General features: G+C 43.0%; 1 protein-coding gene across 2 annotated transcripts; it reads right to left on the bottom strand.

Annotated features, from left to right (window-relative positions):
* Positions 1-28,753: 28,753 nt before the first annotated feature.
* On the bottom strand, positions 28,754-67,801 carry YWHAQ (tyrosine 3-monooxygenase/tryptophan 5-monooxygenase activation protein theta). Of its 2 annotated transcripts, XM_032777457.2 has the most exons (7): positions 67,644-67,778; positions 66,500-66,630; positions 65,814-66,189; positions 37,534-37,657; positions 31,365-31,528; positions 30,836-30,931; positions 28,754-29,841 (listed from the first exon to the last, which is right to left on the bottom strand). In XM_032777457.2, exons 3-7 carry the CDS (start codon positions 66,105-66,107, stop codon positions 29,782-29,784), a joined length of 738 nt encoding a protein of 245 aa, XP_032633348.1. In that variant the 5' UTR covers positions 66,108-66,189; positions 66,500-66,630; positions 67,644-67,778; the 3' UTR covers positions 28,754-29,781. The 2 variants fall into 2 exon arrangements, with proteins under 2 accessions (XP_032633348.1, XP_032633347.1); XM_032777456.2 differs by lacking the exon at positions 66,500-66,630 and having other exon boundaries at positions 67,644-67,801.
* Between the last annotated feature and the right edge of the window lie 4,288 nt (positions 67,802-72,089).

The raw sequence follows: 72,089 nt of genomic DNA, 5'->3' as shown, positions 1-72,089 counted from the left end.
TAAAAGCCAACTCCAGAAAATAGGTACATTTGGATTGTATGCAGTATACGAGTGCAGTATGAGGAGCGGGGTGGAAATACCACCTGAGTACAGTAATTTTGGGCTTCATGATCAGGGCCAGCTCTAACATTTTTGCCGCCCCAAGCAAAAAAGAAGAGCGCCACTCCGCCCCTCCTGAGCGTCGTGGCGCCCAAGCTCCCCGCCCCTCCCGAGCGTCGCACCGTGCCGCCCAAGCCCCTTGGCCCCCTGAGCATTGCATTGCGCCGCCCAAGCCCCCCACCCTTCCCAAGCACCGCGCTGCCCAAGTCCTCGACCCCCCCGAGCGCTGCACCACACTGGCCAAGCGTCCCGCACCCCCGAGCATTGTGTTGCATCACCCAAGTCCCCGCCCCCCTGAATGCCATGCTGCTGAAGCCTGCCCTTGCCGAGTGCCGCGCTGCCCAAGTCCCCGCCCCTCCCAGCACTGTGCCGTGCCAAAAGAAAATAAAAACAAACCCCAAGCGCCACCCCATCCCAAGGTGCCGCCCCAAGCACGTGCTTGGTAGGTTGGTGTCTGGAGCTGGTCCTGTTCACGATCACATTAAGAGTCAGTGATGGTTCTGCTAAGGCTACAAGTGCTGTTTTCTTATCCAATAAAGATGATCACTTTGATCTTTTGGATCTAATCTCTTTTTATACATTTTATTTTGTATGTTTTAGAAAAAAAATGGTTACTTAGCCTGTGCCGTAACAGTAGTTTCTTGAGATGTATCCCCCTATGGGTGCTCCACTCTAGGTGCATTTGTAGCCCCTGTGCCTTTGATCAGAGATTTCTCATAGGGTGTCCATTCAACCCGTCCATGCATGTTACTCAATCTTGTGCTCTGTGCTGTTGTATATAGCACTGTGCAGGCAAACTGCTCTCACTTCCTTCTCTACCGCAAAGCTGCACAGCAAAGAACTCCAAAGCCGAGGGGAAGGACAGAGAGTAGTAGATCACGTATAGGGGGACACAACTCGAAAAACCACAGTTACTGCACAGGGTGAGTAACCATTTTGAGTAGTATCCCTATGTGTGCTCTACTCTAGCTGACTACCAACCAGTTCCCTCAAAGAAAGAAGGAGGGGCTTCAAAGTTGAGTCCAGTTTTTAAAAAAATGTAGCCACGCCGAATGCAGCACTGGAAGCAGAGTCGTGAGTTACTGCATAATGCTTAGCAAATGTGTGTATAGAGGCCCAAGTTGCAGCTCTACGTGATGGGAACTGTGGCAAAGCAGAGGAACCACCCACCAGAAGAGAAGGGGCTCAGGAGAGCCTTTAGGCCTAGCTAGTCCCACCCCATTATATCTGAGGCCAATGCAAGGCCTATAGAAGAGAGAAAAGGAGGGAGCCTGCCTCAGTTCAGGGTTGACTGGCAAAGAGGCAGGAGCTAGCTGCCTCCCTACCTGAAGGAAGGACCACTAGCCTGCCAGGTGAGGCAGTCACCAGGGACCAAGCAGTCTCCCTGGTCAAAAGAGACAAAGAAAGAGGCCTAGGAGCACCCGGCCCGAGAGAAAACCAAGTGACTGAAGCACAGAGACCTTGCTGGGGTTCTGACCCTGTCAAACTTATGGCTGCCCCCACTGGAGGAACCTAGCACCACAGCAGGATGCCACCCAGAGTCCACAAGAGGACACTACTAAGAGTTAAGCCACCGCAGGAACTTGGACCTTAGGGACCATGCCCCAAACTAAAGGGGCAACAGTAGGAAGTAATCCAGAGGAATGAATGTAGGATCTCTGCTAGGAGGTCCCCTATTCAGGAGTGACTTACACAGGGACCTGGGCTGGGACCTGGTGGAACAGAAGGGCATGGGTCTCCCTACTTCCCTAAATATTGAGGCATCTTCATCCCAGAAGCAGGAAGCCAGGTACTCGAACCACTAGACTGACTGGCCCTCCAAGCCCCTCTTGTTACAGGAACATTTTTGAGAAAGGCCGCAGAAATGGAAATAGATCACGCAGAATGAATTCATATGTCCAAGTGTGCTTGGAGATTACAAGATTGGTAGCAATAACTAATGCAGTTGGATATCCACTTGGAAAGTCTTTGTTTAGAGAGTGCAGACCTTTTCAATCTGTTTGCAATTGAGAGAAATAATTTGAGTCTTCCTGAGAAGTTCAGTCCTGACATCAAGGGTGTGTAACAGCACCTCCTCTTTCTCCAGATGAGATTTAGAGTGGAAGATTGGGAGGTGAATGGGATTGGTTAATATGGAACTCAGAAGATATTTTTGGTAAAAACTTGGGTGGGATTGTAGTGTGACCTTGTCTTTGAGAAATATTGTGAAAGGGGGATATGCCATAGGGGCCCATTGGTTCAAACGGAGATCTTAAGGTGTTTAAGAACCAGATTGAGAGCCTAAAGTGAAATAGGATGCTCTCTGGAACCTGTTTTGAACCTCTGACGTCCACTCCCATACCTGTTATTCCTTAGTTGTCCCCCATACTCAGTTGGATCCTGGGTCCAGTGGTTCCTCCCTCAAGGCTGGAGGAGGGACCTCTTGACGTAGGCAGGTTTCCACTCACCCCCCTGCCAAATTTCTATAAGGCTTGACTAGTAGAAAGAGACATTCCCGAGCCCCCTGGAGAACCACATTGTTGTTGGATGGGCATATATGGAATAGCATTCTATTGAAGAACAGAAAGCCATGATGGCTGCCAAGTGGATTCTAATGGAACTCAGTGACAGTCCCAAGCCTTTTAGTTTTAGGATGTAGTCCAGTATATCTGACACTGATGAAGTTGTTGGTGGAATGTGTAAGATATCACATCAGCAGTCAAATCTTGTCCATTTTTGTAAGTGTAATGAGTAGATGATTTTCTGCTGTGTAACAGCACTGCTTTTACTTCCTCTGAAAGGCTGTTTCTAATCCTGTGAGCCATCAGTCAGACATACTTTAAGGCAAAGAATTCCAAGATTGGGCTGAATGATCTTCCCTCCTTCCTGGGAGAGGAGATTTGGAGGGGCCTGGAGTGTGATTGGTGAGTAAACATCCAGCTGAATCAGGTAAAGAAACTATGTTTGTCTGGGCCAGATGGAGTCTATTAGAATAGCTCTGGCATTTTCCTGTTTTATTTTGAGTACAACTTTGGATATGAGAGGAATCATGGGAACACATACAGTAGACCCGACGATCACTGAAGGTGAAAGGCATCTCCCAAAGATCGATGACCCAGATCGCCTCTGGAGCAGAGTTGGGTGTATTTCTTATTTGTCACTAAGGTGAACAGGTCTATTTGAGGGGTGCCCTATTGTCAAAATGTGGTGTAGTATGATGGAATCTATTTCCCACTTGTGGTCTTGAGAGATGGCTCTGCTGAGCGTGTCCACAGTCACATTCTGTACTGCTGGAAGGTCAGCTGCTGTGATGATGATCTGATTGCATATGCACTAATTCCAAAGCACGATAGCCTTGGCACAGTGGGAGCAGGATTTGCTCCTCCTTGTTGGTTGATATAGAACATGCATGACCTGTTGTCAGTGTTTGCCCTAATAAGTGGTAGAAACGGGAGACAGCAGTATCTGATGCCCTGAGTTCCAGAATGTTGATGTGCAAAGTACCAGCTGCCATATGCCCCAAGAGCTGAAGCTAGTTCTTGAGGGTTTGAGGGCTGATTTGGACCATGTTGACTGTTTTGGACAGGGCCACGAATCTGGGCACTGGGAGGTAGGCTCTTACCGCTGTTAAACTGAGATGAGCTTCTATGAATTCAAACTTTTGCACATGGGTCAAGGTGGATTTTTGAATGCTCAGTTGTAGGCCTGCAGGTCTATAGATTTGCAAGTTGGCTGTGAAGTTATGTCCAGAGAGTGACCTTTCAGAAGCCAGTCATCTAGGTAAAGGAACAGCAGAATTCCTTTTCTGCAGAGGTGTGCCACTACTACTGAAATCCTTTGAAGAGACCATTGGGCCCTGAAGTTCTTTAACGTGTGCAGAGATTCATCCATGTTGTCAGCAAACAATTTAGTACCTTTATGGTATGTTGGACCTCCTTTGGAAATCCTAACAGCGGGAGCCAGGAGGCCCTCCTCATAACTACTGCTGTAGAAATCAAATGGGTAGCAGTATCAGCAATGTTGAGGGGGCTTACAGAGATGTTCTGGTGAGCAACTGGCCTTCCACAATAATTGCCTGGACTTGCTCTTTATGTTCTCCTGGTAGATGCTCAATAAATTAGTTCAACTTGATATAATTTGTATGATTGCATTTTGCCATTTAAGTCTGGTAGTTGGTGATTCTGAATTGCTAAGTAGATGCCAATACAATTTTTTTTATCAAACAGGTAAAGGTACTTATGATCCTTGTCACAGGGCGTGGATTTAGCATGGTGTTGCCTCTCACATTCGTTAACTATGTTGACAACCAAAGAGCTAGGAGAGGGATGAGAGAATAAAAATTATGAGTCCTTAGATGGAACATAATATTTCTTATCTGCTCTCTTGCATGTAGGTGGAAATGTGGATGGGGTGTGCCAGATAATGAGGCCCTACTGGACCTTTCAAAGGTTAATAGGCAAGGCAAGGCAGGCAGATGAAGTCATATGAAGGATGTCAAGCAGCTTATGATGTGATTCTTTGATGACCTCAGAAGGGATCTGCAAAGGATCTGCAGTTCTCTTCACAAAGTCCTGAAACTGCTTGAAATCATCTACCAGGGATGGAGGAGGTGGCATAAACACTTTATCCAGAGATGAACAGATATTGTGTGGTGGAGAGATGTCTTCATCAGCCCCAACTCCTGTTCCTCAAAGTTTTTTTCCTGAAGTTCCTGTGTCCTAGAGAGGGAGGGGGAAGAAGTTTGTCTCTCTCTGTGGTGGGCGGCGTGAGAGAACCTAGAGAGAATTGGTGGGGATAGGCCTTCCAAGGGTCTCAGTATCGCCAAGGAGGTGCTGCATATAACATGGGTGAAGGCATACCAGCAAGATGGTGGTTGTGGCAGTCTCTCATGAGTGATACCAATCTTCTCAGGAGACCTCTGGAAAAGAGCCTGTATAGGAATGAAGAGGAAAGCCTTGCACCCCTATTTGGGAGACCAAGGCAAGATCTTCATCAAAACCCTCTTCCAAATCACTCTGTAGCAGTGGAGCACGGGAAGGAACGTGGGGTGAACCATCTGGGAAATATGAGATTCCCTGAGAAAAAAGGATGCACCTGGAGTGTCTGTCACTGAACTTGCCTCCTGGAACAACAGGCAACATTTGAAACCAGGAGAACTGGGCATGCCCTTTCAGTAAAGAAAACACTCCCAGGAGGGGAGAAACTATCTAAAAGCTGCTACTGCTACTACTACGTACTAAATAGTAACTACTACTAAGAACAACTATAATAAACTAAGTACTAAAAGAGCTAAGGGGACACATTTGACGTAAAACTCAACATGGATAAGTGCTAAGGCTTCTTCTCAGGCCCAGGAGGTTGAGAAGGAACAGATGGTGCACCACCCATGCAGTGCTGTATGCCCCATAAAAGAGTTATCCCCCTGTACAGAGGGACATTCCCGTAGTTCAGCGCTCTTGTAGTAGTGCCCATGTCATAATTCTACCAGGCTACCAGTGTGGGGTGGGTTGGGGTGAGGGGAGGAGACAAGGAGTCAGGGGAAAAGGGTTATGACCGCAGATACCCTATGTCCTAGCAATCCCAATTTACTGTAACATCCCTCAGAGGTTGTTGGCAGCCAGCACACCTATGAGCGACACCACTGAAATGTAGCCACCTCTGGCAGACACAGTGCTTCAGTGATGGGAGGGGAAATAAATATCAGGGCAGACTCTCATAGTTGTTAAAAATCCCTTGAATCTTTACAGCAAGACTGTGAAGCCCAATACAGCTGTTTTGTGCTGCTGTGCACAAAACCCAGCTCAACCAGCTACCTAGAGAGTCTCCTGGGGTAGAACTGAGCTGGGACACGCACCCCTATGCTCCCACCAACCTACCCCTGGCCTGCAGTGCATGGTGGTGTGAGAAAGAGTATGGCCACGGTGCTGCTGCACTGCAAGAATCTCTGACTTCAGAACAGTTGTTTTGGGGCCATCGCAGCTGGGCATAATTTAGAGCATCCCTGAGTCTGCTACTGAAAGTTATGCAAAGCTCTGGTGCAGTTGAGGACCTATTCCTTAGTGTCTCTGTGGTGCTGATGGGAACACGGTTTTTAAGGTGTCAGCTAAAAGACCAACCCACACACAGAAAATTGTATGGTGTTCCATTAATTGATGTCTGAAAAGGTGGCTGAGTCGCTGTTGCTTGTTTCTTATGCAATGAGCTTTCCATAACATTTTGAACTTTTAGTCATGTGCCTTGATGACTAGACTCAGAATCATCAACTTTAATGGAAAAAGATAAATTAGGTCAACTAGACTGTCATCCGTGCCAGGCCGGGATTGCTCCCTAAAGTGGATCACTTCCCCCACTCAGTTCTCTTTCCAGCAGTCTTTTACAAGATAGAAAGCAAGTTCAGATTTCCATTTGAATTTCATAACTGGAAATTTTGAGAACATCTACTTTTTTCAAATAAGTTACTCTGATAAAATTGTTAACATGGTTTAAAGAGAGCTGAACCCTCAAAACTAATTGAAATTTTACATACACGAATGGAAAAAAATCCTAACCCTCCTTGGGTCAGAGACTTGTTGCAACAAGACTCTGTTAGTAAGAGATGCGTGGGTTTTTTTTTTGGTGCAGTGTTTAGGAAAACCAGGGGGACACAGTCTCTGTCTTAGCCAGGAAATTGTTTCTGTGACTCAATGTTACCAGTCAAACAATAGGTTTCCTGCTACAGCATCCAGAAAGTGTGCTGTTCAGCAAGACACCAGCATTTGTGAGACTATTAGCAGGTCCCCATCAGACGACTCAGTGCTTGTGTAACCCTTCTGCCAGGATGGGTAACAGCAGCAAAAAAGGGCTGAGGTCAATATAGCTTATGTTCCTCTTAACAAATAACTAAACTGTTTTGAACCCCACCCAGAAACTTGGAAAAACAACCATCTCTCTCCTTGCGTGCCTCTAACAGGCAGAGCTTCCACTCTCACAACCACCCAGAGTATGTACAAACAAGGAAAACTTTATTAGTGGAAAGAACAGTCACAAACTTAGGAAAACACAGCAATACCCCCTCCTATTAATGCTGACGGTAGCCCATTTAACACCCTTCTCACCCACTGGTCAGAATGTCCTTAACCACACCATTGCCTGGGGGACAATGTCACCAGTGCACCAAACCTCACTCATGGGTTGCATCAGTGAGTAGCAGCAGCCTCAGGGGCCCTTTGGAGCTCAGTCATCTGTCCTTGTTTGGTCTCACCTGGAAATACCACAACCTGACCCAATTAAGTGATTCAGTCTTGTTAAGTTCCTGGGTAGGCAAGGCTTCACTGGAGTCCACTCAGCTCTCCCGTTGCCCTCTGCATCATCTTTCAGCATGAAGTCCTCACTCTCAATCATTTCTCACTACAAAATACTTAAGTTTGTGTTATCCTTTGCCACAGAGTCCTCTGTACTTTCTCTTGCAGCAAAATCCTCATAGAAAAGAAATTAAGAACACTAAGAACATTTAGAACCCTTGAGCAGAGTCCTACACTGTCTAGAAATGAGAGCTTTCTGCCACACGATCAGAAATCTTTTCCCAGTTTCAGCTTCTAAAGAACCCACTGTCCCCCCCCACCCCTTACAAAGTACAAGTTCGTGTCTGCTTATGGTGACTTCCCAAGGGGTCACGAGAGGAACTGTGGGTAGGTAGCGTCTGCAAATGAAGCTAAGGGAGCACTTTTTCCTTTTCACCAATAAATGGAGTAGAGAGCTCTTTCCCCTATAGAAATTTTGACCACAAGGTTTATACTTACAGTGCTTAATGGAAAAATTAATTTACTTCTCCTGACATCTCTTAGATGTGGCTATATGTAAAACAAGAATTCTGCATATGACTGGACAGGATACCCTCCCTAGTCACCTTAACGACTAAGCAAATTCATCCACAGATCCTTTTCTGAAGGGAGCAAATAGAACAAAGAGGGAACTGAAATAGATACAATGAATTAGTTCTCTTAAGAAAGCTCTAGAAACAACTCAGAACCAACCCATCTCATGTTCCATTTTCTACTATGCATCAGATTTTGCTCTTAGTTAGTTACACAACTCCAGGGTAACGCCACTGAAGTCAGGGTAGAACAGTCATCTTTCTGTTAAGGAGCACTTGATTCCAAAGTCTCTCTTGCGGAATAGATTCAGATTCCTGAGATGGGAGTCTATTTAAATTTGGCTCTTCTTTACAAACAAACAAATAAATCATTGCATAGCTCTTATTATAATACTTAAAAATTTAAGTGCATGCAGCTGCCAAGGAGGTTAACTCCTTTTTGTAAATTATACTACATCCTGTTTTAAATGAAATTACCTAGATCTTATATTTTCTGCCATGACTGAGTGGTCCAGTCCAAACTCCCAAAGAAGTCAATGGAAGGTTTTCCATCGAGTAATGGGAGTAGGCACAGGTCCTCAGAGGATAAGCTCTTTTGGGCTAGGACTGTCTTTTAATGTTTGTAAGTATACAACTAGGCCCTGATTAGGGTTTCTGACTACTACTGTAATATAAGTACAGTAGAACCTTAGCGTTATGAACACCTCAGGAATGGAGGTTGTTCGTACCTCTGAAATGTTTGTAACTCTGAACAAAATGTTATAGTTTTCAAAAGTTTAGAAACTGAACATTGACTTAATACAGCTTTGAAACTCTACTATGCAGAAGAAAAATGCTGCTTTTAAACATTTAAAAAAATAAGTACAGAAAGTTTCCTTATCTTGTATTTTTAAAATTTTTTTTAGTAGTTTACGTTTAACACTGTGTTGTACTGCCTTCCCCTCGTCTCTGCTGCTGCCTGATTTTGTACTTTCACTTCCAAATGAAGTGTGGGGTTGACCGGTCAGTTTGTAACTTTGGTGTTTGTAACTCTGATGTTCTTTTGTAATAAGCAGATCCAGTCTTCCAACACAGAATGTCAACTGATTTTCTTGAAGTAATTCTAAGGGTATGGCTACACTTGCAGCTGTACAGCGCTGTGAGTTAAACCTGTCTTCGAACAGCTGAGTAGGGAAAGCGCTGCAGTCTGTCCACACTGACAGCCGCCAGTGCACTGTCGTTGCCACATTTGCAGCACTTGCAGTGGTATTGGGAGCGGTGCATTATGGGCAGCTATCCCACAGAGCACCTCTTCCCATTCTGGTGCCGTGGGTTGTGGGAAGGGGGCGGGGAATTTTGGGTCCTATCCCAATACCCCGTGATGTATTGCTTCACATCCCAGCAATCCCTGTGTTTCCATCCACATTTGGCACCATCTTTCAACGGTTTCTGTGCAGCACAATCTGTGTTCCATTTCGGTCTGCGGGAAATGGAGCCCGAACTGCTGAGGAGTATGCTGACAAGTCTTGCCAGCACATCACGTTTGGCAGTCAAGCTATTCCTTAAGATCCAGAGTGATAGCGAGGAGTCTGACGATGACACCAAGACGCATAACGCATATGACACAAAATTGCTTGTGGCATTCATGGACATACTCAGCACCGTGGAACGCCGCTTTTGGGCTCGGGAAACAAGCACTGAGTGGTGGGATCATATCGTCATGCAAGTCTGGGATGATGAGCAGTGACTGCAGAACTTTTGGATGAGAAAAGCCACTTTCATGGGACTGTGTGAGGAGCTCGCCCCCACCCTGTGGTGCAAAGACACGAGATTGAGAGCTCCTCTGCTGATGGAGAAGCGGGTGGCTATTGCAGTCTGGAAGCTGGCAACTCCAGACAGTTACCGATTGGCCGCAAACCAGTTTGGAGTGGGAAAGTCAACTGTTGAAATCGTGTTGATGCAAGTTTGCAGGGCCATTAATCGCATCCTGCTCAGAAGAACCGTGACTCCAGGTAACGTGCAGGACATTGTGGCTGGCTTTGCACAAATGGGTTTCCCTAATTGTGGAGGGGCGACAGATGGGACACACTTTCCTATTCTTGCACCACCCCACCTAGCATCAGAGTATGTTAATCAGAAGGGGTATTTCTCTATGGTTCTCCAGGTGCTTGTGGATCACCGTGGGTGTTTCATTGACATTAACGCATGCTGGCCTGAAGGTGCATGACGCGCGCATCTTTCGGAAGGAACACTGGCCTGTTCAGGAAGCTGCAGGCCGGGACTTTTTTCCCAGACCGGAAGATCACAGTAGGGGATGTCGAAATGCCCATTGTGATCCTTGGAGACCCGGCTTACCCATTAATGCCTTGGCTCATGAAACCCTACACAGGGAGCCTTGATAGCAGCAAGGAACGGTTCAACTACAGGCTGAGCCAGTGCCAAATGACTGTGGAATGTGCTTTTGGCCATTTAAAGGGCTGCTGGCAATTTCTGTATGGGAAGCTGGACTTGGCCAAACACAGCATCCCCGTGGTTATATCTGTGTGCTGTACCCTCCATAATATTTGTGAAGGGAAGGATGAAAGATTCAGTCAGGCATGGACCTCCGAGGTTCAACACCTGGAGGCTGAATTTGCACAGACAGAGAGCAGGGCTATTAGAGGGGCCCAGCAAGGGGCTGCAAGGATTAAGGATGCCTTGAGGGAGGAATTTGAGGCTGAAAATCAGCAGTAATGTCTGGTGCCCTGCACGGGAGCGAACTGCAGTGCTCACAATGTTAGTAGGAATCTATGTTTGCTAAGCTGATTTGCAGTGCCTGTTTCTTTCCTTGGCTAAGGTATCTTTTACTTTATGCAATAATAAAGAATGTTTTCAAAGCAAAGAATCCATTTATTGAAATGAAAATTCTTGTATTGAAAAGAAACACAACTTCTTGGGAATCAGAAAGGGCAAGGGGGTGGGGTGGGGAACGGTACAATCACAGATTTGCATATGTCCTGTCTGAAGTGCTGTGCAATGAGTGCTACACTTCAGGATGGCTATACTGCCTGGTGATGGGGGTTGAGTGCAGAGGGTAAGGGTCGTAGTTTTAAGGGCTGGGTGGTGAAGATACAGGTGTTGGAGGCAGCTGGTGGCTCTAAGAACCCAGATGTTGGGGAAATTGGGTTGGAGGTGACATGGGGGCATAAGGGCAAGAGTTTTTGGACAAGGGCTTCAGGGTGGGAGTGGGCGCGGTAGTGCTCTGCCTGCATGGCTACGAGCGCCTGGATAGAATCTGCTTGGTGCTCCAGGATGCTTACCAGCCGATCCGTGCTTTGCTGCTGGTGCTCTGTGCTTCGCCGCCGGTGCGCTGCGTTTTCCTAGTGGATCCTGCTTTTGCTCTCCCTCCACTCCTGTGTTTTTTGATTCTCTTTAAGAGATTGATGCATCACTTGTTGCAGCATCTCTTCTTTGCTTTTTTTGCAGCCTCTTCCTGAGTCTTTGAAGTCTCTCAGCCGGTGATAACACAGACTGCTTAGATCTCAAGGTTGCATATGATGAAGGCAAAATGCAGCACTTAACAGAGGCAGCATTGTTTATACCAGAGTAATGATTCCCCTGCACTTAAGGAGGGCACACACAGTCTACACAATAGCATAATTTTCCCATCCCAAAGAGAGCGCACATCACCCACGGGAGCCCCAGAATGGTGAGTAAGGGGGACTGATTGTTCCACAGCTGTACTGTCCTCTGGGGTTCGTTTCATGGCTGTACTGTCCTTTGGTATTCTGTGTCTTGGGGAGACCCAACAGCTGCAGGGGGCACCTACACTGAACACTGTCTCCACATTTTCCACAGGAGTTCGTCCTGGAAGATCTCTCGCTGCTGAGGGTGACCTGGGAAGCAAGGGAGGGTCTTCTACTGCTATGTGGCTTCCACCCTGGCCCATATGCAGCTTGACTGGGTGCAGCAATGGTCCCCCCGCCCCTCATGGCACAGTGGCGTGGACATGTTAGCCTGACTGGGACAAGGACCACGGTGGATCTCCCAAGAAACCTGTGCAAGCACATTGCCCACGTTCTGGACAAGACTTTTGAAGAGATTACCGAGGCCGATTACCACAATGTGATAGACCACATCAATGCACTATTCCACATCTAGGCATGAATGCAGCCCTAACCCTCCTCTCCCGAAGAGCCTGCACTGAAAAATTTCCTTCGGGGGGGGGGGGGGGGGGGGGAAGGCTGCTTACCGGGAACCTGCTCTTCTGTTTGTCCTCCACCAAGTACCGGCTGCTGCGACTGGCTACCTTCCTCCTGGCTTGAGAAGAGCTCCTGGCTGCATGCCTCCTGGGTGTCTCCCTCCACCCCAGTACCCTCACTCTTGCTTTCCTCCTCCTCTCCCCACTCTGAAGTGTCCATGGTGGTGCTCAGAGTGGAGGTGGGATCACCACCAAGTATCGAGTCCAGCTCTTTGTAGAATTGGCAGGTTGCAGGGGCAGCACTGGAGTGGTTGTTTGCCTCGCGGGCATTGTGGTAGGCATTCCGCAGCTCCTTCACATTAATCCTGCACTGCAGTGCATCCCGGTCATGGCCCCTTTCCATCATGGCCCTTGATATCTGCCCAAAGGTATCGTAATTCCTATGGCTGGAGCGCAGCTGGGACTGGACAGCTTCCTGCCCCCAAACACTGCTGTGGTCCAGCAACTTGCCATTGCTTCATAGTGGGGCTCGCTTGGCGTGTGGAGACACGGTCACCTGGAAAGATTCACTGATAGCACCCCACACCCGGCTGAGCAAACAGGAAGGGGATTTTTAAAATTCCCAGGGAATATAAAGGATGGGTCTGACGGTTGGTCACCTGAGGCCAGGGCAGTAGAGTTCGAACTGATGACCAGAGTGGCTAGAACAGGCATTGTGGGATACTGCCAAATACTTCTGGAGGCCAATCAGAGTGCACTGGGTGACCACACTGGCACCGCAGTGGCGGCACAATAATGTTTATTCCTCTTGGGGAGGTGGAGTATCAGCAGAGCTGTAGCTGTGGAGAGACAGCGCTGTACGTGCCTTGCCAGTGTGGATGGGGAGCGAGGTACAGTGCTGTGGGTGGCTTTATTGCGCTGTAACTTGCAAGTGTAGCCAAGCCTAATAGTAAAGTCAGAGCCATCCACTTAACAAGAAAGAAAGAAAGAAAGAAAGAAAGGGTAGGTGCCATTATTGACAAAGGCAAATACTAGTACAGGGGAAAAAAATAGTTTGACGAAATTATGGTGCTTTTTTTTTCTTGTGGTTACTTCTTCACACTTATGGAAGAAGATTGTTAATGAAACCACTTGATATGAAATCACTGTGTGGTCATTTTTATTTATTTATTTCTAATTTGTCATAAAATTTCTTTTATCAGTTGTAATGTCTACTAATTAATAGTGCCCAGCTGTCCCTTCAGGTGAATGTTTGGAATGTAGAATACCTGCTAATGATGGAGTATCAAGGTCCAGGATATTGACAGACTTATCTTTACATTCAAAAATTGTGAATTGCATTACATTTATAGGATTCAAGTGGTTTTTTTTTTTTCAATGCATGGCTGACTTTAATCTATTTGGAACCCAAATGAAGAGAGGCCATCTTTGCAGGGGGCCCTTTCCCAGATAGAAGCAAATAAGCAAGAAATTCCTACAGCAAACACTTTCTCCCTTCCCAGGGTAGTCCAACAAACAGGAGACCACCTTTATACAGAGCAGTCTTCTGCAAAGAGATATGGAACGTGGGTGTATATAGGAAAAAGGCACTAGTTTTTCTAGAGAATGGTGGTGGATGCTAAATTTCCTTGCAAGATAAACTACAGCATTGTTACAGAGCATCACATGCAACCATCCAACACTGATGCATGGTACAACAAACAGGCAACGACGGTAAGAACACAAAGGATTTCCCCTACCCAGCTTTCATTCATCCTCCTTGAATGTAAAGATTTTGCAAAACCAAAGTTGGCCACAATCACTAATCAACGCAATACAGACCTATGCAGCAAGCCATCAGCATACAGAACAGCCACTGAAATTAGCAAGAATTGAGAAGCAGAGGGTTTGCTACATTAGGCCCCATCTACAAAAACCTAGGACTGGTTTAGAAAAAGAAAATATACTCAAGTCTATACACAAGTTCTGTCATTCTTGAGAACTGCAGAACCTACTGAAGGTGCCTGGAATACTCTAGTCTAATGATTCATAGAAACAGATGCCTTTCTGCTCAAGCCAACCTGAGGATGGAATGCTTACTAGGGACAGACCTATAAATTGCTCAGGCCAGTGCAAAAGCTTAATTCCTTCCCAGTGGAACACTTCTGTCTCTTGTGTGGGGCAACACTCTTCATTTGGGTGTGTATGACACTTCTCTAATACTTCCTTACTGGTCCCCAGGAAACCACTTCCATGACCTTTGTTTAAATAATTTTAAAAAGGTGTTACTTACCAGAGCTGCTTCCTGTATTGTATTTTTGGACCACAATCACCTACACTGTCAGAGGTAGTGATACACTCTTGATAAACCACAGAGTGCAAAGTATGTTATTTTTAAGGTTTGAAGAATGGATATGCTATACATTAAGATGTTACAGTTGTTTGACTTTTTACATTCTGATTGTGGAGGAAGATGTGTACTGTGACACCTCTACATGCCAGATTTAGGGCAATATATTTTTACTAGTATTGTCCCACTTTTGAGAGAAGAATCTCCAATAGCCTGGATGTTAACACTGAAATCAGGAATTTAAGCAATTGCAGGAAATTTCCCACTATCTCACAAAGCCACCATTCAGCGGCTTCTCCAACTTCCTATATACCACCCATCTGGGAAAACAAAAGATGACAGTTGCAGTAGCCCATGAGCAATCTCTCCCCACCCACAGCCCAGCAGGACAATCTTTAACCCTAAGTCCAGGCCTTTGAGGGTTGGTCTATACTGCAATTAGGAGTGAGTCTCTCAGCCTGAATAGACAGACTTGTGGTAGCGGGACTCAAGCTAGCTTGTTAACAAATCAATGTGTGTGTTGTGGCTGAGGCTGGAGCTCAGGCTTTCAAGCCTACATGAGACACCCTACGTTTGACACTGAGCTCCAGCCCAAGCCACAATATCCACACTGTAGGGCTGTCCTTTAGCATGAAACTGACTAGCCACAGTATGATTTGTGGCAATCAGCTGCCAGACTCCCACCAAGAACAGTATTTACTAGGAACTTCTTAACTCTCTCAGCTTTTTTAGAAGAACTTGCAATATAATAGCATTTGGTGTGCCTGTACATCAGAGTGTTTGCTATATAAGCCTAATAAGCATGACGATGTGTAATTGCTAATCTAAAAAAAATAAATCACTTCAACAGGTAGCATAAAATCCTGGAAAACAAATCCAGATTGAATTACACGAATTACTCATACGGATGAAGTCCACTGTTTAAGCTGATAAATCATATCCTGTACTTAATGCAGCTTTAATATTAAATATTTGATTACTAGAATTGTTAGCAAGATTTGAAAATGCCTAGTCTATCAAATCATCTCCAATGTGAATTTAATGCATTTATTTAGACCATACATTTGGAGACTGTTGGTACTGATCCTAATTGTAGCAGAATAGTTCTGTTCCAGTCAAAACTTCCTCAAAAGGGATGGTAGAACAGGTCAAACTGACTGAGTTGGATTATAAAACAGCTTGGATGAAAGCAGCCTTCTGAGTTCCAAAACTCTGTAACTGTCTCCCAATTACATACACTTAGAATATGCAGTCAGCAGAATAGGTCATCGATATTTTATAAAATAAAAATATATGATTTACAAATATTTTAATTCATGATTGAGCAATTGTACTTGAGATGCACACTTATGCATGTGTGGCCTCGCTGGCAGGCAGTTCAGTGGAGATGGCTTTCAGTTTACCCTTTCCACACTCTGTTTCTGCTTCCCTCCACCTGCACTTCTGGGACAAACAGCCCAAACATTTGTAAATTTTGACAAAACTTCCCAGCTAGCACATCTCCAATGCTGCTGCAAGGGTCAGACATAGACCTTTAGTACTACAGTAGTGACATCACTGAAGATAAATTGCCATTTGTGCATAACAAGAGGAAAAAATAGCTATGTAGGGCAGTGCTTCCCTGCTAAAACATTTTCCCCAAATACAACCCAATGACAGGCTGTTTTCATTGCTTCCCCCAGATTGATAATAATGCCAAAGGGTCCAGCAACTACTCGAGCAGTGGTGAACGCAGAAGAAATGAGCTGACTATATTTTTCAGACTGGGGCTTCAAATGTTTCGGGAACTCAGCTGTGGCTCGAAAGTTCAAGTGTTTTGAGGGTTGGAAAGGAGACTACAGCCTGGGAGCAACAATAAGGAGTTGACTGAGCAAAAGGAGATGTGATGACCAAAAGCTGTAACTTGTACTTTTCAGTAAAATACCATTTTTTTGTAAGGAGCATATTTTGTGGAATTGCTGGTCCAGATTGATCCCTCCCCATTGATCTGTGTGGAATTACGGAAGTTATAGTAGAACTGATTTTGGTTGTGTTTCTTTTACAGAATTGAAAGTTTTCATGTACAGAACCCTCAACTTTAAATACTTAATCATGACTATTGCCTGTAACTAGCAAAGATTAGACATTAGGGACACTGGTAGTTACCCATTTAAAGATTCTGCCACTGAAAGCCTGGGAGGATGATCTTTGCCAAGCTAGAGTCTCCACAATAGAATACAGTTTGGCAAAAGACCAAAACTGGCACTTGTACCTCACCTTTCCCCTCACTGACATCTTATTAATCTGAACATCAGCCCAAACTGTTATTGTGCCAGCCTTCATTGATCATGCCATCTTATATTTGCAAAGGTAGGGGGAGAAGGGGAAAGTAATTTCTGAATTTGCAAGTCTAGAACTTCATTTGCAGACTAGTGATCTTGAAGTTCCAATTCCACCAACATCAAATACTAGCAAACTTGCCAGTAGAAAAGCATTGGCTGCCAATCAATATATAGTTGGTCATGTTCCACCTTACAAGAAATAGGCTGTTAAAATTGGTTTGGTTTAATAATGGCGTCTATTAGATGGAGAGGAATTTCATGGGGCCTGGGACTCTGCAAGTAACATTTTAGATCCTTCTATGGCTATTATCCGAAATGGGGAAATGGTATTACTAGTGTTATGTTGCACTCAGCAGATTCATTCACTGTGCTCCTGGAACCCTTGGCTGTTTCAATCAGCCATTTCTTAATTTCTGTTTAGTTTCTTTCTACAAGTCAATATAAACACTTAATTCAAAGCTTGCTCTAGACACCATTTGCTACTTTCAACTACACACTGATGAAGGAAAGGATGGTTCTGAGATGGCAAACTTCCTGCTTGTTCTATCTACACCTGGTTGTATAATGAATTGGCAGCCACTGTCCAGCAAAATGAATGCAATGGAATATTAAACTGAGCTAAAAAGAATAGCAAACATTTTGCTTGAAGTTAAAGATTTTGAAAGAAAGCAGTATATGGCTGTTGAAAAGTTACTGAATTTTAACAAAGTTACCTTACCAAGATCCTAAGAAATAAATGGAAAGTTTCCTTTTTTCTCTGATGAAGTGAGTTACACTATAGAGACCCAAATAGATCCAGGAGGAAAACAAGGGCTTAGCATAGAATAACTCTAACCTTTTGTTTATAGTACTCATGTCACTACTTTAGCAGAAAAATCAAGAAAATAAGAGCTCAAGTTTCTTAGAACCCCAGGGAAAAGCTAATTATTTAAATTTCCTAAATTATTCATTAGTGCACTAGTGTCATATAATAAACAGCATTCAGATGAATGCCAAAGGATGGTCTACAAATGAGCATGAGGTGAAATGGAGCATGTCTGTTGGCTCTGCAACTTTTAATGAAGTATATTTCCAACTTCTAATCTGTTTACACTTATGGGAAGGTATTAAGAGCTATAGAATATGAACTTAATAGTAGCTATACTCCTTTCTGGAATCTTGAATTATTTGTTGTTAGTTAATATCTAACAGCGGTAACTTGCAGAACTGTCACCTCTTCATATGCAACCCATTGGAAGAAAATCTGCAAAGCTTTGGAATTCTACGGTCCACTTCTGATCTCACTGAAGAGACCGACAACTGGAGCATCATAGCTCAGTTGCCATTGCTTGAAGTTTTATACCTCCAAGACTACACCATTGGTCCAAGTTAACATTTTCTAGTAATAACTAGCATTCTGCTACATCAAAATGAAAGACCTCAGTAAACTTTTCCCCCATCATATCATCAACATTATACTTAACTGCGGCAGAAATTAAGCAACAAGTGAAAACGGAACCACTGCATTTCATGTTGAAGCTATGACAAAACCTGTTCAGGATGACATACATGATCCATCTAAGTATGCAGAAATTTCCATATAAGAACACACTTTTTTATGGTTGATAGATCAAAAGCTTCCTTCTATAATTATTTCAAATGATATACATGACTTAGGCAGAACAAGATTCAAAAGTTAGTCTACTCCATTTTTTCCCCTGGGCTGGGCTACCTATATAATGACATTTCAAAGAATACTCCCTCACTTAACCAGGAACTCAACGAGAAATGATGTTTTTGAACAGTATTACTGACCACATGAAAAACTGTTATTAATCTTTCTATAACTGTTCGAGATGTGTTGCTTATGTCTAGTCCACGTTAGGCGTGCATGTGCTGTGTGCACCATTGCCAGAGATTTTTTTCCCTCAGTGATATCCATTGAGCTGGCTCTAGCGCCCTCTGGTGCTGCACACTTATGCGCTGGTATAAGGAGCACTGCTGGCCCTGTATCCTCAGAGTTCCTTCTTGACGACTAACTCTAATAGAGGGACAGGAGAGTGGGTCATGGAATGGACATGAGCAAATATGGAACAGAAAATGGCAATATATTTGCCCATCTATAGAAATGGAAATAAGGACAACCCGGGGAATTACAGACCAGTCAGCTTAACTTCTGTACCCGGAAAGAACAAATAATTAAGCAATCAATTTGCAAACATCTAGAAGATAAGGTTATAAGTAACAGTAGCATGGATTTGTCAAAAACAAATTTAAAGCCAACCTGATACCCTGTCAAAGAAAGCTAACAAGCCTTGTGGATGGGGGGTAGTGGTAGATGTGGTATATCTTGACTTTAGTAAAGCTTTTCATACTGTCTCACATGACTTTCTCATAAACGAACTAGGGAAATGCAACCTAGATGAAGCTACTATACGGTGGGTGCAAAACTTGTTGGAAAACTGTGGTTCACAGTTATGCTGGAAGGGTATAATGAGTGGGGTCCTGCAGGGATCAGTTCTGGGTTGGTTCTGTTCAATATCTTCATCAATGATTTAGATAATGGCATAGAGTACAAAGTTTGCGGACGATACCAAGCTGGGAGGGGTTGCAAGTATTTTGGAGGATACAATTAAAATTCAAAATGATCTGGACAAACTGGAGAAGTGGTCTGAAGTAAACAGGATGAAAGTTAATAAGGACAAATGTAAAGTACTTCATTTAGTAAGGAACAATCAGTTGCACACACACAAAATGGGAAATGACTGCCTCAGAAGGAGTACTGAGGAAAGCGACCTGGGGGGTCACAGTGGACCACAAGCTAAATGAGAGTCAACAGTGTAACACTGTTGCAAAAAAGCAATCATCATTCTGCGATGTATTACCTGTTGTAAGCAAGACATGAGAAGTAATTCGTCTGCTCTTTGTGCTCATTAGACTTCAGCTGGAGTACGGTGTCCAGTTCTGGGCACATTTCAGAAAGATGTGGACAAACTGGAGAAAGTCCAGAGGAGAACAACAAAAATGATTTAAGAACTAGAAAAAATGACTTATGAGGGAAGATTAAAAAAATTGGGATTATTTAGTCTGGAAAAGAGAAGACAGAGAGGGGACATGATAACAGTAAGTACATAAAAGACTGTTACGAGGAGGAGGAGGAGGAAGAATTGTTCTTCTAAACTTCTGAGGATAGGACAAGAAACAATGGGCCTAAATTGCAGCAAGGGAGGTTTAGGTTGAATATTAGGAAAAACTTCCTGTCAGGGTGGTTAATCACTGGAATAAATTGCCTTGTTGTGGAATCTACATCACTGGAGATTTTTAAGAGCAGGTTAGACAAACACTTGTCAGGAATGTTCTAGATAATACTTAGTCCTGCCATGAGTGCAGGGGACTGGACTAGATGACCTCTTGAGGTTCCTTCCATTCCTATGATTTTATGAATACATCTTGAAGAACAACAGTTATGGAAAGGCTAGTAACCTTTTTCTTCCAGTGCTTGCTCAAGTCCATTTCATGTTAGGCGACTCTCAAGCGTACCCAAGGAGGTGGCTAGGAGTTCATGGACATGCGAATTGCAACACTGCTCTCCTGAACCTGGGGTCATCTTGAGCTTATTGGGTCATGGCATAGTGGGACCAGAAGGTAAGCACTGATGACCAGGGTGCAGCCCCACAGATATCTTGGATCAGGACCTGGGCCAGAACTGCTGCTGAAGAGGACTGAGCTCTTGTGGAATGAATGATCAAGATGGCTGGAGATGGAATGTTCACCTGCTCATAGCATGCCCAAATAAAAAAGGTTATCCATGATAAGATTCTCTTGGCTAAAACCAGCAGGCCTTTCATCCTCTCTGCTACTGCCACAAAGAGTTGCATAGATCTGCAGAACAGTTTAATCCTCTCAATTTAGAAGGTAAGGGCATGTTTAACATCCAATGAGTGAAGCCACCGCTCTTCTGAATCCTTGTGTCTTCCAGAAGAAAACAGTCAGGAAAATGGCTTGGTTGCTATGGAACTGTGAGACCACCTTTGGCAGGAAGGCCGGATAGGGTGCAGCTGAACACTGTTCCTTGAAGAACACTGTGTACAATGGTTCTGACACAAGGGCCTGGATTTCACAGACCCTTCTGGCTGAGGTAATAGCTATCAGGAAGGAGACATCCCAGGAGAGAAACAGCAGATGGCACAAAGGGAAGGCCTCTGAGTTTTGATAGGATCAGGTTTAAATTTCACAGGGGAATCGGTTTGTGAACCTGAGGGTAAAGCCCCTCTAACCCTTTAAGAAAGCAGATGTACATCTTGTGAGAGAAAACTGATCTACTGCCCACTGGTGGGTGGAAAGCCGGAATTGCTGCTAGGTTTACCTTGATAGATGTGAGGGCCAGACATTACTATTTTGGGATGAGTAAGTAATCCAGTATAAAACTGAAGACCAGATCAGAGAGAGACCTTGTTGGGAAGACCATATCAAGAAATGCTTCCACTTGGCATGATAGGAAGTCCTAGTAGACTGCATCTTACTACCCAGCAAGACCTGGTGAACTTGTTCCCAACAGGCTTGCTCTTCCAGGTTCAGCCATGGAGCTTCCATGCAGTCAGGTGAAGGGCCCCAAGATTCAGGTGGAGTAAACAGCCATGATATTGTGAGATCAAGTCCAGGTGGGAGTGAGAACGGTAGCGGGGGCGCTACAGATAAGTCTAGCAGTGTGCCAAACCAGTGTTGGCACGCCATACCAGAACTATAAAAGTAACTTTGCCTTGTCCCACTTGATTTTCAGAAGGACCTCTTAAAAGGAAAGCATCTGAAAGCGAAACTGTCTGCACTGCGAGCAAAAATCTCATGGAATTTCCTGTTCTGCATGGTTGTCAACAGGTCTACTTGGGCAGATCCCCACCTTTGGAAGATGAACCTGGTGACTTCTGGGTGAAGGGATCACTCAGGGGGAGAGAAGAAAGATCTGCTGAGGTGATCTGCCAGGGCGTTCTGGGCTCCTTAAAGATGGAAAGTCTTAAGGTGGATTCAGTGTGTCTCACAGAAGTCCCATAGAAGTCTGGTACTGGAGTCAGGGTCTGGTGCTACACAGAGTGATGTGGGAGCCTGCCTATCAGAAGCAACCCAGCATGACCAGTGGGACAAAGGATCTAGTACTGGAGAAAACCCTGACGTGTTCCAGAACAGCCATTGCATAAGCCACTTTCCACCTGGCCAGGTACTGGGGTGTAAGATGGATAGTGGTGGCGGCTCTTGAGATGGCTGTAGGGTTCCACCTCAGACTCCAAAGAACAGCCCTCCCGAGGTGACCACGGGGGAGCAGCATCCCTCACTTTTGCTGTTGGGTGCCAAGGGTCCGGGGATGACCTTGCAGAAGCAGAGATGGCTTACCCCTGTAAGGTACCAAAGGTCCCAGTGCAAGGAAAGAGTTTGGGGCATCATGTGCTCTCTTCCTTGTGCTATCAGAGCTGGTGGTTGTCCCACTGGGGTCAGCAGTACTGGGACAGATAAGCCCCTGGCAACTGCCAAGGCCCCTGGAATGGAAGGCGTGTCATTCCACTGATGCAGCAATGACTTCCTGGCGTCGGTGGCGGGCCCTGCACTGGACTCAACATCCCTCTGTGCAAAGTCAAGGGTGCCACTCTGAGACCAGAGGTAGAGTGGCCTGATGCAGGTCGCACTTCACTATTCCCCTTCTTTGCCTTTCTTCTGCAATGGAACGCACCCTCTCAGACAGCTGTTTATGTTTCTTCCTTGGCACTAGAGATGGAGAATGGTGCTGGGAAATGTGCGGTGCCAGAGGGGCACTTTGCACCAAGGTCAAAGTGCTTGGTGCTGAATCCGAGCAACTTGGCTCCAACGCTGGTCTAAGAGTGGCTACCATTAGGTTAACCCTCAGTCTAGCCTCCCCGACTTTCTTCGTATGAGGCTTAAAGTCCAGACAACTCTGACAGTGCTCTTACATGAGCCTCTCCCAGACACTTCAGAGAACTGGAGTGAGTCACTCACTGACACAAGGTTTGAAGCCCAGAGACAGAGGCATAAGATAAGTTATAAATAAGATCAATCCAGCTACATTGAGCAGGGCTGTGAAAAACTGTGTGCCCTGAGTACAGCAGTTAGGTTGACCTAACCCCTGGTGTAGATGCGGCTAGGTCGATAGAAGAATTATTCAGATAGGCGGTTTAATGCAGGAAGTCTCTATACTATGGTGCTACAGTGGCACAGCTGCAGCATTGTAGCTGTGTTGCTGTAGCATAAACATGGCCTCAGCTACCATTGGTAAAGTTTAACATCTACTTCTAGTACGGAGTTCTCAACTAGGGGCAGGCTGCCCCTCCCTGGGGGGGGGGGGCGCACAGAATGTACGCTGTGGACGTGAGAAGCTTTAGGAAAAAAGGTTACCGCACACATTTTATCCACAGGAAGTAACTAGCAAAGCTGACTCCTCCAGAAATATCAGGTCCTCCGATGGCGCTTTGCATTTTGAAATTTCTGTTCAGTTTGCAGAGCATTATTCAAAGTTGTTGCTATCTGCTTGTTAATCCATTTGCTCTGACATGTTGCACACATTTAATTGTAAGCATTGACTACAATAGCAGTTTTGCTTTTGCTCTTATTACAATGGATTGTTAGCTCTTTTGGAAATCAATGTCTTATTGTTTTTAATATTTAGTGAGTTGCAAGTTTGTTTTTGTTTTTTTTAACTGGTAGATATACTTGTGTAGACATAAACACAAAGGAGGAGGGCGCGATCAAATGTTTGAGAACCATTGGTCTAGTAAAATAATGGAGCAAGTGTTAAATCACCAAAGGTCTAAAGGGTAGTGAGAAACCATGAGCAAAAAGCAGCATGAGTTTATGTAGGATAATTCTGCCAGGCTGCCTTTATTTTTTTTTGGACAGCATCACAAAATGTTACTTGATTAAGGAAACTAAGTGGATGTAGTTAGCTTTGATTTCAGTAAAGCACTTAATATAGTTAATCAATTCTTGCTGGTTAAGACTGTTCAGATAAAGGTAGAAACAGTTGCAAATACACCTGTTGAAGCTCAGCCGAAACAGTAATGGTTAGCAGCAATGTAATTAGGTAGACGTGGAAGGACATGACAATGGGATAACCACATGGATTGGTGTTAGGTCCAGTTTGTGATCAATGATCTAGCAGAGGGTGTTAAAGTTAAAAAGTTAACCTAAATGGGGAAGTGGAGAAACTGAAGAGAGAAATAGAGACTGTTCAGAAAACCTGGACAGAAAAAACTTGCATGTTTTCCAAATACAGTCAAAGCTAATGCATTAGGAGAAAAATCTAGAGATTGGATGGAGAAATCTGTAAAGCAATAGTGCTAAAAGTCAAATAGAGAGGATATTCGACAAGTTTAGCATGAGATAGAGTAGCAAAAAGACAAATACAATTGTAGGCTGCAGTCTGTGTTTCCCAGAGCAGGAAAATAGTTATTCCCCTGAGGCTCAGGTCAGAGTGCATCAGGAATACTGCAGTAAAGTGGTGCTCATAGTCAAAAGAATGTGGTGGGATATCAGAGGAATTCAAGGGATTTAGAAGAGATTTTAAAAAAAATTCTACATGCATAGTTTGAGATGAAGTTACTCACCTTGCGCAGTAACAATGGTTCTTCGAGATGTGTCCCTGTGTGGATGCTCCACTGTAGGCATGCTTGCGTCCTATGTTGATGTTCAGAGAACTTCAGTAGCAATGTCTGTTAGGCCCGTACATGTGCTGTTCCCCCTCATGCCCCACCACAAAACTAGTCAGTGCATGTTGGCTAATCCCCCTCAGTTCTTTCTCTATTGCAGTCATTAACAAGAACTCTGAAATAGAGGGGAGGAGGGTGGGTTGCAGAGTACCCAAAGGGGCACACATGGTGAAGAACCATCATTATTGCACAAGGTGAGTAACTTCGAGCAGTGTCCCTATGTAAGCCTCACTCTAGGTGACTCCCAAGCAGTACCCCTTCAGGAGGGCTGTGACTTCTCAGCTGGGTCAGTTACAGATGACAGCACTGTGGAGCTGAAGATGGCATTGGAGGTGGAATCCCCACTGATCAGTGTTCTAAAAAAGTGTGAACTGACGCCCACCTTTCCGCTCTACAGATCTCAGAGATAGGGATGTTCTTGAAAAAGGTAACCTTGTGGAGTGTGGAGGGGTCATGTTGCAAAATTGGTAACACTGATGCAAGTTGAGACCCACTCGGAGTGCTTTTGGGCCGATATTGCTGAGCCCTTTGAGCTGTCTGCAACAGAAAGGAAAAGTCTTGGGGTAACTTCCTGAAGGCTTTTGGCCTGAGCAGATAAAAGGGCAGGGCTCTCAGAGTATTCAAGAGAGTTTTCCTGTTATCCTGGTGAGGCTTGGGGTACAAGATTGGCAGGTAAATCAATTAATTCATGTGAAACAGAGAGGTTACCCTACGGATGCATTTTGGATGGAACCTGAGTGTAACCTTGTCAGGGAAAAATATTGTGGAGTGGGGTGGATGGAGGATGAGCCATCAGAGCTGCTAACTCCTCTATTCTCCTGGAAGTAAATCGCTACTAGGAAAGCTGTTTTCACTGATAGGTATGTTAGCGAACAGGTAGCCATCGGTTCGAAAGGCAGCTGTCAGTCTTTTCAGTATCAGATTTAGGTTCCACGTGGGGGCAGGAAGTCGAGGTTGTGGGAAGAGGTTTACTAACAGGTTCATCAACGGTATAGTAATTGGGTGTGACAGCACTGAGTACCCCTGAACAGGTCAGTGGAAAGCTGTTATAGCACTAGGTGGACCCTGAGAGAGCTTAGAGATTGACCCCTAAAGAGCTCTGGACTATGCATAGTCTAGGATATGTGAAGAATCACAGCTGTGGGGGAGAGTTGTAGGACATGCATGAAATATGGAACCTGGACCATTTTTACACCCCACTATGTCTTAAGGATTTTCTACTGTGTAACAGAACCTTTTGTACCTCCCTTGAACAGGAGCTCTCTTAGATGTTGGAACCAAGTAGGAACCATGCCTTGATGTAGAGATTCCCTAAGCTGGGACGCAGGACAGGTCCTCCCATCCTGCGAGAGGTGGTGTGAAATGAGTAGGAAAGGGTTTGACAGGCACGTCACGAGCTGTGATGAGTAATGCTACCAGGTCTGTCTCAGCCAAATAGGAGCAATCAGAATGATGTGACCTCTGTCCCTTTTTATTTTCAGTAGGACCTTTGACAGTAGGGAAAATGGAGGAAAGGCATAGAAAAAGTCCCTGTCGTAGAGAAGGAGCAGCAACAGCATTACCCAAGGAATGCTATCCCATCTCTGCTCTAGAGCAGAAGTGTGGACATTTCTTGGTCAGGTGAGAGGCAAGCAGATCTTTGGACGGTGTCCCTCAATGTCTGGGTAGGTCATGGAGTACTTTTGGGTCTACCTCCCACTCATAGTCATGCAGGAATTTGTGACAGAATGTCCGCCATCAGTGTGTGTCAATTGCATAGCTTCATCACCTTTGCACAGAGGAAGGGAGACCTGTCTCCTGCATGATGGATTGATGTAGTACATACTGGCAACCTTGTCTGTTAGGCTCTTTGATCAGGAGGAGGAAATGAGCACAGGTATTCCTGATCACTCTTAGCTCAAGAAGATTCATGTGAAGGGATCTCTCTGTGGATGACCACTTCCTTGTGCTATGAGGCCATGTAGATGTGTGTCCCACACTATAAATGTGACAGTGGTGAGGAGCGACAATGGTGGTTTTTGTGAGAGGGGGATTCCTTTCCAAATGTTGGCTGGGTTCTTCCATCAGTCTAAGGAATTTTTGATCCTGTGGTTGGTGACATAAGTTTGTCCAGTCTGTCACTGCTTGGTCTGTAAACTGAGCTAAACCACTTCTGAAAGGATCACATGTGAAGCCTGGCATGTGGGCTTACCGCTGTGCACGTTTCCATATGCCCTAAGAGTTAGAGGCCAACTCTGACTGATATTTGTGGGCTGATCTGAACAGACTGTGCGTGACCAAGGAGAGGAACCTGTGTTGAGGCAAGAGAACTCCCGACTGTGATGAGTCAAGATCAGCTTCTATGAATTCCAGGTGTTGTACTGGGACAAGGGTTGACTTCTGGGTATTGATCTGTAGGCCCAGTTCTGTAAACAAGTGCATTCATTGCAGCTTTGGTGACTTGCTGAGCCTCCTGGAGAGATCAGGCTTTGAGGAGCCAATTGTCACCAGATGGGTAAATCACACTCCCAAGGGATCATAAGTGAGTGGCCACCATCGAGAGAACCGTGGAAAACACTCAGGGCCAATGATACCCCAAAGGGGAGCACCCTGTATTGGTAGTGGTCTCGTCCCAGAGCGAATCAGAAATTGTCTGAGTTGGTAGGACTGGGATATTAAAGTAGGCATCCTGAATGCTGAGGGCCAAAAACCAGTCTCCCTGTTCCAGTGCTGGAATGATCATTGAGAATGTGACCATCTTGAACTTTTGACCCTTGAAAAACTTGAGAGCTTGAGGTCCGCTATGGGTCTCCAAACTCCCTTTCTTTTGAATATTAGGAAATAAGAGCAGAATCCTTTGCCTCGTAGATTTTGAGGTACTGGTTCTATGGCTCCTAACTGAAGGAAAGGACCTACCTTTTGTCATAATAAACTCTCGTGAGAAGGGTCCCTGAAGAAGGGCAGGGAAGGGTGTTGTGGAGGGGTAAGAAGGTATAATGGATCAAGTACAGAGTTTGAACAATCTCTAGGACCCATTGGTCCGATGTTATACATTCCCAAGCACTGTGGAACACTGCCAATTGGTGGTCAAATGGGTGTAAAGCGATGGTCAGCTATATCATTTGGGGGGGGGGGGGGGGAAGAGTGGTCTAACATGTCTCAATCCATCTGTCAAAACTGGTATTTGGATATAGAACATAGAGGGCTGGGATAAAGAAGACTGTGGGCCAGATTTGCTCTTGGGAAATTTGCCCTTTTTCTGTGGCTCCTAATGGTGTTGAGCCATATATTGAGATGTGTGGGGTCTATGCTGGGATTGGGAACTGAACAGTCTGTCCTTGCACGTCAATGCCCAGCAACTGGAGAGTGTCCCTGGAGTCTTTTAGGGTATGAAAAGAGGCATCCATCTTCTCTGCAAAGAGTTTTGTGCCCTCAAAAGGGACATCTTCAACTGTAGACTGTACCTCTTTCGGGAAGCTTGACAGTTGGAACCAAGATGCCTGTCACATCACCACCGCCGTGGAGATGGACCTGGTCACCATGTCGACTGCACTGAGGGAAGATTTCAGCAATATCTTCACCACTAACTGGCCTCTTCTGGACAATAACCTTAAATTGGTCATGATGCAACTCCGGCATCCATTCAATAAAAAGTCATTCAGTTTTGAATAGTTTACATATATCAGAAAAAGAAAAAAAAAAACTCCAACTATAAATGGGAACTAAAAGAACTACAGAAATCAAATTGAAGTAATATAGTCTTAATGAACTGCAAATAGCTCTGTCACGAGTCGGAGTGGATGAAGAAAACCTGAGGGAGATTAGCCTCATGCTAGCCTTGTGGTGTAGCATGAGGAGGAGAAGTGTACGTGTAGAGCCTAACTGACACTGCTACCAAAGTTCCCTGATTAGTGCAGGGATACAAGCACACCTACAGTGGAGCACCCACAGGGATGACATCTGAAGAAGAATCAGGCGATAACAGATTTGCAGCAATGGAATACACATCAGGCTGTTTCAACTCTTAGTAGCAAGGAGTACTACTTGGTTTAACTGCTTAGCTTCTGTCTTTAACAACAATTTATATCAGTACAAGTAGCTTCATTAAGGAGGACATATGCCACAGGTTATACTTTGAGGATTATCTGCTCCTATGAACTATTCACATGAATAACTAACTTTCAGGTATTTTCATACCATTAATTAATATGTAAATACAAAGTGAATTCACCTGAACAATTCACTTTAAGTATGAGTTACAGGTTTGAGAAGGACATTTCTCCAAGCAAGATTTGCTATAAGTCAGCTCTTAAGGTAATTGCATGGAATTGTTACAAAAACAGTAAGTGGTTTATAAAATGTAATTTTATTTAATGTTACTTTGCTGTTACATAGGGCATAACATTTTCACAAGGCTTTTTTGGGACTACAATCAATGATTAGCAACACACAATAGTGGTCCAACTCTCTAAATAACAATCACGGGACAAACTTGACACCTTCTCACATGTGCACAAATCTGCATGGAAAAGTACTAAATGTTATACTTGAACATTGAACTTGAATTGGTTTTCCCATTCCAGTGTATTAAGAAATGACATGCACTTTAGTCTGCCAAAAAGCACTGTCTGCATTCCAGCAGTTCCATGCTGTTTCTAGTACATAGTAAAGTGAATACCAGAACTACAAAGGCAGGAGTGTAAGTGACTTTTATTGGGAAAGGATATCAACTTATAAAGAGCAGCAACTGAAGACTGAGTAAGAAGACACCCTCATTTTCACGCAGATATACTGTAGCCCCTGCAGTATATTACACAGAAGGCAACTTAATTTGTAATTCTCAATCTAAAAACGCCAAACTTTCTATCTGGCCCAATACTTCCATAACCTTCATGAAAAGAATACACAGTAGCATGAGAAAGTAAGTTACTGAAAGGAAACCCTGCAGAATAAGAGGGAATGTGGAGAATTAGAAAGCTATGTTGAACACTTTAGTTGCAATTAACTAAATTTTAATATCTTTACTGAATACAAAAACACAGTCAACTTGCAGGAACTGGTTCAGATTTTTGTTTTTAAATACCAGGTACACTTTAGTCCGCTACATAAGTGTTTGGAAATTACTTATGTTTATATGAAATGAAGCTATTAATACTTTTCTACAGCAGTAACTGCACACAGGGAAGGCCAGGACAAACACAAATCAAGGAATGGAGTTTTCCCAAAGCTGCAGTGTGAAAAGACTATAAACTGATTTCCATACACATGGATGGGTTCTCTTTGCTATAGGAAATCCAAGTGGAGCTATAAGGAATGGAGACGTGTAAAAAGGTTTCTTGAGAAGGAAAGAGGGAATGACACACCCCATGTGCAGTTTAGTTTTCTGCACCTTCTGCAGCATCACATTCTTCTCCTGCATTGTCTGATGTCCATAACTAGAAATAAGAAAAAAGCCACATCAGCATGAAAACTTACTCATCTATCCATGTTAGCACTAACTGTCCTATTACTAAAATCAAGGACTAGATGGGAGGAGTTCTACACTTGTTAAGTGCTACAGTTTGGAGGTGTAAAGCTCTGTTGCTTTAATTTGCAGAGCTTCCACTGGCTTACAGTGAGCACCTTCGCATCTGTAGGGCACAGCCATATACTTAACTGTTTAAGATTTAACTATCCAAATTAGACATAACGCTAAACAAATAAAGATCTGTTTAATATATTGTACCAATTATACTACTGGCACTAAAGAAATATACAAGTCTTTTCTCTGGAATGTCAAGATATCCATCTCTGGTTGCACTTTCACCCCACAAGTCAAGGTCACAATTCCTATTGTTATGGAGAACTACAGTGAGGAGTATTGCTGGAGTATGTAGTTAGCTCTTCCTTAGACCGATAACATGATATATAGTTGGTGTACCTTAAAAGTTCATTCCAGTTTTAGACGTATTAAAAGTTCCAGCCATATTCCCCATTTAAGTATGGGGGAATATTGCTAGAACCAATAATACCTTTAAGACAGTTAACTTTTTTCATTCTTGTCTTAATGACTGTGGATCATCATCATTTTTTCCACCAGATTTATAGTTCTATCTGCTAAGTCAAATGAGCCTGCTGGTCTTATGATGAAAGTGAAGCTGTATTTAGCTATATGGAAACTTACTAACTTATGCTATTATTTTAGTCCAAACCAACTTTGAATCTGCCACTGATTAGTTCAATGCAATTAATTTTTCACACTGAAGTTTAAATTAGACCTCAACCTACTTACAAGAGTAACTCTTCAATACAGCACATAATAGGCCTAAATATCAAGATGTTCAGTGCTAGATAAAAATCATGTTTTGGTTTTATAACATAAGTGAGGTCTAAGTATAGCCATTATACAATTACAGCTATTGGACCAAATAGCACAAAAGGGCAACTTACTGTTAGGTTGTCTCTAAGCAACTGCATGATGAGAGTACTGTCTTTGTATGAGTCTTCATTCAGCGTATCAAGTTCTGCGATAGCCTCATCAAAAGCCTAGAATAATTAAGTTGTTTTTCATATTTACATTGAGGTACTGATTAGGAATATTCTTATTAGGGTTACTAGGGGTAGATATTAAAGGGACAATTCAAAATTAAGTGTAACCTTTTTCCATGAAGACAGCTTTAATAAACAAGCATGCAGCATTGAAGGAAGTAAAAAGAGTTTCATTGATTTGCATTGCCCAAGTTGGTTAAAAAAAGCTTAAAACAGCACAAATCTTGTATGTTTAAAATTCTTTCAGTAACAAATATTGTAACCTAAAGTTGACAGTGTCCCTTTAAGTCAGTTGACCGTAGGCACCTGCGAATCAAATACATTAAATGAAATCGGATTTTATTGTACAAGAGACTGATCAATCCACACTATTCAGATTAGCTTCCATTAATTAGAATTACCCTCCTTCCAAAAAAAGAGAGCAACTTACTGTCTTAGCCAGCGTGCAGGCAAGCTCAGGGTTGTTGAGGATCTCATAGTAAAATACAGAAAAGTTAAGAGCTAGGCCCAAACGAATTGGATGTGTAGGTTGCATCTCTTTCTTGCTGATGTCAAATGCCTCCTGATAAGCTGCTTGTGAATTTTCTATTGTTTCTGTTGAGAAACAGGAACATTTCAACATAAAAAGGGGATGATATAGAGAAAAGTGCAAGCCGAGTCCCTCACACTAGCTTCAAATACCTCCTTAGAGAAATGCTTGGCCTCATTGTATAGGCTGAAAGAAACAGTTGTATTGGCTTAACTAAGGGTGTGACTTTTAAACTGGGGCAACTGTGTTCTGACATTTAAAGGCTCAAACTAAATAGCTATTACATACAAAAAAACATGTTAAGATTAAAATTGCAAAGTGAAGGACTCAGGAAATCCCATAACTAAGGTTGCCTATGTAACCTTTATTTAGCCCTCTTATGTATACTAATTTTTAATTACATTATCACATACAATTTTTCCACAGGACCCCAGAGGACAGAGAGGAGCTGCTCTGGGGATGCATCAGGGTTATGTAGTAAAGGAGGCTGGTGTCTACAGCACTCCTGCGTTGTTTTTTGCAGAAGCAGGAAGGTGTATGTAATAAGTGAGGCAAAAGATAAATAAAAAAGAGGATGTTTTCATGGTCAAGGCTATTTAAGGTTTCAGACTAAAAACAGTGTTAGTCTGTATCCACAGAAAAACAGGAGTACTTGTGGCACCTCAGAGACTAACAAATTTATTTCAGCATAGTCTCTAAGGTGCCACAAGTACTCCTGTTCTTTTTAAGGCTATTTAATACTGCCCCGGAAACCTGGATTCTATCCCTGCCATAGATAGGTAGCTTAAAATCAAACTTTTCACAGGTAGTCACTAATTGTGTGTTCCTGATTTTCTAGAACTGCCAAACTGAGATCTTGGCATCTGATCTGCAAAACTGCTGAGCACTCACATCAGTGGGAGCTGTACTTTCAACATATGAAGTGTGATAGAATACTAGGGACTCAATGGGTATTAGGCGTATCTAACTGGGCAACAAAATTAGTAAATACTTTTGACCATATCATTGTGACTGTTCCCCATCTCTAAAATGGGGATAATATTCCCCCAATTCCTCCCATCTCACAGGCATGTTGTGAAAATAAATTCGGTAATACTTGTAAAGCACTCTACTAAGTACTATCGTGATAACTGCCATAGAAAAGCTCATGAGGAAATAATTGTCTTCAAAACAGGACTTGAATAATGAGCCGTAAAAACAGGAGGCCAGGCACTGAGCAACAAGAAGAAAACTATAAACAACTTCTTGTTAAATGAGCACAATTCATTTTATGCACTGAATGAAGCAAAAGTCCTATGGCAAAAATAATATGGGATCATGTAAATATGGACTGTCATACTGGTACAATTTATTAGACAATCTATAAGTACCTCCTAGAGGACAATAGGGTAATAAGAAATAGCCAGCATGGATATGTCAAGAACAAATCATGTCAAACCAACGTAATGTTCTTTTTTGATAGGGTTACTTGCCTAGCGAATGTTAAGGATGTGGGGGAGATCTGATATATCTTGATTTTAATGCGACTTGACAGTCCCACATGACATGCTCATAAGCAAACTAGGGAAATGTGGTCTAGATAAATTTGCTATAAGGTGGATACATAACTGGTTGAAAGGCCATACTGAAAGAGTACACCTTCCTTTGGAGCATGCGGCACGGGTCCTTCAGTGATTTGAATTCAAGTAAATTGAATTCTGACTTGAAAAAGTCTTTAAATCAAGACGTGAGGACTTGTAACTTAGCAAGAGATTATGGGCCTACTGCAAGAGCGGGCAGGTGAGGTTCTGTGGCCTGCGATGGGCAGGTGGTCAGACTAGATCAATGGTTCTTAACCTGGGATGAGAGATGCCCTTTCTGGGTGTGCAAGACATGCCAGATTTTTTTTAGAAGGTAAATCATCGAGAACACAAATTAAGCACAGGCACGTAAGTACAACTACTCTGTTTCTTCAAACCTATACATTTATTATTATACTTTAATGATTTCTGTAATATACAAACAAAAAATATATCTAGGTTTAAAGGACTGACCTACTTCAATGATTTTTTAAAGAGGTGCGAGAACTTATTTTGAGAACCAAAGGGTTGCAGGATGCAGTAAAGGTTAAGAACCACTGGACTAGATGATCATGATGATCCCTCTATGGCCTAAAATCTGAGTAGCTGTCAAACTGGGAGGGGCATATCTACTGAGATCCTGCACGGGTTCTGGTACTATTCAATATTTCCATCAACAAATTAGATAACGAAGTAGAGAGTATGCCAATAAAATCTGTGGATGAACTAAACTGGGACGGGTTACAAGAACTTTACAGAACAGGATTAGAATTCAAAATGACCTTGACAAACTGGAAAATTGGTCTAACCTCCCCCCCCCCCCCCCCCCCCCCACATAGATGAAGTCAATAAGACCCAGCGCAAAAGTACTTCACTGTAGGAAGGGGGGGTGGGGTGAGGAAACAAACTACAATTGGGGAATACTGGCTCCACAAGTTTACTGCTGAAGGATCTGGGGACTATAGTGGATCACAAATTGAATACGAGTCAACAAAGATGCAGCTGCAAAAAAGGATAATATTCTGAGGTATATTAAGAGGAATGTTATATCTAAGACATGGAAGGTAGTCGTCTTGCTGTACTGAGCACTGGTGAGGCCTCAGCTGGAATACTGTCTCCAATTTTGGGCACCACACTTTAGGAAAGGTGTGGACAACCTGGAGAGAGTCCAGGAGAGCAACGAGAAGTGATACAACAACATTTAGAAAACCTGAGGTATAAAGAAAGATTAAAAACTGGGCATGTTTAGTCTAGAGAAAAGACGACAGAGGGAACCTGATAAGTCTTCAAATGTATGTTAAGGGCTCTTCTAAAGAGGACAGTGATCAATTGTTCTCCATGTCCATTGAAGGTAGGACAAGTAGTAATACCTGCAGCATAGGAAATTTAGGCAGGATATTTTTTTGGGGGGTGGGGAGAAGAACCTAACTAAGGATACTTAAGCTCTGGATTAGCTTTTTTAAGAACAGTTTGAACAAACCACTGTTAGGGATGGTCTAGGTTTATTTGGTCCTACTTCAGTGAAGGGGGGTGGACTTGATGACCACTTGTGGGCCTTACCACCATTCTATGATTTTATAGTGCAAATGTACAGACCACCTGAAGTCTGGCATTTAGCTTCCGAGTTCTCGACTTTGTAACCTTGAAAATTGTATTTTAAAGAATGTGTGTTTAATTTCCTACTTTTTTAAAAAACAAACTAAACAAATTCCACTCTGTGGCATCATATTGACACCCACACAGATCATTAGCAGGAACCATCAGATACACCATGCACCTCTCCCACTTGAGCTAATGGAATAGCTCATATTGCGTGTCCCCTCAAGCATTTGGAAGAGTGCGCCTTAATGGGCAATCTCCCCTTCTCCCGCCACTCCCCATTTCTCCCTCCCACCAAGCTCAACTTTTTTCCACATACCCTCCTCCACCCCGTCCCATCTCTTTCCCACACCTGGCTCCTGATCACAGTCCCAATCTCTTCACTTAGCTAGTCCCAGTTTCCATTCTTCAAGCTTCTGATCTCTCCCTCACTCCTGGTTTCCCACTCTGGCTCTCAATCTGTAACCTTGTTTTATGTCCCAATCTCCCTCCCCAACTCCTGCCAGTCTCTAGCCCCAGTTTCCTCAACCAATCTGCTCCCTCTCAAAGGTCTGTTTTTTGTCCCATCTACATTACAGTCAGGCAGATTCCTCTTCCATGCTGCCTGGGCCCATCGGGGGGATCATTGAGGGGACAGGAGAGACAGTCTCAATGCTGTCATTTGATGTGCGCGAATACAGGCTGGCTTGCAGCAGCCCAGAGTGGCAGTAACAGGTAAAGTCCTGCTCAGCCCTGAGCTGAAGCATACTTAGTGCAGATGGAACCTTCAGGGAAGTTAGCTGTTAAAAATTAAACAATATCTATTGGACATGGGGAAGTACAATTCTTCAAAGGCTTATAACATAGCCAAATTTGGGTAGATATTCACAGGGATGGAAAAGGCACATCCCTGACACAAAGGCCACCTCCAGTCAAATTTCAAATCTGTGCTCCAAAGCTTTTCAAAGAAAAGTCCATCAGAATTTTGTTGTATCAGCAAAGCATTTCTCTCTGTTTTCGGAAACTACTGAACTATTTTGGCTGAAAATTTCTAAACTAATTTAGCCTGAGGCAAACACCTGACAGAAAACATTAATCCAAATGGTTTGACAAAGTTATAAGCCACTGAAAATGGAAAATGTCAAGGAATGTTAAAACTACAGGTGGGGCTGGTGGCCCTGCCCATAGAAGTATCCACACGGATTTGCATCAGTTTACAAAAATGGGTTTTAAAACCTAAGTTTAAATTAGTGCAACTTCTGTGCTTAAACAAGCCCTGAGAGTTATATTGGGTATTGGACATTAAAATGGAAGTAAGACTATCATGGATGCTGAACAAAGATAGCACTGACAGCTTGATTACATTCAATGATAGCCTTATACAAAGCTTTTCCCTTGATGCTATGGCACTGGTTTTGACTTTCTGCCACAGTCCTGTTAGGACCAACAGCTTTAAGAGTTTTAGACTCAGTTCTCATTTACATCAAGGCTTCTTTACACCATTTTACATTTGCACCCATTTAGAGGTTCCTTTACACTGCCAGAAAAAGTGTAATAAGGCCTTTGTGCAAGTGAAAATCAGCTCCATGCCCCTCCCTCACATCTGGTTTAATTAAGTCATCTGCAACTGGTTGACACCCTATCAGCAACCCATTCTGTTCTATGGCCAGCTGACAGCTCAGCTCTTCAGGGACTGGCAAACTCCCTTCTCTGTCATGGCAGAACTCCATTACTACCTTGAGCTGTGTGAAGTTATCACTAACTCTTAATACCTGCCCAAATTTTTATATTGCCCTTGCTGTGACATCTCGGTACCTTACAGGATAGTTGTCTTACTCATTCCAATGTGTCTTCTGAACATCTAGTTTAACTGTTATGGCGAACAATTTTCTATGGTCCACAGAACAGGTGTTGACTGCTAACAGCATCTGAATGCCCCGTATCAAGTGACGGACTGTTTCTTTCCACTCCTGCAGTAAGTCCTAATGGCTGCTGAGGTTTCTGAGGGACTACAGTCCTTCAGGATCAGCAGAAGTAAACAGACTAGAATCACAAAAGGAGTGCACTAGCTCTACCAGCATCAGACAGCTTAAGACTGGAGCTCACCATAAATTCTCTCTCTTGATAGGGTACTGAATTACTATTACTTTAGTATCACTTTGTCCATCTAGGTAGTAATTTAGTTTACATTTGTCATCTTATTTACGGTATGTGTACACTTAAAGCACTACAGCAGCACAGCTGCGCCGCTGTAGCACTTCAGTGTAGACACTACCTATGCCGACAGGAAGGATCCTCCCATTGGCATAGGTAATCCACCTCCCTGAGAGGGAGTAACTAAATTGACAGAAGGATTTTTACACCCGAGACACGCAGCTATACTGAAGTAAATTCCTAGTGTATACAATGCTGCATCTGACTCAAGGAGTCATGGCTTGACAGTTAAGTTTTGCCCAATTAAAACTATGGGTTAATAGGGTCAATGCAGACAAAGTTGTAGACAGCTTCCTCTTTCCCCCCAATACCTCTAGCCTACTTACCTTGGGAGGAGGGGGGAGAATACAAGTATAGTTTTATGCATCTCAAGCCATTAGGAGACCTTTCACCTAGAGAGTATTTTGGAAGTTTCAAATAAGCATTTCTTCAATAGCCATTCACATGGGGAGGAGGTGGCGGAAGGGACTACTACACTAAATTCCATTTAACCATATAATGAAGTCTTTCAGTGCAGAACACTTGAGGTCCACAAAAGTCAACCTAAACTTTGAAAACTGGCACAGAGATCAGATCTAAAAGGAGTCCTTCTCCATTTTATTGAGAGTTATGAAAGTTAGTGGCATGCAGTGCATTCTAGCGCCTCTTTCCTCTCCCCACCACCTCAAAACAAAAGCAGGCGTTAACTGTTTGAGCATGATTGAACACAGTATGCTTACGTTTTCTGTCATCTCCACATGCAACTTCAGCAAGGTATCGGAAGTAGTCTCCCTTCATCTTCAGGTAGAATACCTTGCTCTCTGGATTAGTTGCATTAGCTATTAAAAATTTGTCCAGCAGCTCCTAAAGCAGGAATAGGAAACATTAGCATGTTGCATGCACTGCAATGGAAGATCCTCCAAATACTGGTTTAGATAAAGTAATCCTGGTCACATACTACCTTTGCGCATATGCTAAGAAGCTCAAAGTAAGAGTAAAATCTGCAGAGTATTTAGAAATCATTTAACAATGTCTTTTAGACAAATGTATATTCACTTAATGAATTAGACTATTTGCATAGTAACAAAGACTAAAAAGCCTAGAACGTTTTAAAGGCTCCAGTTCAGTGAGCTGTCTAAAACTTTGTGGAAAGAGAGTGACAGTAAAGTTAGAAAAGGGCAAAATCTAATAGAAAAAAGCAAGCCTGAATATATGCTTATGCACTAAGGAAGAATCCATGTATTCCAATAGAAAATAATTTTTACTGAAGATTAGTCTGAGACTAGTCCATTTCACTGGGGGTGGGGGGAAGAAAGGGGAGAAGAGGGCAAAAAACCCACAATGCATCAGAAATTCAGGCCTCTTTAAAAAGAGGGAATTTTTATTTTCCACTTTATGGCCAAGACCTGTGAGCAGGATTTTATTTATTGTTTTCTTAAGTGATATTCATTAGTCAATTATGACTGAACATTTAGGTGTGGAGTATAAACTTGTTTGACAATTTGTTGTAGCTATCCAGCAAGCATGACATCCAGATTGAAATGAAAGCTTGCATCCACAGAAAACAGTTTCTAGGCCTCACTGGTATAAATATAACCTTTAAAAATGAACATATTTCTGAGCCCGGAGAATGCTGTATAAACCTGAAGCAGCTCAGAAACATGAACCACCCCAGCAATCTTAACAAGGGATTAACTGAAACAGTGGGACAATTTACAGGCCAAAAGTTCAAGTGTACATGTGCATCATGCACATTTCATTTGTAGATGACATTTATTGATTCATATAATTTAAGGCCGGAAAGTACCATAAGGTCTGTCTGACCTCTTGCACACAAGACGCCACTAAATTTCATCCAGCTATCCCATACTGAACACAACATGTGGTTGGCTAAAGCACATCTTCCAGAATGGCATCCAGTCTTGATCTGAAGACTAAGGGTATGGCTACACTTACAGTTGTATAGCGCTGGGAGTTACAGCTATCTTTGTACAGCTGTGTAGGGAAAGCGCTGCAGTATGGCCATACTGACAGCTACCAGCGCTGCAGTGTGGCCACATTTGCAGCGCTGTTGGGAGTAGTGCATTATGGGCAGCTATCCCAGCGTTCAAGTGGCTGCAACTGTGCTTTTCAAAAGACGCAGTGTTGACAGCGAGCATGGGGAGACAGAGAGAGTGGATTTTGGAACTGACACTGTGTCAGCTCCTGCCTTGCAAGTTCTGGACTGGAAATACACAGCACCAACTTTCAATCATTTAAATTGTTGACCCTCCCCACCCCTCTCTATTCACTAATGCAATAGCCTTCAGACCAGATAGCAGCTGCTCCAAAACAGACTCCCCTCCCCCGGTGCTTCTCTCCTCAGCACAACACACTTCCAAGAATCTCCTGCTGCCTCTCCAAGCAAACGAGCTGAGTTTTGTTTTTTGATAAACAGCTCCAGGAGCCTGGATATCACAACAACAGCAGAGTGGGGACAGGCATCTGGATACTCTGATACCTCGGAGGCCAATTACAAGCGCTTTTGGTGGCCACACTGCGGAGCACGCCTGCATCACACGCTGCAATCCTTAACCAGCAGAGCAGGAGTACAGCCAGCGCTGCAGCTAGGCAGATCAGCCTGATGTCCTTGCAAGTGTGGAATTAAGTTGCAGTGCTGTACCCACCACCAGCGCGTCAACTCTCCAGTGTAGCCATGCTAAGAGGTAGAGAACCACACTATTCAAGGCTAACACCCTCATTGTAAATGTCAAAATTAAAAGCAATGCACACATTAGTCTAACTTCAACTTCCAGCCATTAGTTCTTGTATATCTTTCCCTGGTAGACTAAAGATCCCTTAGTACCCATATCTACTCCTGCCCACTCTCCAGGTACACTTAATCAAGCACCTCAATCTTTTGATAAACTGAAGAGACTGAACTTAAGTCCACTGCAAGGCTAAAAACTTTTTCTTGGGTTTCTGCTCCCAAAATCTTTAAAAGTGGACACTAGAACTGTACATAGTATTCCAATACGCCTCTCCAGTGCAATAGAAGTAAAATCATCTCCCTAGTCTATTACTACTCTCGTTTACACACAAGAGCATATTAGCCTTTTTTCCACAGCACGCATTGGTAGTTCATGTTGAGTGCTTGTCCAATACATTGGCTGTATTAAAAACAATTAATTGCTGAGCCAGTTTACAAGTGATCCAGGTCTGTTGCCCTGTCACTTATACCAATCTTATTACTCAAATCTGCATGCCATCCTCAGATTTGATCAGTGGTGATTTTATATTTACTTCCCGATCACTAATGAAAATTTTGAATAGCACTGTTGAACCTCACTGGAAACAGACCTGATCTGATGATTTTCCTATTGACTATTTTTTAAAGTCTGTCAGTTACCAACTCTTAAGTCATTTAAGATGTGCTCTGATGACATTGCCTAGTGTCAATTTTTTAAATCAGAATGTTATGCTTTACCAAGTTAAACTCCTAACAAAAACTAAAGTTTATTACATTTACACAATTGCCTAATCAACCAAAACTTGTAATTCTAAAGAATGAAAGCAGGTTTGACAAAAATTAAATTTTCCATAAAACTAAGAATAGGAATATAATTCCAGTCAACAATCAACTGAATTCTTGATTAATTTTCCCATTATTCTGCTCAGGACTGATGTCATGTTAACCTGTTTATAATTCCTAGCTAACCTGGCTTAACCTCTTAATATTAGTATAATCTTAGCACTCTTCCAGAACTTCCCTGGTATTCCAAGATTTTATTAAAAAGTAAGAGCTGTTAATTCCCCTCAGCTAACTCCTTTAGGTCTTGTGGATGGATGTTATTCAAGCCTGTCAATTTAAAAATGTTTATTAGTAACAAAGGAGGATGTTTAGATATCTACTAGGGATAGACTGGATACTAGTTCGTCCTCTTGATATCATCTATTAGAATGGGAAACACTACACAGAAGGGCAACAAAAAATTAAGGATTTGGTACACTTTACATATAAGGAGAGATTAAAAAGACAGGGGCTATATTTAGCTTGGAAAGCAGAAACCTAAGAGGGAATAAGATAGAGGTCTAGAAAAATATGAATGGTATGGAGAAAGTGAATAAGAAAGTGTTATTTACCCATTCACAGTACAAGAACTAGAGGTCATCCAATGAAATTAATAGGCAGCAGGTTTAAAATCATCATAAGGAAGTACTTCTTCACACAATACAGTCAGTCAATCTGTGGACCTCGCTGCTAAGGGATGTTGTGAAGGCCAATACAACAACTGGGTATTAGATAAGTTAATGGAGAAGGATAGGTCCCAACAATAACTATTAGCCAAAATGGTCAGTGATGCAACCCCATGCCCTGAGTTTCTGTAAGCCTCTGACTGCAAGATGCGACTGAACAGACGATGGATCACTCAATAATTGTCTAGTTCTGTTCATTCCCACTGAAGCATCTGGCATTGCCCACTGTTGGAAGACCAGAAACTGGGTTACATGAACCATTGGTCCGATCCACTATCCTTTCCAATATTCTTACCTTGTATTGGGTGCAGCACATTGTGTGTTAGAAAAAACTTGTATAATTTTTAGAAATTCATGTTTTACTGCTAGCTGCACAGGACTACCACCATATGTTCCCCAAACTCAATAACTCTGAAACAATTTATCTTTCTACACATTACATGAGCTGACACTGCTGTTTTGGAGGCTGCAGAAACTATGGACCTTACCACAGAATCTATGGCCAGTCACTCAACACACAGATGCCTCATACATAATCAACTCTGGAAAAGTCCCTCCACCCCCAAAGAGATCCAAGCTATTCGATCATGCCATCATCCCCAGCAACATGACAGCAGCATGGCATTTCAGTGATGAACAGATTTCTCTGCGAACTATAACCAAAACAGCAGGATCATAGGTGGCTTTATTTCATCCTTCTCCACAGAGACAGAGTTTTCAACTATTCCTGAAATAATTTGCATGCTTCATTGCAATATTTTCAATGAGTAACTGGCAAATTTAATGGCTAAAGGGCAGAAATGGTGGTGGAATTAAACATTGTTATTCTTCCCCAAACGATGCTAAATCGGTAGTATCTATCAATTACTACATGAAAGTCATATTTTACCCACCATCTTCATGATACCACCTTCACAATACCTCAAGGGAATACTAATATGCAACTCTGCAGTCTCAGACAATAATTTAAAACTAATTCATCCCTTTCCACCAAGCATTTGGTGCCCTTAATCAATTGCTCTGAGAACTAACAGGTCAGATTAGCAGAAAGCAACCATTAAGCTCGCAAATTATAGCTAGTTTATTAAATTTCAATTACTAAGTAGGCAGTTTATATTAAATCCAAACCCATGAAGTAGCTACAAGTAAGAAGTTTACACTACACTTGCTCAGTAAAATATATGTTAGCAATAAGATTAAAACGTATTTTTTCCCCAATTGGCAAAGTTGATCAAAACAAGATATTGTAGAATTCAGCAAAGCTCACTCACCACATTCAATGTATGTGGAATTACCACCGCTGCCAAGTTAGCTGTATAATGCAGGGTTGTTCAACGTAATAGCTTATAAGAAAAAGCCACTTTTTGGATTACTTGCTCTTAAAGATGTACTCTAGAAGAGCTTTTCTGGAATGCTATTAACCATATTTAAGCTGCTGCTTTGAAAACACTACATGAATATAGGTTTGTTTAGAGAAGCGTGTAGACTGATATTTTCCTGATTTGGTGAAAACAGATCTCCACAAAACTTGTATTTATTGAGACACAAGCTTCTTTCAGTGCAGCTCACCAATGTCAGTTATCACCAAGTATCATCATCCGTATATTACAGGAGTTGTGTAACACTCATATTGAGCATTGCAATCTAAAAGGGAGTAAAGGATGTATACCCAGCCTCCAGCATCCTCCCAGACCAAAAAGCAGGAGCTCTTAGACTTCCTCTCCCCCAAAAAAGGAAAAATACAGCAATGGACTAGAAACTGGCTAAGAGGCAAGAACAAGTTGGAATAAATATTAAATTTTCAGCATAGTAACATCTTATCAGTGGAGCACCCCAAGATTCCATACTAGGACTACACTGAAACTTCGCTGCATCACTGTTCTCTGCCTCTTTCAGATCAGGAACTGAATACGATCAATGTGACAACATTTACCCTCAAATTTAAAGACTGAGAAATTCAGAGGGTCAGGGACCAGGCCACGGTAGCCAAAGGTATAGCATGATGAAAGACTGAGTTCTGTATTGAGGCTATGTCTACATTGCGCAGCTTACAGCAGCATAGCCATGCTGCTTAAGTCTTGCCGCTATAAGGCATGCAGTATAGCGGCTTTTTGTCAGCAGGAGAGATCTTTTCTACCGACAAAACACCCCTGCTCTCCCAGCGAGGAGTGGTAGCTTTGTTGGTGGGAGAGTGTCTCCCGCCGAAAAAGCCCTTTCCACAACAGCACTTCTTGTCAGTAAAACTTGTGTCTGTCAGGGGAGTGTTTTTTCACACCCGAGTAACAAAAGTTTTACTGATGAAAGTGCAGTGTAGACATAGCCTGAGAAGTGCCGAATAATGCACACAGGAATGAATATGAACTATTCACATATACTACTGTGTTATAAAGCACAACATGGTAGTGAGAAACATCTTAGAATCAGGATGCAGAGAAAAATCAAGAGACAAGAACAGAGGTCAATGCTGGGCATAAAAGCCATTAGCACTCTGGAAACCAGCAGTCAGACCACCACAGAAATGCACACATAGTACAACTGGACTGGAAGTTAGTGTCAAGATGAGCTATTGTTGGGATTCAGGAGAACTTAAGATACAACTGACATGCAAACTTTTTCAGCCTCCTTCAAACAGTCAGGGAGGAACTGATAGAACATTGAGGACAGAATTTTGCTTGGGAAGATGTAGCTTGCAATAGCCTGGCTCATGGTCTACCCTCCTCTGCCAAAAAGCCTTAGAAGTAGGTGGGATCTGCCAATCTAAGGAGCGTCATTCAAGAAGTGAAAATCTCACACAGAAGGTTTTCTGTAAAACAAAGATTTGACAAAGCATGTCATTTTTTGGTTTGTAATAATAGACTTTTCATTCCCCCTCCCCTCCAAAAATCACTGGATATCAACTTTAGGCAGTGTTAGTTATTTCAGCAAGTGAAGTTACATTAGTGGAAGGGGTGTAGGAAAGGACCTCATTTCAGCAGTTAAATTGGCTTATGCTTTCTGTAAACTGAAGATTTATTGCAAACTTTTAGTACCACACAATGTTACAGAAATACTTGAACAGCTATCTACAAAAAGAGAAAGACAAACCACATAACACTGACAGAAGTTTACCTATTCCACTTGCAAACTGAAGAGTGTCAAGAAAGCAGCAACACTGAAGCTACTGAAACTATATGAAGTAAATGAAGTCTCTAGGGAATTTAGCTAATCTAATATACTGTACAAAAGTGATTTTTCTTTACCATTCTTGGCACATTCCAAAAGTAAATACATGTGGTAAAGGTATTAAGTTATTGCAGATTTCTAAAGCATGCTCAGAAGATGGACTGATGCTAACAATTTAAGTATGTCTGTTGAACAAAATGTTGGGTCTTAGCTAGTATTAATATAGAAAGACTTGTAGATTTGAAATAAACTAAGATATATGATGTATTCTAGTTACTTTTCATCCACAGAGCTCACAGAAAAGGGTGTCATCTCTCCCCTCCCTGCCCATCTACCCTTAGGTGGTGATACAGAAGTGAGAGTTCAGTGACTTGCTCCAAAAACCACAGTAAGTCAGTAAAAGAGCCAAGAGCAGAAAAAAAGTCTGACATCTATTCTTCTCTTCCATCCACTTGGACATACTTACCTTTCCATAAACATTTAATGTCTTACAAATAACTCATTTTATGTAAGTTGTCACTTGTGAAGTGAGCAGTAATCTTGAATACAGATGACATGAATAATTCCTTCTCTTCCTGCCACAACTTGTGACATTGATAATTAACTTTATGTAATAAAGACAAAAGATTCAGGAAACTCATTTGCAGTGTGCATAATATATTTTATGTTAAAATAGTTTATGTAAATACACATTTGATGTCATTCACGTCTACACGATGGCCAAGGAGAAATAGTTTACACAACAAGTTTAAGGAGTGGGAAAGCACATTTACCATCACTAACATGTTATCATAAAACAAATTATCTATCAAGGACCTCCACATTTTACAAGTTTTAATCAAAACTTGTAACACTCCTCCATGATACACGTGTCTCATTTTTATGAAGTGAGAAGTTTGCCAAAATCACCAAGGAAGTCTGTCAGAAGCAAGAACAGAATTTAGATTCTCCAACTTCTAAACCTATACTCAAAAACATAGCAGCAAGTGTGCTAGAATAATTAAGGCATCAAAATGAGTCAACTTCAAGCATAAAATTATTCCGTTCCAAACCAAGAACTTCCTACTTCCCCTGTTTAGACAGGTTCTTACTGTACTGAATCGTGGTCATGACGACAAATTCTAAATGGATGTGGCCTTCTTGCAGATCAAGTGCCACCTGGATCAAGTTTCTGGCTAGGTCCTTGAGGTAGTCTGGTTGGATATTCACATCAGTTCCAACACTGGCAATCATATTGTGCCTCAAGCTTTCGGCATCCATGTAATTGCTGACTGTGTAGCAGCATTCCTTGGTAAACACTCCAGAATTTGCTGGTCTTCAGTATGTCCATGCCAAGAAAGCCAACAAAACTGAACAAGTGCTGATGGAGACAGCTGCTGTGTTCAGCTTTAAATATCCTCATTTCTGATCTCATCCTGCCACTTCATAAGGAGCAGCTGATGAAGATGAGAATTGAAAACATCAATCCTGGTGTGTTTCAGCCTCTCTCAGCATCCACATTTCACTTCCATACAACAGGGCTGGTACAACTCTGGTTCTACAGAGCCACAGTTTTGTGGCGAGCTTCATGTCACAACATCCTCACAGAGGCCAAAGAGCTCAAAAAAGTGTAGCAGCGGTGGATTCTCTACAGCTTGAGTCTTCAAACCACAATTTGAGGACTTCAATAACCCAGACATAGGTTAGGGGTTTGTTATAGAAGTGGATGGGTAAGATTGTGTGGCGTGAATTGTGCGGCGTGAATTGTGCAGGTCACACTAGATGATTATAATGGTCCCTTCTGACCTTAAAGTCTATGAGTCTATACTGCTACACAAGTGTCCACATCTTTTGAGTATCCTCCAGAACCATTTACAGTGCCTCCCAAATATTTGACAGTTGACATCTGCTCAACATCCCATCCAGATCCAGTAATAGAGGGACCGTTGTAATCTGGAGCTGCAAGCAGATTGACGGCAATGGCCAAGGAGTTAGTTTTGATTAGTCCGGATAAAACTATGTGCACTGCTTCTTGCTCAAATGTATCAGACATCAGTGAGTGCAATTCACCAAACTGAGCCAACAAGACAATGTCAATGTATTCAAGCTATTGAAGCAGAATATTGTTCAGCTCAAGGCCACTGACAACTGCCTCCTCAAGCTTATCCATTAATCAATGTAAATACAGAATTAAATAGATGGTCATGATGATAATCCCTTTTGACTTTAAAGCCTGTGAATGATGGTGATATAATGCAGAATGCCAAACGCCCGTGGAGATAGGAAAGCATTCCATGATTCGTCATTACTCAAGCACAGCTTTGTTCTACTCTGCAGAATGCTGATGTATTAGGACAACTGTAGAGCCTAGGAGCCCTAATTATGGACCAGAACTACACTGTGCTGCCTACCTTCCTGAACATAGGTGATTTCCAAGGGAAGGGTGAGCTAGTGAGGGGCACTGCAGTTAGGATGTTGGGTTCTAGAGAATCCAAAGTCTCTTGTGCCTTACGTGATTAAAGCAAAGAACAATGCTGTTAGAATAATTGCAAAGGGTCTGTATGTGTTAACTGTCTACACTGAACACTTCACCCCTTGAAGAGGTAATCCAGAAAGCTCACAACTTTAAGTGGAGTTCTGGAAGAGAGGGTATTTAAGCTCCGGGGAAAATCTGAAGGGTGAGCACTGAGCTGATGGGCTAGGCAACTGGAAAACAAGTTCTAGCTTTCAGGAGGTGACAGAAGACAGCGTGTGCTTAAAGTGTATCCAGGGATCCCATGACTGAGGCAATGGTTAGACTTCATTCAGGGCTGGTATACACTAAGAAATTAGGTCAGTATAACTACATCGTGCAGGGGTGTGAAAAATCCACTACCCTGAGCAATGCAGTTGAACCAACCTAACCCCTGGTGTAGGCAGTGGTAGGCTGATGGGAGAATTCTCCCGTTGACCTAGCTACTGTCTTTCAGTGAGGTGGATTATCTACACTGATAGGAAAATCCCTCCAGTCAGAATAGGTAGCATCTTCACTGAAGCGCTATAGCAGTGCCACTGTGCAGCTATAGCGTAAGTGTAGATATGCCCTCAGGCTCCGGAAGCTTTAAAATACCCAGAGTGAGTGATCACAAAGGGGCAATAAGCTGGAAGCTGTGACAGGCAGTATACAAAGAAACAATGAGAAAGCTGGTTTGCGTGATTGGCACTGGTCTCAGCACACCAGCAGCCTAAGAGCTGTCAAGTTTTTCGTAGGAATCACAGAAAAAGGCAAGTATTAAGAAGGGTTTTGAAGGAGAATAATCATGTTTGTGAATGTTTACAAGGAACTCCTCCCAAGCATGAGGGGCAGCATGGGAGAAAACAGATTCACAGACTCTAGGACTGGAAGGGACCTTGAGAGCTCATCGAGTCCAGTCCCCTGCCATCATGACAGGACCAAATACTGTCTAGACCATCCCTGATAGACATTTATCTAACCTCCTCTTAAATATCTCCAGAGATGGAGATTCCACAACCTTTCTAGGCAATTTATTCTAGTGTTTAACCACCCTGACAGTTAGGAACTTTTTCCTAATGTCCAACCTAAACCTCCCTTGCTGCAGTTTAAGCCCATAGCCTCTAAGGATAGAGCAAGAAGCAAAGGTGAACAAATTCTCTCCCTCCTCCTGATGACACCCTTTTAGACACCTGAAAACTGCTATCATGTCCCCTCTCAGTCTTCTCTTTTCCAAACTAAACAAACCCAATTCTTTCAGCCTTCCTTCGTAGGTCATGTTCAAGACCTTTAATCATTCTTGTTGCTCTTCTCTGAACCCTCTTCAATTTCTCCACATCTCCACATGAAGGCTCTTGTTTCAAAATTTAACCAGTGAGGGATGGAGGCTACCATCATAGGCCAACTGAATGTGAGAATCAGCATCCTGATAGAAAGTAGGGTAGGCTCTGCAGCATCTTCAAAGAGAAAACAGGTAGCTTAAGTTTGAAGTGACAGAAGGAGGCCCCTGCGTGCCCTTACACATAGGAGATTGAAGGGGGATGTGCCGTTGCTGCCTTTCAGTACTCAAGCCCATTTTAAGGCTACACAGCTGCATGTTTGAACTTTAGTCCTTTGTTAGCTCATACACTAAGTCAGTAGTTTTCAACCTTGCAGACTACTGTACCCCTTCCAGGAGTCTGATTAGTCCTGCATACCCCAAGTTTCATCTCACTTAAAACTATTTGCTTAAAAATACAAAAAAGTATGACAGCACACTATTACTGAAAAACTGCTTACTCTCTCATTTGTCTGTACGAAATTTTAGTTTTTACTGGACTTCGCTAGTGCATTTCATGTAGCCTGTTGTAAAACTAGGCAAATATCTAGATGAAGTGATGTATCCCCTGGAAGACCTCTGTGTACACGTACCCCTCGTTGAGAACCACTGCACTGACTAACTACACATTTACATTCCACATTGAGTTTAAGTGAACAGAATGTAAGCAAAAGGGAGAAATACAATAGTGAAACTCTGGCCATTTGTTTTTTCCTCCTTCAATCTCTCTAAGAAAGCTTTCTGCTACCAAGATTCTTGTACCTGAAAGTGCAGTTCAACTATAAAAGTAATTCAATGTATACCTATGTCATCTTCTGTGTTCACCCTCTTTCTACCTTGGCCACTAATTTTGACTGTTTGAGAATAAAACAACTATTTTAATTCAAGGAGTCCCACAAGAGGAATAATATGAATTAAGTCAGCTTTGTTGACTATTTGCTGACCACATTAATCCAAGAATATTAAGGCTGCAATTATCAAGTCAGTCTAAGGGAATTGCATGCTTAATTCCCTTAGGTCCCTTTGAAGATCTTAATTTCACATTGTGTACTTTTATTTTGAAAAGTTCAGGATGCTACAGAAACATTCAGAAGATTGCACATAATAGAACCAAACACAGATTCTACTACTAGTACTTGAGTTATCTAGTTTCAAGGTAGTTAAAAGAAAGGTAATACAAACTAATGTTTTGTATTTACCTCCTCAACTCAGAATAGCTGAAAGTTTTTATTTTTGTACCACCCAAAATGTGTTGAGTAATCTTACTTTTATAACTAGGCACAGATGGTTAAGCAACATCATGCAAACAAAAAAAGCTACTTGGAAAAAGGAGCCGGCTGAGTCAGTATTTAGTTTCAAGCAATAAGTGTGTTAATGTTCAGAATTCCTGCTGTAATAAAAAAAGTTACCCTCTGAATGAAGTTCAGGTTATATTAAATCTCGATTCTTAGGTCAAACTGCTTAAATACTTGAGTGGAAGTGCCATTTAAGTTTCTTGCACTGACTCTGACATTACCACCAACACCTCAAAGTTTGACTTTGATTTGTAAGGAATAGCATCTGAACAGTATTAATTTGATTTTGTAGAAAGCATTTCAAGGCTACTAAAGCTTGAAATCCAGTAAACCTGACATAGGTAAATCCCAAACACTACTTTTTATACCAAGGCAGACAAGATAGGTCTTTTATCATTTGAGCTTCAGAAAAAGAGTTCAATAGGATCAGCCTAGTCAGCGAGAGAATTAGGATACTGATCAAGTTGTCAATGCTGATACTGCTCAAAGGCAAGAGCTCAATTTCTGCAATCTTTTCCAGCCTGAGTAGAAGTAACAGATTTTAGTGATTTTATGTTAAAACCAAGACAAATTTATTTGCAAATCCCAGCTACGATTCACTTAATCAAGTTCTTAGATGTCTGAACAGGAGCCATTCAACTCTTGAAGGAAAGCTAGTCTTTCTGCAGTATGTGGGAGAAATGAACTTAATTTCTACAAACAGCTTTATCCACAGATCTTCAGTTTTAATACTATTTTCTTCAGCATGTTCTCCTAACTACTTAAAAATAAAGAACATTTGAATACTTCTAGGTTCCCAAGAACATTGCCATTCAGTTATCAAAAGATGCTACTTATGACTGAACAAATAGTGCTGAGAAAGTATTTAAGAACAGTTAGCAACAATATATACAAATACACACCAGAGAACTATTTTCCACCTCTTGCAGTACAAAGTGACACTACAGGAGCCGTTGTAAGTATTTTACTTAAGGTATGTCTACACTGGCAAGTTTCTGCACCACAAGTTATAACACTTATTAAAACGCTAGAATTAAACTGCTGTTGCGTGTCTACACTGCTCCTTGTGATGCTGGAGCACATCCACATTAGCAGTCCTTGCAACAGCAAAGATAGCAGTGCATTGTGGTAGCTATCCCACTGTGCAACTGGCCACAGGGTACTCTGGGAAGGGTTTGCAGTGTCTCATCATGGGGGCAGGAACAGCATCACATGATGCAGGTTTCCCAATTCCAACTCCAGCTGGGGCGGGGGCCGCACCACACAGCTCAGCCCTGCTCCAGATGGGGTGCAGGTTTGGGGGCCGCACCACACATCTCTTGGAAGCAGCTGCATTGCCCCGCTCTGACGGTTGGGGGCCGCTTCATGTGTAGGAGCTGGAGAAGGGACATGCCACTGCTCCTGGGAGCCGCTTGAGATAAGTGCCGCTCGGAACCTGCACCCCAGAGCCTCTCCCCCAACACCCTAACCCCTGCCCCAGCCCTGATTCCCCTCCCACTCTCCAAACCCCTCAATCCCTGCATGGAGCACCCTCCTGCACCCCAAAACTCTCATCCCCAGCCCCACCCCAGAGCCTGGACCTTTTCCCGCACTCCTGATCCCCCTCTCGCGCTCCGAACCCCTCGGTCCCAGCCCAGAGCACCTTCCTATGCCTCACACTCATCCCCAGCCCCACTACAGAGCCCGCATCCTCAACCAGCGCTCTCACTCCAACCCCAATTTTGTGAGCATTCATGGCCTGCCATACAATTTCTATTCCCCGATGTGGCCCTCAGGCCAAAGTTTGCCCACCCGTCTTAGAACAACTCAACCACTCAAAATTAGCTTCCGTGACAATGCCTTTTTAACTACTGTTGATACTAAGTTGCTTTAGTTTCACAGCACACTGATCAGTGTGGCTTTAGAACACTTGTAGTTATGCTTGTATTCATGGATGACTGCATTTTTCTGTTCCCCTGCCAAACATCTGAAAACCAATTGTCTGTTTCAGGCTGATACATTTTAGTGGTCACTTTTTTCCCCCGGTAAAGAAGAAAGAATTCCCTGGCCCTAGTCTGTTGCCTCTTCTGGAATTCTGTTATGAAAGGTAAGACCATTCTTCTAGATCCAACTTTTGTGCATCAGTTTACTGTTTGAAGACATTAAGAGGGGACTGGATGACAAGCTATTTAAGACACTAAGCTTTTATCTCCAGATGCCATAAGTAATTTAGGAATAAAAAAGTGATTTTCCATTTTATTCTTTTCCAATAATAGTGGAATGACCTTTATTAGAATAGTTTAAAATGACCTGACAACATTCTGCAGAAAACAAAAGAACACTCCTATATGGCATGGAAATGGATATGACCTAATCTGCTTTTTCCATTTTGATTCGGAATGCTTGCCTACATAGTTTTAAGAACTGGCAGCCAGTGCTTAGGATTGGCAAAGGACTAAGTACATTTCTAAGTAAATTTACTAAGTAAATTTCTTTATACATACACAGGAATCCTACAATAGGGTCTCACCAACATTTGCAGAAGTGGTGATTCAAGTGAAACTCCCGAGGAAACTGTTTTTCTCCTTAATAGGAAAGGTCCACAAGAAGACACCATCTTAGTTTATGAAAATTGAAGGTAGTGAAGACACCCTGACACCAGGCACGATGTTATGTTTTTTAATAAGTAGATTAAAATGGTGTTAATAGCTAATGGCATAGTTCTAAGTCACAGAATCATAGAAACGTAGAGCTGGAAGGGACCTCAGGGAAGTCCTCTAGTCCAGCCTATGATGCACTGAGGATCAAGCAGGGTATGCAAAACTTCTCTTATCAAGACATGTTTCACATTTATAACTAAGGTTTCAGAGTAGCAGCCGTGTTAGTCTGTAGCCGCAAAAAGAACAGGAATACTTGTGGCACCTTAGAGACTAACAAATTTGAGATTATTATTATGCTCCAATAAATTTGTGGCACCTCAGAGACTAACAAGTACTCCTGTTCTATTTATAACTAAACGATTTATTAAACAGAAGGATGAACTGTAGAGTTAGTGAATTAAACTAATTTCAGGTCAGCCTGGGAAAAGTTTCAAATATGTATAAGTGAAAGAGATCTTAAATTCCTACTTGCTTAAGTTTCTTGCAAAATAAGAGTCTCCTGAGTTACTTACTCAGACCTATTGTGCCATATTTATAAAACACGAGCGCAAAAGTTTGATGTCCTTCCCCTCCACCCTCTATATATAGAAAAGCAGACTTGAACTCAAAATTTCTGATCGAAGCTCATGAATTCAGCATATTTATTTTTATTTAAATGTTTTAAGGGATTAGAAATTTAGGCCTTAACACATTTTGTATTACATTCAGATTTCATTTTAAACAGATATTTTTTTTAAAGAAAAAATAAATTTAAAAAATCTGATTTAAATTTTAAAACAGTACTTTTAGAATGTCCAAAAATATTGATTTTTATCCACCCCGGAACCAAGTGCAGTAACTCCTCACTTAACGTTATATTCTTGAAAAATATGACTTTAAGCGAATCCAATTTCCCTATAAGAATTATGTAAGGGGGGAGGGCAGGGGAGGGTGTTTAGTTTCCAGGGAATTTTTTTTTTGCCAGACAAGAGACATTGTTTATTTACCTATACTGTATAAGTTTTAATTTTAAACAATGTAATACTGTACTCAGCAATAATGATTGTGAAGCTTGGTTGAGGTGGTGGAATCAGAGGGTGAGCGTCTGGCTGCTCCTCTTGCTGTTCTTTCCAAAGTGCTGGGGGGCAGCTGATTGCTGCGGATGGGAGGAGGGGGAGGCTGCATGCCTCCTGAATGCTGCAAAACAGCTGATTGCTGTGGGTGGGAGGTGAGCAGCCTCCCCCCTCCTTCCCCACACCTCCTGCCCTCAACAATCTGCTATTTCGGGGCATTCAGGAGGCTCTGCGGGGAGAGGGGACAGGCCGTGTGCCGCATCCTCGCTCCTCTCCCCAGAGCCTCCTGAACCCCCCAAAACAGATGACTGTTGCAGGCAGGAGGCGTGGGAAGGAAGGGGAGAGTTGCTGATCTGCTGGGCTGCCGGCGAGCGGGAGGCCCTGGGGGTGGTGGAGAGGAGCTGACGGCCCACTCTGGTTCCAAGCCCCCACAGCCAAAACATTAAAAGTAAACATTGCACAACTTTAAATGAGTACGCTCTCTAATAGATCAGTGATGTAACAACAAAACAGGATGACATTAAGTGAGGAGTTACTGCATACCAAGATAATCTCTGATAGGTGTTTGTCTAAACTGTTCTTAAAAAGACTTCCAATTACTAGCGCCTTACCAAATTCACAATCCATTTTGGTCAATTTCAGGGTCATAGGATTTTTAAAAAGTCAAACTTTCATGTCAGCTATTTAAATCTGAAATTTCACAATGTTGTAATTGCAGAGTCCTGACCAAAAAAGGAGAGTTTTGTGTGTGGGGTGAGGTGAGAGGGAAGTGGTTCCCACAAGGTTATTGTAGAGAGGGTTGCAGCATCCTTACTCCTGCGCTGCTGCTGATGACAGAGCTGCCCTCAGAGCTGGGAAACTGGAGAACAGCAGATGCTGGCTGGGATCCCAGCTCTGAAGGTAGAGCCACCTTTAGCAGCAGCGCAGAGGTAGAGATGACATGGTACTGTACTGCTACCCTTACTTCACTGCTGCTTCCAGGGTGCTGCTTTCAGAGCTAGACGCCTGGCCAACAGCCACCCCTCTTCAGCCACCCAGCTCTGAAGGCAGTGCAGAAGTCAGAGTGGCAATACTGTGACCTCCCCAAAAATAACATTGTGGCCCCCCTGAAACTCCCTTTTGGGTCAGGACTCCCAATTTGAAACGCTGGCCTTCCCAGTGAAATCTGTGCAGTATAGGGTAAAAGCACACAAAAGACCAGAGTTCATAGGGGGAGACCAGATTTCAGGGTCTTGTGACAAGTTTTTCATGGCTGTGAATTGGGTAGGGCCCTACCAATAATAGGAATTACACAACCTTCTTTGAAAGCCTATTCCAGGCTCCTTAACTATGCTTATAGTTTACAAGTTTTTCCTAAATCCATGGAACTTAAGTTGCCTCAAAATGGCAGCTCTTCACTTCACCTGGTGGATAGCCTGCCCCTTAGCAGGGAAAAAAGCTTGTGCCAGTCAGTATGTTTAAGTATAAGCATCTGAATTAAGTAGCAGAGTTACAGAAGATCACAGAGGCACAATAATCTTGAAATGGAGATTTAATATTATAGGCAATTCATAAATGGACAGAATTGTTTGTAAGGCACTTTAGAACCCTAAAGGCCATCACAAATCTTAAAGAAACCATGTAATCACTGGATCAGAGGTAAACTTCTTTCATTGATCAGAAACTGGCAAAGACAAAATAAGAATAAATGGCAAGTTTGACATGATACTGCACAGTCCTTTATTATCAGGGTTGAAAATATTCACTAATGACCTAGAAAGGACAAATGGGGCAATGAGATGGCAAAATTTAAGTCAGAACTACAGACTGAGGCCTGGTTTACACTCAAAGTTAAGTTAACCCAGCTACATCGTCAGGAGTGTGAAAACTCCATACTTCTGAGTGGCAAGGTTAAGTTGACCTAACCCCCAGTGAACACAGCGCTATGTCGACGAAAGAATTCTTCCACTTACCTAACTACCGCCTGTGAAGGAGGTGAAGCACTATAGCAGCACAGATGTAACTTTGTAGCATTTCAAATGTAGACAAGCCCTGAGGCACTCAAGAGCCCTAACAGGCAGGCGAATGGAGGGCGCACAGGTATATGAAATTCAGTATTGAAAAAGGAAAGTAATGCACATTGGAAGGAATAATTTTTACAACTCAGATATTGTTAGTAAACAAAACACTTCAGACAGATCATTTGATGTCCCTGAAGCAAACATTAAAATGTCTAAAGAATGGATTAGGATTCACTGAAATTATAATTTCATTATGTTATTAGTATACTCCAAAATGGAACACTTTACTCTGGCCATGCCTTCTCAAGGAGACAGACAGAATGTGTTCAGAGACATGGAAAGACTTCTGTATTAGGAAAGACAAAAATTTTGGATACAATTCTGCAGAGATGGGTGCATGCAATAGCAAAAGGTATATGGAAGAAGTCTAGGCAATGTTAAAAAGGAGGAAACTTAGCAAATGAATAACATGCAGTTACAATAGACAGGGTAGAGTTTAAAATATATAAACCCTCATATTTCAGGGCATATGCTAATCACTCATGGGATCATGAAGGAATTGTTCCTATGAACTATTTTCCATGATAGATTTTATTAATTTCTTTGAAAAACTGGTATTGGAAAAAGGATATCTGACCAGGTGAGCTTCCGATCCAGTATGGAAACTGGAATGTTTTGCTGTTTCACCAATGCTATTTTAAGGTGTACACTTAGCCAAATGAGTGCCTTAGTGGAGAACCCTAAATTAATTATCTTCAGTTTTTACAATTTCTAGAGCAGTGATTAGGTTCCCGAACATTTTCATCCCATGGCACCCTTTGGGCTCATCTCTTAACGTGACTCCTCCACGGCCAGCAGTGATGCCAATTCACATATTTCAAAGAAAGGAGCAAGTTTTTCAGCTCTACATCCCCCAATCCACATCCAGTCTTGCTAACCCATTCTGCAGGAGGGAGTTGCCATTGCAATCTAGACTAGGCACCCCTACTTCAGCAGTATCAGCAGCACAGGTTCCCCCTCCCTGCTGGGCTGGGTGGGGGGAAGTGGGAGGCTCAGCACCATCAGCTCTTGGAATCTGCTACCAGGGACCAGCTGCTCGAGAGCTAACTCTGTTAATGCCTATGATGCCTTCCCTGGGATGAGATCATGAACACCCTCCGTCCTAAATGGCATCCCTGGCCCATGCTGCACCTATCCCCCTACGCCCCAGGGGAAAAAACAAAAAACAAACAAACAAAAAAAAACCACACACCACCAATCTTGAGCAACACCAGTGTCAGTTCTTCCCAATTCAAATTTCAATTAATTCCACAAAAAAACAGGTGGATAAAAAAAACAATGACTTAAAAAAGTAAGATTTTTTTAACTGATATTTATATAAATTAAATACAGGCATTTTTTAAAAGAATTCTAAAGTTGTTAAATGTTTTTAATTACAATTAAATTTGAAATTTTAAACTTATGTTGAAGACTAAGTTGATAACTACTAAAGTAATTTAAATTAAATAAAAAAATTACTATTCAGAAGTACACAGTTGTTGCCAAGTTTTCAAAAAAAGTCACTGACTAATCAATTGGAATCTGAAGCACTAAACTGGCTTTTGGCAGCAGGAGCTTCCATCTGCACATGGAGACTCAGAGTCACAGACTTTAAGGTCAAAAGGGACCATATGATCATCTTGTCTGACCTCCTGCACAATGCAGGCCACAGAATCTCACCCACCCATTCCTGTATCAAACTCTTAACCTGTGTCTGAGCTACTGAAGTCCTCAAATCATGGTTTAAAGACATCAAGATGCAGAGAATCCTCCAGCAAGTGATCCATGCCCCATGCTGCAGAGGAAGTCGGAAAACCCCCAGGGCCTCTGCCAATCTGGCCTGGAGGAAAATTCCTTCCCGACCCCAAATATGGCGATCAGCTAAACCCTGAGCATGTGGGCAAGACTCACCAGTTAGGCACCCAGGAAAGAATTCTCCCTTAATTACAGTCTACTCATCTAGATTAGTTCAATTACTAGGTCATAGCAGTCAAGAAACCAATTCAGTTGAAAAAAGCAGGGACACTTTTTTTTCCCACCAATCATAAGAACAGAGGATGAGATCTACTAGCTCTAAAGTCTTGAAGGACATGGTGATCAGATACAATCAGTTCAATTAAATTATTACAGATAATACTGTCTTTGTTTAATAAAAAAGTTTTAAATGCAAAACACATTGAAAAGATTGTGTACCCAGGACATTAAAGGTAGTTTTATTAAATAAATAAAAAAACGCTGTTTTTGTGCATTTCTAATTGATTTTGAATTTCCATCCAAAAAGATCTTGACACAAATTGCAAGCCAAAAATTAACCTAGTTAAAATGTTATTCTATATACTTCTTAAATAAATGGGTATACATATAGCATATACTCCTGGTTAGCAAAGAGAAGCACCAAATTTAGTTGCAAAGTGACATGTTTTAATGGTTACCAATTAGAATCAGCCTCTCTAATAAAAAGTACAAGAGCAAAACACAAGTACACCTCTACCCCGATATAATGTGACCCGATATAACACGAATTAGGATATAATGTGGTAAAGCAGCGCTCGGGGGGCGGGGGGGGCTGCGCACTCTGGTGGATCGAAGCAAGTTAGATATAACGCGGTTTCACCTATAATGTGGTACGATTTTTTGGCTCCCGAAGACAGTGTTATATAGGGTAGAGGTGTAAATAGATTTAAATCAAGGTTTCCTGCTTGCTGATTTAAAATGACAATTTAAATCAATCCACCCTGTAAGAAACCTATACATACAATGTGAAGTAGGAAAGATCTCTCACAAGATGAAGTTATATGATTCCTACTGTACAAATGCATATGTATATTAAAGGTGCATTGCTAATCCTTTCTACTCCATTCATACTACTTTCCAAAATAGTAACCTCTCACTGACAGCGGAGGATAGGAAACTGAGTAACGTGCATGCCATGATTCTTCATCAACAGAATCACATTATAGAATCTAAAATTTTGGATCATCATAATTGTGTTTCTACTCTTTATGGTTCAAACTGTGAATAAAGGGTAAACCCATGCAGAGGTTGCCTCAGATATGCACCAGTTGTCTTTGGGGCAATTAACTCAAACTCAGTATCAACATTACCGAAACAAACAAATTAGTGGCAACAATCAGATAACGTGATTATTCTTTCCACCCAAACTGCTTTTGACAACATCTCAGCTGTCAATAGATCATACTTCTTCTATTCATCCTCCAAACCCTATGGATTACATTTACAATTGTATGTATTTCAGTACAAAATTTTACAGTTCACTAAAGACCCCGGGGCAACATAAATTAAGGTTAATATCAAACATGAAACACTGCTGAATTAGTGAAATAAGTAACCTAAGCCTTAGTTTATTTCTGAAGCCACTGTAAGAGCCAAGGGTCTCTCCAGCAGAATTCAGATAAAAAAATGCCAATTTGTAAACTGGGCCTTAGATTATGATGAAAGTAAAACAAAATCGCACACCAAGAGATTTAGGTCTCTGATAACCATGTAACTGCTCCAGCAGATGTCTCAGGATCTAAGAGCAATCTCAAATTTTATTAAACAGTGCTAATTACATTATTCTGAAAATGTAAATATATTAAAAAACCTCAGTGCTTCTAATATACAAGATATAGGCTACTGCATAAACCTCGTTCTCAGATCTGACTTTTGAAATTTACTGTTACAAAAACCCAGCCATGTAAAGAATGGAAAATATAGAGAAACAGGATTTAAAGAGCTAATCAGCACTGCAACCACCAGTTCAGTTTTGTATTCACAAGAAATGTTCACATTTAAAAAAAAAAAAAAAAAAAAAAAATCAAGTGAACAAGTTCCAATGCCTGCGTAAACTACATGTAGCAGAGGCTGCAAACATGCTTCTTCACACTCCTGATTACATTGCCTTTGCTAATGATGTTTTGGGCAGCTTAGGGAAATGCAAGATGTCCTAATGCACACAGTTTCTTTCAACTGTTAAAGTGGTCATCTGATATTAGTGTTCATTTATGTCTGTGAATTCTCTCATCATAAGAAAGTGTAGTTCTATAGACCCAACCCTAAAGTTGGTACTGTACGCCATTCTATTCAATGTGAAATAAAAGTGCCCTAAAATAAAAGCCACAGTGCATATACGGTTAGCAACTCAAGTGAGGTTACCACTTTCTAGATTAATAGATTCCAAGGCCAAAAGGGACTACACTGTGATCATCTAGTCCAGTGATAGGCAACCTGCAGCCTGTCAGGGTAATCTGCTGGCGAGCCGCCAGACAGGTTGTTTACATTTGCACAGCCGCCCGTATCTCCCAGTGCTGCGTTTTGCCGTTTCTGGCCAATGAGAGCCGCAGGAAGCGGTGCAGGCCACAGGGACATGCTGGTCATTGCTTCCTGCAGTTCCCATTGGCCAGGAACAGCGAACCGCAGCCAGTGGGGGCTGTGGGAGGCCATGCAAATGTAAATAACTTGTCTGGCAGCCCGCCATCAGATTATCCTCATGAGCCGTGTGCAGCCTTGCAGGTTGCCCACAACTGATCTAGTCCGCCCTCCTGTTTAACACAGGCCATAGACTTTCCCCATAACAATTTCTCATGAACTAGAGTATATTTTAGAAAATCATCCATCTCTTTAAAAATCTGCCAGTGATGAGGAATCCCAGCACGAACCTTGGTAAATTGTTCCAATAGTTAAGTCACACTGTTAAAAATGCTTGTCTCATTTCCATTTTCAATTTGTCTAACTTCAATTTCCAGCCATTGGATCACGTTAAAAAACTTTGTATACTAGATTGAAGAGAACATTATATGGGGAACAAGCTTGATATGGACCTACAGAATCTAATCAAGTCACCCCGTAACCTTTTCTTTAAGCTGAAAAGGAGCACTTTCTATATCACATAAAGCATGTTTTCCCTAATCCTTTCACTACTCTAATGGCTCTTCTCAGAACTATGATCAAATGACTGCTTCCTGATGCATTTTTAAAAACTAGCAGGCACCATGTTAGTCTGGTAAGAAAGTTTTGTCAGCCATCATACAACAAGCTTTGAGAGGTGGGATGACAGGTTTTTTTTTTTTTTAATGCTGTTTCCTGATTAAGTACCTGACCCGCATGATTGACACAAAGCAGCTACAATTTGAGGGATTTTAATACATAAAGCAAGCAACATCAGCATCTTGAAAGTTAGCCATTTTTTAAATAAGATTTAGTGTCAGTACTGTCCCCACATTACCATACCAATTTATTTTCAATTTAAAAATTTCTTCCCTGTTGCATGAAAAGCCCCAAACTGAGGATATAGAAACTGATATACAAAATGTTATCTAATACAGAAAGTACACGAATTAAACATAAAACAGTGAACTTGTGAGAACTATATGTCATGTCCCTTGAAGGGTGAAGTACTAAGGACCTAGAAGTTGGTACAAGGTATCACAGAAGCCTCCCATATTGTGAAAAATCTCAATTTCCTTCTCCTCTCCATACAAAAGGCAGCAAAGCTAGGAATCAGTACTAATATCAGTAGCATACAAGTAGCAATCAAAAGGTTCTCAGATACCACTGTACTGTTGTTTATACTCTGCTACACCACACTTTAATTGTTTCTCAAAGGAAGGGTGCACCTAGTGCATTTGGAAGTATTCCATTTTTAAAAAACCTGAAAGCTGTAGCCATTAAGATGCACTGGATGATTGCGAATGTAGCAATGTTTGTGCGCTAGAGCTCTGAGCATGCCATGCAAGTTTAACACTACATTTAACCACTCAAAGTAAACAATACACAACTCCTACTTTTATCTTTATAATGAATAAAGAATTTTAGAATCCGTTAAACAGAAATTAAATTCTATGGCCTCCAAGTCTGGGGAATTGTGGGATCTTCAAAAGCACTCCAGAGACTTGGTAATAGTGCTCCTAATTCACTTAAGCACTTTTGAAAATTCCACACAGTTTTAGTCATTCAACAGTATCCAGTACAACAGTCAAGTAATTCAACCAGGTTTACTGAAAATTTCTCTGCTTATGGGAAGCAAATGACATTCAAACTGCAAGTTTTCTGCCAAAGCCATATGGTAACTGGGCCATGCTTTTGTTTCAGTGACCATTCTCTTGCCTGAAGGATTAAATCCCCCCTCACCTGTGAAACTTCATCAAAATTATCTTGTTTTAAGTTCCATCTTCTGCTTTTGGGATACAATTAGCACCAATAACATCTTATCAGTTGTGACCAGCTCTGTGTCCAATGATGAGAGCTGTATGTGAATGGCTTGCAAGAGAGCAGGTAAAGTCAAAATGAAATTAAGAATTTTAAACAGCCTGCAGTAGAAGTATTTCAGAGGAGATAAGAATAGTAAAGTAATTTATTTATTATTATTATTCAACTAGGAGAGCCGGAGCACTCTTTAGGGAAAAAGGAATATCAGACTATGTTACAGCATTTTAGTTACTTAACCACAGTAGAACCTCACACTTATGAACATCTCAGGAATGGAGGTTGTTTGTTACTCTGAACAAAATGTTATTGTTCTTTCAGATGTCTACAACTGAACAATGACTTAATACAGCTTTGAAACTTTACTATGCAGAAAAAAAATGATGCTTTTAATCATCTTAATTTAAATGAAATAAGCACAGAAACCATTTCCTTACCTTGTCAATTTTTTTTTTTTTAAAAGTAGTTTATGGCTAACATGTTGTATTTGCCTTTTTTAGAGAATGGTGGTGGGGGGGAGTGTCATTGGAGCTGTCTGATTGTATACTTCCAATTCCAAATGAGGTGTGCGGTTGACTGTCAGTTCCTAACTCTGGTGTTTGTAACTGTGAGGTTCTACTGCTGCATGCAAAATACTGCTAAGATTATTTATAAATGCAGATTTCTAGAACAGCATGTATGAATTTCTGAAAGCTGAGCTGTATAGACAGCAACAACGTTTTTTTTTCTTTGTTAGTAACATAACTGGGTAATAGCAGCAACCTACTGCACCCAAAATATCGACTCGTTTTAGACTGCAACAGTTTAGTGACTGATAAGGAACCCTTCCATATTATTTGCAAGCAGTTATTGCATTTACCACAGACTAGACTGCAGAGAAGTTTTATACTACATGATAACCTCTGAGAGGTAGCTTACCCAGAGCAGGAACTTAATGATCCTGGAAACCAGGAATAACTTGAAGTTATTCTGAAATTTGATCAAAAGCTGTGATATGCTGAAGGGGGCTCACCAGAGCATTTATTGTTCCTTCTCTAATTCATACACAAGCACTGGGAAATTTGTTCTTTATAGTGGCAGCTTCAATCTTTCAGCTGCTGACTCATGGAACAGAGTGGCAGCAGAATTAAGTAGGTAACGGAAAGGAAAATAGCGTAAAACTACAAATGGTGCTGGAAAGGAAAGCAGCAGTATCACAGCTAGTAGTGAAAACTGATAATAAACCCCTTTCCCCCAGTACAGGAAGATGTGCATCTTTGTTTTTGCTGATGCCAGAGAACAGGAAAAGCATGTGGCTTTGTAGGTTTCTGTCTTCACTGCTTCCTGCTGACTTTAGGGGCAAATGAAAGCAGGCAGTTGCCAATGAGGCCCCAGATGAGAGCAGAGGGAGCACATGCAGTGAAACTGGGGTAAGTTTACTGGGATATGCGCAAACATCACCTTTGTGAACATTACACATTTCCACTACATACACCAATTGATTAGGGTAACTTCAGCATAGACAAGCCAAAAGGGCTCAATGCTCGCATCTCATTCAGTTCCAGAGCCACTAGGTCAGGTGTGGCCAACTTGAGCCTGAGAAGGAGCCAGAATTTACCAATGTACATTGCCAAAGAGCCACAGTAATATGTCAGCCGCCCCCCTTCTCCCTCTCACTCCCAGCACCTCCCGCCCAACAGTAGCCCCACTGATCAGCCGTTTTGTGGCATGCAGGAGGCTCTGGGGGGAGGGGGAGGAGTGAAGGCATGGCAAGCTCAGGGGAGGGGGCAGGAAGGGGTGGAGTGGGGGCAGAGCCAGGGGTTGAGCAGTGAGCACCCCCTGGCACATTGAAAAGTTGGCACCTGTAGCTCCAGCCCCGGAAACAGTGCCTATTCAAGGAGCTGCCTATTAACTTCTGAAGAGCCACATATGGCTCCGGAGCCACATGTTGGCCAACTCTGCACTAGACCACTTATAGAAGAATCTATTAAGATGAAGTAACAAAACAAGATGAGATGGTTTATCATAAAACCTCTTGAGAATTCAATTTGACAGGAAGTAAAGGCACAAGGGGGTAAAAGTCTCAAAGTCTGGAGGGTTGGTTTCGTGTATGAATCCCAACACACTGGTGGTTAGATTGGATCACCGAAGAGAAGAGATGATTTGAGGAAGCCCCATTGTAAAATACGGGCAACAAATCAGTAAGTGTAATTAGAATTCTGTCACAGGAAACAAGAATCAGTCTAAACCTGTGGTTTATGAGTCATACTATTTTTTTTTTTTTAAATGAAGCTTTAGCAAGTTTTAACCATGCTTGAAACAGTAGAAGTTTTTTAAAGAAATGAAATACCTTTTAAGTGTATTAAGGAAAAAGTAGTAATTGTCTTGACTGATTTACCAAGTAGTTTCAAATAAATCTTTATAAGAAAACTGCTTAGAATTGTTAGACCAGATTTTTAATTCAGAAAAAAAAAAATTCTAGGTGGCAGCAAACATTGGAACATATAAGTATTTCCACACTACCCAGGCAGATGTTCCCCTTGTCAGAGGAGCTAGAATTCTTGGCTTGATTTTGCTTCTAAGAACATAAGAACAGCTGTACCAGGTCAGACCAAAGGTCCATCTAGCCCAGTATCTGTCTACCAACAGTGGCCAATGCCAGGTGCCCCAGAGGGAGTGAAGCTAACAGGAATGATCAAGTGATCTCTCTCCTGTCATCCATCTCCATCCTCTGATGAACAGAGGCTAGGGACACCGTTCTTTACCCTTCCTGGCTAATAACCCATTTATGGACTTAGCACCATGAATTTATCCAGTTCCCTTTTAAACATTGTTATAGTCCCCACCTCACAACCGCCTCAGGTGAGGAGTTTCCACAAGTTGCACCTGTGCGCTGGTGAAGAACTTCCATTTATTTGTTTTAAAAACCTGCTGCCTATATAATTCATTTTGGTGACCCCTAGTTCTTGTATATTATGGGATAAGTAAAAGTAACTTTTGCCTTATCCACTTTCTTACATCACTATGATTATTACCTCTATCACATCCCCCGTTCCTCTTCCCCATACTGAGAGCCTCTCTTAAATCTTTCCCCGTATGGGCCCTCTCCAAACCGCCTAATCATTTAGTTGTCTTTTTCTGAACCTTTTCTAGTACTAGAATACTTTTTTGAGACCATTCTGATAAACATTATTTGAGACGTGGGCATACCATGGATTTATATAAGGGCAATAAGATATTCTCTGTCTTATTCTCTATCCCCTTTTTAATGATTCCTAACATCCTGTTCGCTTTTTTGACCGCCTCTGCGCACTGCGTGGACATCTTCAGAGAACTATCCACGATGACGCCAAGATCTTTTTCCTGACTCGTTGTAGCTAAATTAGCCCCCCATCATATTGTATGTATAGTTGGGGGTTATTTTTTCTAATGTGCATTACTTTATATTTATTCACATTAGATTTCATTTGCCATTTTGCTGCCCAATCACTTAGTTCTGTGAGTTTTCTCAATTACTACTGAAAGAGATAGCAATAACTACAAGTCTCCTAATCCAAGTGAGTACAAGTTTACCTCCTGGTTAAACTAGAAATACTAGTTTATTTTTAAGAACTTGCTATCACCTCTTCCTGTCCTAAGATGCCTGAAATATTAGATAGGACTTAAAATGTTATTTTTTCATTACATTGGTAATAAAGTATTCAAGATTATTTGCTACATGTTTCTAACTGCATTACACATCTAGCTTCCTGCAGCCAGAACTTTCATTGATCATGTGGAATAGGGTGCTGCACCTTCTGCATTGCTGATACAGATTCAGCCCCCACTGTAATGCAGTATATTTGCACCACTGCGAACATCTAGAAGACATGGGCACTGCCCCCCTCCCCTCAGAATAGATACATGGGCATTTCTGCACTCGTCTATTAATATTCATCTGCAGTATCTCTTACAAGCTTAAATCTTTGTAGTTTTGCATTATTCCACAATGACTGCATCTCTACCATACAAGGCAGTCTGAAAAATACATCTGCAGGTGCAGGAAGCCTAATTTTCTACAAATTTAATATTCACGTCTTCACTGAAGATGACTTTCTATATTTTATACAACATAAAATATAGATTTTATTCAAGATCCCCTCTAAAGCTATTCATCTTCTTACAAGTCTCCTCTTGACCTGACCCAGAAGTTTGTGACCACCACCCAACTGAGCACACCAAAGCAGATAATTCAGTTATCACTCAGTTAATCTGGATGCTTACGACTGTTTTATTAATCAAGAACCACAAAAGGAAGAAAGCAGCTCTCTTGTTTTTCCTTCCAACCTTGTTACTGCAGACAGATGAGCGTACTTGCACGATGGTGCAGATGAACTTGAGCTCAAATCCTTCTATAGCCCCCATAACTACAAGATAGTGCTGAATATTGATCTCACCCCTGCCCCCATCTTCCTTTCCCACACTTCACTATGACAATATCCCTGCATCCTTCAACTGAGTGGTGCAATAGCTGATCCCACACCCCAACATAGTGTCACACATAGATCTCACTCCCAAGCACAGAGGTATGTACAGATCTCTTGTGCGTCAAAGGTTATGAGATGTATCCCCAGTTCCCCAACTCACCAGCACAGTGGTGCAGATGGACCTGAGCTCAGACTCCACCTTCTCCCGATAGTCCTTGACAAGCTGCATCTTCTTGTCGTTGGTGTCTGTTTTCTGCTCAATGCTAGAGATGACCCTCCAGGCAGAGCGCCGCCCCCCCACTACGTTCTTGTAGGCCACCGAGAGCAGGTTGCGCTCCTCGTTGGATAACTCAGCACCCTGTTCGGTTACTGCCTTCATGCAGGTGGCCATATCATCATAGCGCTCAGCCTGCTCAGCCAGCTTGGCTTTCTGGATCATCTCGGTCTTCTCCATGGTGGCTGGCAGTGGGGAAAGCACAAGGCAGAAAGAGAGGCTGGGACTGTCACACTGTCAAGAGGAAAAGGCACCTCAAAACCTGTCAAGGAGGAAACAGATTAGCCATATCTCTGGGAGCCAAGAGCTGCAAAACACCACACTTTGCCCCTCCCCAAAACTGAGAAGACACAAAACCAACCATCTCCCCAGGAACCAAGAATCACAGGCCACAAGGGGTCCCCACCACACCATCACCCCAAAAGCTATCCTGGAATGAAGAATCCTAGGCCTATACAACCAGGCCATTTCACAAGGAATTGGTTACAGAAGAGGGGAAGTGCCCCTATCTCCAGAGCCTCTAAGGAAGGTTAATAACCTGGACCACCAGGACGGGAAAAAAGATAACTCACTCTCTCCCCATAGGAGACCAATCTAGAGACCAGATGGTGGAAAGAGGCACTCCAGCCTCCTCAGAATGGCTTTTATCTCCACCTCCACTTTCCTCTCTCTCACCCCTGCGTGCACTAGCAGGGCTTGCAGTCTGTGGTTAGTCAAGATATGCGGGGGAGGGGAAGAAACAGACGGCTGGAAGTCATTAACCCAAAGGGGCCATCCCCAGGAGCCTTGCCCAAACCCTTACCTCTAGGCGTGGGGGTCAGAGTGGTTTGCCTGAAGGGGGGGGAGCACTGGGGAGGGGCAGTAAAAGAACCATCAGCCCCAGGGTAGCCACAGGAGGACCAACAGGCCCAGAGGACACGGGGAGAAGAAGGTGGTTATCTAGTGCGTGTCTGGGAACACAATGGCCCCGAAAAGAGAGACTCCGAGGACAGGGGTAGCAATCCGTGCTCCCGCGAGGCAAGCAGGGGCACCGGGAAGGGCGCCCGTTGTGGGCGTATTGGGCACACACGTGGGGAAGGGGTGCCCCCGAGATGAGGAGACAGAATAAGGGAACCTTTGTCCCTTAGCGAAGGAGGGGGCGCGGGACCAGGCCGGGAGACCACGGGGAGTCTTTCCCTAGAGCAAAGAGAGAGAATGAGGCGCCGGGACTGGGGCAAGCGGATCCCCTTCCCCACCGCGAGGCAAGGGGCGAAGCCCCCTACCCGAGCCTCCCCCCGGGCGGGGGGGGGGGGGGGGGGGGGGGGGGGGGGGGCCAAGACTCTATCCCTCGGGAGAGGGCGGGGATGGGGGAGTCCCATCCCCCTGGGGGGCGCGGCGAACAGGACTCGCTCAGGCCGGAGCGGGCGAGGGAGAGGCAACTCCGTCCACGCCTTGGGCCCGGCCCGGCAGCCTCCCGGGAAGAACGGGGCTCGGCAGCTCTCTCCGGGGCAGGGCACGACCCCTGCCCGAGTAGGCAGGAGGAGCTACCACCGGGGGAGGGGGGGCGATGGGGAAAGCGTGGTGTTCCGGCGGCCCCGCCGGGCGTGAAATGGCGGCGGCGCTGGCGGCATCTCCCGCTCCCCGACGCGGCTGGGGACTCCGCGCCGCTCTCACAAAATGGAGGACGCGGCGACCCCTTTAATCCCCGTCGCCGACCCCGACCCCGGCCCCGCTCACCTGGGTCCGCTCCGCTAGGCCGAGCCGGCTGGCGCCGCTAGATCGGGTGCGCTCCGCTCGGGGCTGGGGCGAGGAGAAAGAGCCGCTCCCGTCTCAAGCGAGAGCCAGCGCTAAAGGGCGTTGGCACAGGCAACCCTACTCGCTGCCAGACCCGTGCTCACACGGCCAATCCCAACGCCTGCTCCGAGCCGGGGCCCACCCTTCTTTTGCTATTAGCCAATCCAGACGTAGCGCGCCGCCGTGAGGGCGGGCACAGGCGGGGAGCAAGCTCGGTTGGCCCGTGGGCTGCGGCTGGGGCCACGGGGTTTCCTCCAATTAGATCCAGGGTGAGCTAACGTCACTGTCACCATGGTGATACTGCTACAACCCCCCCCTTCCACGCCCTGTCCTGGCACTACGAGCCAAGTCTGGGCGCGGCACGAGACAGTGCGGAGGCGCGACGGGGGCGGCTCGTGCTGCTGCGGCTGGGAGAGGGAGAGGGAGACTCGGAGGCTAGAGAGCGGGTGGAAGCGTGGGAAGCTGAGGGTGGGTGTTGCTCGGGGGAGCGTGCACCGATAGAGGGGAGCTGGGGGTGAGTGCTGAGGGGAGTGTGCACCGATAGAGGGGAGCTGGGGGTGAGTGCTGAGGGGAGTATGCACTGATAGAGGGGAGCGTGCACCGATAGAGGGTGGGTGTTACAAGGGGGAGCGTGCAATGATAGAGGGGAGCTGGGGGTGAATACTGAGGGAGACTGTGCACCAATAGAGGGTAGGTGTTACACGAGGGAGCATGCACCGATAGAGAGAAGCTGAGGTTGAGTGCTGAGGGAGGAGCACGCACTGATAGAGGGGAGCGGGCCATGGGTGTTGTACAGGGAAGCATGCACTGATAGACGGGAGCTGGAGGATGGAGGCTGAGGGAGGGGGCATGCACTGATAGAGGCGAGCTGCGAGGGGAGAGTTACTGAGGGGGGAGCATGCACTGATAGAGGGGTGTTGAGGGGAGAGCATGCACTGATAGAGCGGAGCTGGGCATGGATGTTGCACAGGGAAGTGTGCACTGATTGGTGTTGAGAGGGGAGCGTGCACTGGTACAAAGGAACTGGAGGATAGATGCTGAGGGGTGAGTGTGGACTGATAGAGAGGGAAGTGGGGGTGGGTGCTGAGAGTGCATTTTGCATAACGGAGAGCTGGAGGATGGATATTGAAGGGGGAGCATGCACTGATAGAGGGGAACTGGGTGGTTGCTGAGGGGGGTGGGTATAGTGATAGAGGGGAACTGGGGGTGCGTATTGCACGGGGAAGCATGCGCGGATAGACAGGAGCTTGGGGATGGATGCTGAGGGGGAAGCATGCATGGACAGAGGGGAGCTTGGGTAGGTAGAAGTGATGGAATGTGCTGAGAGTTATGTTGATGTGAAAGCCAGTTAAGTGTCAGTGCTGTTGGAAGTTTAGGGTGCTGTGGAAGTAGGTACTGGGGATCAGATTGCTACTGAGGATATGGCAATGGGTATTGAAGGGCCAGTGAGCTGCTGGAGGTGGGTTCTGGGGTAGTTGGGAGCTGTTGTAGCCGTTGGTGGCTTCTGGGATGAATTGGGTGATGGATGGTATTGCTAGACAATAGGGTCTGCTCTACAGGTAAGTGTGAGGGAAATGAGTGGATGATGCTGGACAGATTTGGTGCGGATGTGCTTGGGGAAATAATAGATGGCTGTTGGGAGGTATGCAGAATGAGTGTGTGTTGCTGGTTGGTAGCTGGGCATTAGAATGTGTTGGAGGAATGGGTGGGAAATGTGAGGGAATGAAAGCAGCTTTAAAAATTCAAAAATTATTTTCTCCTCCACATGCTGTTGTATATATGATTGATGGTTAATAAAGTGTCATCTGTCCATGATTTCATTAAAGATGACCCTGCCCCATCAGTCTTGCATGCATTTCTTAAATGCTGATTGAATGATCCTTCTGGACAAGTTTTGGAATAGTTGATTCTAGACAAGCATTGGGTACAGCATGAGCCTAAAAGGAAGTGATGAAGAGATACTGTGGATGTGTTCTTTGCAGCCAATTCGAAATGCAGGAGGTCTCCTACCTCAAATTAGTTAAATTAAATGAATTAAATGCATACTTGTATGAGTCCTGGGACTTATTCTAATGATCAAATCTTCCTGTGGCATTGCAAAGTCCCTGCGTGAGCTAATAGTTTCTCACCACAGTGGTTTTGGAATCATCAAAGATGACAATGCTCAGTAACTTAAACATCCATCTCAGATGATGAGTTTTCTATATCAGCTCAGGATTTCATGGGTACCATGGAGATGAAGGAATTATTGTCTCAAATTCTGGATTTTATTGTTTGGCTAGGACTGGAGATTAGGCATTTGGATATTAAATCTATGTCCTGGACGAATCATTACCTACCTCTTGTGGTTTGAGTTTGGGACGCATCTATTCTCTACAAGGGACTGGTTGATAATACAACCTATGAAGTTAAGGGAATGGGAACATTCCAGAAGGCCCAAAGGGAAGATATGATATATTCAACAGATTTGGAGACTTGGTAGGATTTATGTTAATCTACTATTTTCAGCCATTTATGGGGTGGCCCTAGTGCCCTCGCCTTCAGCTATGTCCCCACTGATCACCTTGATTTACAGATGAAGTGAGAGTGAAGACTGTTAGAACACTAGTGACAGAAGTCATGGTCTGAAACTGACCAAGTGCCCTACAAAAGCTTTTTGAATTCTTATGTCATGGCTCTGGAGGAGACAGATAAATGTCTGCACCATGGTTTCTGCAAAGTGCTGTTCCGTGGATTTTGAATGATGACAGTTGGGTTAATCCAAGCTATCTTTATTCAATGTCCCAACTCAAAAAGGTTAGGAAATGCCCGAATTATGGTTGCCCATGCAACTTTAATTTGGTCCTTTTCTGTGTATGCATTATGATACAGTTCTTAATTACATGATCACATACTGTTTTGCCCCGGGACCCTGACCTTGTTTAGTACACTAGGAGGATGGTGTTCAGAGAATGGGTAGCCATTCAGCATAAGTTTAGCAAAATTATAAACAACTGAAAACAGAATCTTATGCTGGAAAGTGTCAGACAACCTTAAATATAGGTGCTCTTCCTGCACCACTACTTATATCTTATCCAGTTGAGCCACTGCTGCTGAACCCTACCCAGTGCCTACTTGAGACTGAGGCTTGGATGAGAGCTGGTTGCATGAAACTCACTGGATAAGACTGACATGATGCTGATAGGCTGAGAGAAGGAACTGGAAGATATGGCAAGGGTTATTTTGATCCTTCATTGGAGGGTTTATGCTAGCCCCTTGTAATTAAAGTTTGCAAGATGGCAGTATTGTTGCATCCCCACCTGCTATTATATGATCATATACAGCAGTGATCGAGAAAACTCTCCTCAGTCTCCAGCAGGCCTGGGGGATATAATTGTTTCTTTTAGTTGCAAACCTTGCTACTTTAATCTATGCTTTTGTCTTCTCAAACTAAATTTCACCTTAAATCAGCCTGGAAACTGAATGCAGCAGCTCACTTATAAAGCAGTGCATCTGTTTGAGAGCACCAGTTCATCAGAATCTGCACTGGCTTCCTATTAGTTTCCCGTTGAATTAAGGTGTTGTCCTATAAAGCCTGAAATGACTTGTGATCTAGCTACTTGAGTGACGTTTCCCCCATCCCCCCCCATCAGATACTGCGATGGTTTAAAGTATAAAAGAGAGTGAGTTGCCAGCAGGGCATTATCTGTTTGGAGCCCTCAGCTTTGTAACCCACACCAGTACGACAAATCTGTTGAAGTTCAGGGCATATGCAAGATCCACTCTCTTTATGCAGGCTTTTGCAGAGGGTAGGGTGTAATGCCGACTGGCATTTGTGGGCAACGTGAAGTACTGTTTTAGTTTGTTATGGGTTTTTTTTGATGTTTAGGGTTAGGAGAAGCTTCGTCTTGTTTCATTATGCTGCATTTTTAATTCATGGCACAGGTGCTGGAGCTTGAGATACCTGCTTTTCTAGATATAGTGTACATTAAAAGGATTTTAAAAAAAACTATACAGGTGTAGAACCCTGAGGCAAAGGAAAGATATGGCCCAGAAATCATCTGCTACCAAATCAGTCATGTAGTAGTGACAAATGATTACATCAAACCCACTGTGCAATATTGTATCTACTGGTGATGAAGACTACAGAGCATTTTAGCTTTGCTAACACTTGCGTAGCTTCTTCATTATTGGAATAAAGCTTCTAGGAGAAGGGGCTGCTATAGGAAACTTGTGCGAGGAAGGTTAGTGTCGCTACTCATGCATACTGTTTCCTGTAGCTGGGAAGTTGGGTCTCAGGAGCTTGAAAGTGCTGTGGGGGAGATGGGCATAGGGGAAAGTGCTGGTACAGCTTGAATGTTGTTGGTGGGTGCTGTTTTTACAGATTGCTGCTGAGGGAAAGGTTTTGCT

This window comes from Chelonoidis abingdonii, chromosome 3, assembly GCF_003597395.2.
Source record: "Chelonoidis abingdonii isolate Lonesome George chromosome 3, CheloAbing_2.0, whole genome shotgun sequence".
Lineage (NCBI taxonomy): Eukaryota > Metazoa > Chordata > Testudines > Testudinidae > Chelonoidis > Chelonoidis abingdonii.
The sequence above is the reverse complement of the archived record's forward strand: the minus strand, read 5'-3'. Positions and strand labels throughout refer to the sequence as shown.

Coding starts and splice junctions, on each gene's coding strand:
- YWHAQ (XM_032777456.2), bottom strand. CDS start 66,107: ATGGAGAAGACCGAGATGATCCAGAAAGCCAAGCTGGCTGAGCAGGCT. Junction 31,529..37,533: donor ATGTGGAGATGACAGAAAAC/GTAAGCATACTG, acceptor GTTTCTCAACAG/AAACAATAGAAAATTCACAA. Junction 30,932..31,364: donor CCTGCACGCTGGCTAAGACA/GTAAGTTGCTCT, acceptor TAATTATTCTAG/GCTTTTGATGAGGCTATCGC.